General features: G+C 41.0%; 1 protein-coding gene and 1 non-coding gene across 2 annotated transcripts; both read right to left on the bottom strand.

Moving 5' to 3' along the window:
• Window positions 1-11204: 11204 nt before the first annotated feature.
• Window positions 11205-11311, bottom strand: LOC130991114 (small nucleolar RNA R71). Its single transcript, XR_009091077.1, has one exon. It is a non-coding gene; the product is annotated as a small nucleolar RNA R71 (small nucleolar RNA).
• Window positions 11312-39351: 28040 nt separating this feature from the next.
• On the bottom strand, window positions 39352-42561 carry LOC130990314 (alpha-1,3-arabinosyltransferase XAT3-like). Its single transcript, XM_057914533.1, has 3 exons — window positions 42417-42561; window positions 42210-42302; window positions 39352-40664 (listed from the first exon to the last, which is right to left on the bottom strand). The coding sequence occupies exon 3, from the start codon at window positions 40503-40505 to the stop codon at window positions 39411-39413; it is 1095 nt and encodes a 364-aa protein (XP_057770516.1). The 5' UTR covers window positions 40506-40664; window positions 42210-42302; window positions 42417-42561; the 3' UTR covers window positions 39352-39410.
• Between the last annotated feature and the right edge of the window lie 24312 nt (window positions 42562-66873).

Below are 66873 nucleotides of genomic sequence, written 5' to 3'. Positions count from 1 at the left end.
TGTGGCAGCCATGTAGGAAATTATAATTTTTTTTGCTATTAAATTCGAATTTTCAGAATATAGAATTAAGGTATTAATTTCTCAAATCTCCAATTTTCCCCTAAATTCCCTAAGTTTACAATTTCCCCAATTTTACAATTGCCCTAGCATTCAGACTTGAATTTCGATCTGCTCCACAATTGCCCTAGCGTCCAGCGATCTGCTCCACATTGCCCTAGCTCCAGCGATTACACCAACACCAAGAGAGGCTCTAGCTCCGGCGATTACACTTGCTCTAGCGATTACACCAACACGAACCGGCGGCGAAGGCTCTGGCGCACGCGACGAACCGTCGACCAAGGCTCTGACTTACGGGACGAACCAGGCAGGGAGACGAACGTGTCGTCGTTGATTTAACCTAGATTGCGCTCTTTCCCCTAACATCAGCTGCTAATTTTGATAGATTCCACGAACTCAATTAAAGCGAACAAGCCGGCAAATTGAATTATTCATTGTGCATTTGGCGTGGGTTGCTTTCTTTATCCAGGGCCTACTGTGCTGAAAACTTAGTTGATATAATCCTTTTTTGGCTGGTGCATTTATCGTTGTTGTGTTGTTGATTATGGTAGAACTGCAGGGCTGATGGGAACTTGTTGTTTTTGTGGGATCTAGTGATGGAAGGTTGCAATCAGCGATGTCAGGAGGCCAACCATCGGGTTCGGCACAAGCCGATAAGGATCCGTCCGTTCGACAATTGGTTGGAAATGAGAAAATTGTAAAACTAGGGGATTTATGGGAAAATTGAGGATTTGAGAAATTAATGTCTTAATTCTATATTCTGGAAATTCGAGTTTAATAGCAAAAAAGAAATTATTATTTCCTACATGGCTGCCACATCAATTAATTTTTTTTTCCGGCGTGTATATGTGGCGTTTTCGGCATCCACGTCATTTTTACGATTGGTGGTTGGCTGACCATGTGCAATTCAGAAGAAAAAGAAAGGTTATGTATTATGAGGCGGATTTTAAAGGTGATGTGCAATTCCAGAAAATGAGGAAAGGTAATGTATTTAGGGGCAATTACCCCTCTAAAAAAAATACTAATAAATAAATAAAGGGTTAAGATGCAAATACACCCCTAAGGTAGAGACCCCTAGAGTGTATATCGCTCCATATTCGATATTGGATCAAATAGTCTCCCGATGTCCTAAAATTCAAGCAATTAAACCCATCTTACAAGCTGTCGTTAACGTCTGTTACCTTTTAATTTTTTTTAATTCTGCTGCCCAGCGAACCCCCCAACCGGCGGTCCCTTCCTGTTCTGACCACCGCACACCACAACTCCGACCACCACCGTGCCGCCTCAGCCGCGCACCACTCCAGAAATCACTGCCCCTTCTCAACCACATTTCCTCGCGACTCTATATCATCATCTTTGATTAACTCAACTTTCTCATTTTCCCCTTTCTCAGCCAGCAAAGGAATTTCTAATGAAGGCTTGACGACGACGAAGCCACTTTCAAGCTTTGAGTAGAAATCACAACGGTGGAATCGTTTTCAAACTCAACCTCTTCTTTTGCTCCCTTGCAGCAAAAATTAAAGCAATCTCCTATTCATACAAAAGTCCACCAAAAATACAAACACTTCTTTGAAATCGTAGTCTCATACCAAATCTGCAATCAAGGAAAAATCCACACAATTTCACAAACTTTATCTGCTTGTGTTCTTTATCACTCTTCTCGTCTATCTCAGGCAATGAATTCTGGCGGCAGCCACGGCTGTCCTTATCGGAGCTTCGCCCCTTTTGGCCGAGCACAATGGCTGATGCGAAAGCAGCGGTAGCCAACGCGGCGACAATTCGTCGAATTTAAGATTGAGGAGGGAAGATATAGGGCTTTTTAGAAATTGGGGATTTTGAGTTCTGTGGAATCGGGGGAGAGATGAAGGAAATGAGGTTGAGAGGGAGAGCATGCGGTGGTTGACAAAGTGTGAGGTGGCGGCGACCGGCGCTGCAAGTGCAGCGGAACCCGCGACTGTGCACGGCGAGAGAGAGAGGAAACAGAGAGAGAAAGAGACAGGTAGAGAGCGAGGAAAGATGAGTGCTTGCGGCGATGGTGTTGGCGGTGCCTGCGGCGATCGTCGCCGTCGAATGAGGGCAACCAGGTGGCTGTCGGCCTCGAGAGAAGAAAGAAGGGGGATTTGGGTTTAAAAAAAATTAAAATTAAAAATTAAAAGGTAACGTACATTAAGACGATGAATAACAACAACCATTTCAACTACCCAACCATCCAACCTTATAAATATTTAATTAATTTCTCTCGCTTCCACGTCATCAATAATCATCTCAACTCAACCATATCTATTCTGAATGAATTATCCATGACCACCCACCCAACCACAACAATATGTAATATTTTTATTTTAATTTTTAAACTTTAAAAATTATTATTGTTAAACATAATATATAAAATTATGATTAAAAGATGAAAATTTAGTGATTAATAGTGGATAAAATACGTGAAAAGAAGAAGAGGATTTTTGTGTGTGCAAAAATATTGCAAGTGTCATGTAGAGAGAAAAAAGATATATATATATATATATATATGTAGATATATATATATATATATATATATACACACACACACACAAATATGTCCCCACCCTCTCTCTCTTTCTCTCTCTCTCTCTCTCTCTCTCTCTCTTGTCGAGTTCAATTTGCAAACACAACACACGATAGACTCTAATGAGTAGAAATCGAGCAAAATCCGACCATGATGAGGAAGAGACGGCGTCGGAAAGTTTGGAAAAAGAAATAATCTACAATGAGCCGCTGGTGAGTGCCCTAAGTTCATACAACGGTTATTTTCTTTTCTTTTTTAATTTGAAGTTGAGAATAATGTACATGATTGCATGAGTATAGGAAGTGTTATTACTAAGATTCATTGATGAAATTTGGTGTTGAATGGTGGAAACCGTGGTTGCACACTGTAGGAGTTTATCTTTAAACGATGGACGTGAGAAGATAAACTCACCGTGGGCACCCATCGTGAGAAAGAGTATAAGGAATATTACGGCATGCACACGATGGCAAGACACGGTTGTGTAGCCACCGTATGCACAATTAGGGGTTCGTAATTGTGCACACGATGGATGTACACGGTGGCTACACCACTGTGTCTTAAGCCATCGTGTGCACTATTAGGGGTATGCATACGTGCACTTGGTAGCTGCACACGGTGGCTACACGACCGTATCTTGAGCCACCATGTGCAGGGCAGATTTTGTCCAATTTGTCAATGTTTTGTCTTTTGTTTGGTTTGAGCACTCGATTGGCTTGTATTTTTATATTGCAGCCTGGTCTTTAATGGATGAGGCCAACATTGCGCGGTGTTACGCTACAGTTTAAATCTTTACACACGTAAGGCCGTATTCAATGAGATTACTTCGATGTTTCGGCGCCTCACTTGCACCCCCAAACGTTATAAGGAAGTATATGATAAATTTACCACGTGTTATATTGGTCGTTTGATTAAACACAAGAGAAAGAAAAATTCAAATGTTCTCATCCTTCATCTTATAGCCCGCCAATTGAAAGGTGATATTATACCCCTGGACGAGTTGTGGTTCCAAATTTCTGGGCAAACCCTCTGTTTCACTGCATGGGATTATGCTTGCATCACTGGGCTCAAATTTTAAAGCTCAGATTTTGATCCTCAAGGCAATCATCTTCTCCGACTCTTGGAGGTAGCACAGTATTGGGAGCCAAACAAGAGCAAGAGCAAGGCACTGTTCAAGCTAGTGAAGATGCCGGAGTTGGAGCAGTTCATCCAGACTGACGGTACTAACTGTGGCCCATATGCCCTTATGTATTTTGACCATCTCATCAATGCAGTAGCCCAACATCGTGATGTGTCAATTGATGACAAGTGCATTACGAGCTATAGGAAATATGTGGCAATTAGAATATATTGGTTAGCCGTTGATGGTTCTCAATGGGTTTGAGAACAAGATTTAGGTGTTTTTGAGTATTTGAACTTGTAATTTTATATGTACTCTATAACTTCTTATGACTATGTGTTTTTGGATATAGTTGAACTTCTTATGACTTATGTGTTCTATAAGTATGTGTTGTGTGTATAGGGAAGAAACTATACGTTCTGATTTGCACACAAAGTATGTCGATCGTGTGTGGAGACCGTGTGGACAATGTTGGAATCCTAATCGTGCACACGATTTCTGCGCATGGTTGGTACACACGGTTTCATTACACAATGCACTATATCATGTACACGGTAGTGGCCTGCATTGTGTGCACAAGAAATCTCACCTAAGGCCATTTTTTATTCATTGTGTTATCAATTTGAGTGTTTATCGATTATCTTATAGATTATTTTAACATTTATAACCACATAACATCTAATTCAAACGTTTATTGCATAACCTTCATCAAATTCATTAGTATAAGAGTTACTTTGTACACAACAAGATGTTATACTGTATTACTAATTTCCTCATTATCTCTAGATTATACACTATATGTTATGAATTTTGTTAATTTAACATATAACGCCACAATATATGCATATTTGTTCGAATTAAACGCACATATGGAGTCAATCACACGTAAATTGGTTATTTGACATTTATTTAATGAGAATTTGATAGTGTTCTTGTGCATACGGTGCAGGCCACCACTGTGTGCATAAGAACAATGGTCGTGTGAACATGTGTCATATAAGGTTGACGTGTGCGCACACCGTGTGTATCTAAGAAAAGGTCACGTTGCACACGATCCCCTTTATCATGTGCCTGTGTCGTGTTAATCAATCATGCACACAGTTCACGCACACCGTGACACGTGGCACACAACCGCAAGACACGGTTGTTCCCATCGCGTGATTCACGGTCGTGTGTGATTTATGCTTAATTGTTCTATTTTTTAAGGGTTTGCATGAGCATGTATTGACTTAAATCTTCTGGAAATTGGTGCGTTTTATGGTTTGTTTTATGCTTTTCAGAAGATTTAGGTCTTATAGAAGGAAGAGTGCGATTTTGGAGATTTTGGGAGTAGAGAAGCCCGCTTCAAAGCAGAGGAGTGCGCTCCAGAAGTCGCCAGCGAAATCCACTCAGGCCAGAGAAGTCAGGCCAGAGGAGTCACGCCAGAGGAGCCAGGCCAGAGAAGTCACGCCAGAGAAGTCAATGCGCCAGAGGAGTCAAGGTGCCAGAGATAAAAGCGCCAGAGGGGAGAGACACGCCAGAGGAATCAATAGTCAGCGCAGAGGAATGAAGTGCCAGAGGAATCGAAAAGCCAGAGAAATCAAGTTCGCCAGAGCGGAAGCCGTTCCTCTGGCGAGAGCAGCGAAATCACTATTTCTCTGGCGGGAGCCCCGAATTCGGCCAGGGTGAAGATTACTTCCAGAGCGCGCATCACAGCTGGACTTACCTTCCTTTGCACGATTCTATTCCTTTTAGAGTCCGGCTTTGCATGGCAACTTCCATGGTGATCCAGAAGGATTTGAAGTCTATAAATAGGGCCATACTTTTCATTGTAAATCATCCAATCAATCCATTGCCCTAGTTTTAGATGCCATCTTTGCAATCTATTGGCATCCGAAGCTTATGAATTTACTTGCTTTCATAGTTTCGAGTTTTTATTGTTTTAAGTTAGATTTCAATTTAGTTTTTAGTTTAGTTTCTTGGATTGTGATTGCGTGACACAATTACACGTTCAAGACATTTACGGTATTTCGTATTTCAATTCAATTTAATTCTGTTTAATCATGTTTATGCTTTTCGTTTATGTTTATGCTTCCTTTTTAATTATGCAATTTAAATTATGCACTTTAGTTTCACGTCTAGATTAGAAGTCTTTAAATTTACAAGTATTTAATTTCATAAGTAGGTTTAATTTAAGTTCTTTAAAATCTTGCCTAGGTTTAATAGTTTAATTCGACTAGTTTAATTTTAAGTTCGGTTTTTACTTAAGTTATTAATTCTAAGTTATAGTTTAATAATCAATCTCTTTACTGCTTTCTTTACTGTTTTTCCTGCGATACAATTAGAAGCCCTTTAAGACTTTCCTTGTGAGATCGACTTGGGTTAGCTTATCATTGCTAGGATGTCCTTGTTCTATTGCAAGTCAACTTAGAGGTGTTTAGGTTGAGTCAAATTTTGGCGCCGTTGCCGGGGAAGGTTTTAGGCGTTTTAGTTGTGTCACTTTTCTTTCTGCTTTTACCTGCTTTATTTTCCTTTTTCTTGTTTTTGGTTACTGTCTCCCTCCGGTGCGTTTAATCCGTGTGTTGAGTGCTGTGTATACAGAGCAGCCCGGAGACAAGAAAGAAGAAGAGCGCTGCCAGCCCGGCCAGTGCTGCCAGCCCTGCGAGCGCTGCCAGCCTTGCAAGCACTAACAGCCCAGCGAGCGCTGCCCGCCCTGCAAACACAATACCCCCCCACACTTTGGCGGAGTACATTGATTGCCGCACCTAAGTCTAACATTCCCGAGAACTCTCCAGCTCTACCCAAACCAATACTAAGAGTAAAACTGCCAGGATCTCCTTGCTTCGGTAATGGTTGGGTTGGATCAACAATCGGTGGTGGCAGAGGTGGGCTGGAACGTTGGACAACTTTCGGTGGTCGATACGGCGTAGTGGACTTGTGGAGAGTTAGTTCTGGCCACCTTATCAACTCTGGCGCCTTTCTCATGCCATAGGTTTGCAGAATTGGAGTTGGCCTGACTGACCATTGCAATGCTGCACTTGGCAAGGCTGCACTCTGCGGGGCTGGATTTTGCATAGCTAAACTAGGCATGGCAGGATGCTGCAGAGCTAGACTTGGCATAGCTGGCTCCTGCAGAGCTAGATTCTGAAGTGTTAGATTCTGCAGAGCTGGATCTGGCGGTGCTGAACTGGGCAGCGCTGGACTCGGCAGAGCTGGACTGGGCAGCGCGGCACTCGGCAGGGCTGGACTGGGCAGCGCGGCACTCGGCAGGGCTGAGCTGGGCAGCGCTGTTACTTTCTTCTCTGGGATGTCCTTCACCTCTGCTCTGGAGATGTCGGCTCCGCTCCTCTGGCATTCCGTGGATTTCTCTGCTCTGACATTCCGCGGACTCCTCTGCTCTGGTACCGTAGTTGGTTCCGGCATCCACGTCAGCGCTGGAACCTTGGTCTTCTCCGGAATCCATGATTGTTCTGGTATCCAAGTCTGCTCTTCGAGAGCAGTGATAGCTAAAGCTTGGTGAGTTTGCTGAGGTTGACCATGAAATTTTCCAGGCTGCTGTTGCTGCTGCAATTGGTTCAAGGTGCCCGACAGTTGCCCTACGGTGGTCTCAAGTCTTTTTATGGTGGATGCTTGAGACTCCATATTCTGTTTAGTCATCTCCATATTTTGCTTGCTAATCTCCATAAAAGCTTGCAACGTATCTTCAAGTGATGACTTCTGGGGCTGAGCATGTTGCTGCGAAGGCTGAAAATTCCCTTGCTGTTGATACCTCGGTGGATATTGTTGGGGAAAATTTTGTTGCGGTGGGCAGGGCTGCTGACCTCTCCATCCATTATTGACGTTCTGCCCTTGATTATACTTCTGCGGTCTGCTCTGCCCTTGGTTATAGCTCTGTCCTTGATTATAGCCTTGCCCTTGATTGTAGTGTTGCACGAATCCAGGTCTGCTCTGCATTTGATTATAGCTCTGAAATCCTTGTACCGCATAGACCTCAGCTTGTCCTTCCGGAGTAAATTCTCCCATTCGATGACACTCATGGGCTCCATGGCTGACATCTCCACAAATACCACACGGCTCTACGTACTGCATGGCTGGATTCGGCGAGGTTGAACTCTGAACTGGAGAATTTTCCATCTTACCCATCTTGAGATGCTCCACTTGTCTCACAAGATCGGCTACTTGCTTCTGCAGCTCAAACTGATTTGTCACCGCGCTGGCATCAACTCTTCTTCCACGGACAGATTTCTGTTGGGAGCTTTTGGCCAATGTCTTGAAGATCTCTTTCAGGTCTGCCGCTGTCTTCCGAGCTATGTTTCCTCCTGCTGTGCTATCCACCATAAATTGAGCAGTTTCTACTAACCCATCGTAGAAAAACTGCATCAACATCACATTAGTGAATTGATGTTGAGGACATTGGCGGAGGAGTTCTTCATATCTCTCCCAAGCTTCGTGTAAAGGCTCGTCCGCTCCTTGGGTGAACTCCATTATTTTTGTTCTCAGCTCCTGTGTCTTGTGACTTGGGTAGTATTTCAGCATGAACGTTTCACAAGCATCTCCCCACGTAGTGATAGAGTTGGGCGGCAGAGATAGCATCCACGTCCTCGCCCGGTCTTTAAGTGCATAAGGGAAGCACTTGAGCTTGAGTTGATCCTCCGTAAGAGTAAGTAGAGGGATTGTTTGCACTTGTGTGCAAAAATCCCGGATGAATTGCAGCGCATCCTCGCTTGGCATCCCGTGGAACACCGGCAGCAGATTCGAATCATTAGGTTTGAGATTGTAGTTTCTCACAGCAGCGGGGAGCACGATTGCCGACGTGTTTGTATCTCCAATCACCGGCCTGGTGAAGTCTCCCATGTACTCCATGTGTTGAGCCATGACTTCTTTTTCCTCGTGTAAATCCTGCTCAGTGTGAAAATTGGCGGAGCTGGCCTTTTCCTCCTTAGTGTGTTCTGCCGTGGCTGTGGTCTGCTCTGGCTGGTCAGAGCTGGATGCCTCCTCTACTACGGTTTGCTCTGGAACGTCAAGATCGGAGTCAGAGCTGGAATTGGCGAGGCTTGCAGCGCTATCCTCGGAATCAGAGTCAGAGTATAATGCGTCTGCTCTAGTACGTGTTCGAGTGTTATCCAGCGGGGTCGTTAATTTTCTAGTTGAGTCAAATTTTGGCGCTGTTGCCGGGGAAAGTTTTAGGCGTTTTAGTTGTGTCGTTTTATTTGCTTTATTTAATTTCCAGTTTTTACGTTTTTGTTTTTACTTTTCTTTTCTTTCCACCCGGTGCGTTTCACCCTTGTGTTAAGTGTTGTGTATGCAGGGACTGATAAACACTCATTTTGCATTGTTTTTAGGAGTGTTTAAGTGTTCAAAGTGCTAGAATTATGCTTGGTTGTGATATCATTTGGTTTAAGTTTCATATTCTTTTGTGATATTGCTTTTGGGTATGGTTTTGGTCATTTTGCTATAGGTTTGAGTATTTTGAAAGCTACATATGGATGTTGAAGATCCAAATATCAAGTTACAAGTGTTCCGGATGAGAAAATCGACGAAACGAGCTTGAAGAGCTCGAGAAAAAGGAAGAAACGGAGCTGCCGGCGATCAACCGGCGACCGCCGGCCTGTGAAGGAATTTTACGCAGAAGCCGGCGACCCAGCTGGCGACCGCCGCGCAGCCCGCCGAGAAATCGGCGTGGCTGGCGATCAGGCGGCGCCCGCCGGGTGCCCGCCGCGCCATGAAGGAAAAATGTGAAGAGGGCGGCGACCGCCGCCTGCCCGCCGTGGGGTCGCCGTCAGCCCGTTATTTTGCGTTTTTATTCGTTTTTAAAGTCCTTTTCGAGCTCAAACTCTGTAGTTTTACCCTGATACTATATATAGGTCTTCCTTGTACCTATTCAGGGTTCCGAGCTTTAATTTTTTAGTTCCCAGATTTTATTTTTCAGTTTTCTAGCTTTCAGAATTTCATTGCTTTCTAGTTTTCAAGGCTTGGATCAAGACTGAAGATTCAAGCCGCTACAATAGTTTTAATTCGGTTTTTATACAATTTAGTTTTTATAATTGCATTCTATTTAATTATGCTTATGTTATATTTTAGCATGTCTGGCTAGTTTCCTTTAGCTGATTCTAGGGTTTGTAAATAGTTGATTGAATTTATGTGATTTATTTGTTAATACCTTTGTGCCTTCCAGTTTATGATTCATAATTCCTGGTGCTTGATTTCTTGTGAATTATCTGATCAATAGTTTGCATGTTTAGCTATTCGGTTTGAGACCTAGCGGAGATAACTGTTTAGCGGATTCAGGAATGTATGATATGATTTTAACCTTGAGACCTAGCGGAGATAGGTGGATCATAGGGAGCTATTCTTAGGAGCTATTGGGAGTTAGTAGATTTTCTTGAGACCTAACGGAGATAGATAATTTACTAATCTACGATCGTTGCTGCTCTAGCGAGAGTAATTGATTAATTAAGTGATCTCTCATCATAACTGGATTAAACTGGTACATAGGATTAATAGATTTATTATGTGGATTTAGTTAATGAATTTACTACTCTAGGATCAGTTGTCTTTTAATATTCAAATTTTCCTACGTCTTTTTAATTATTGTTATTTGCGTTTTAGTTTAAAGTTAATTAAACCTTCCTTCTTTCGTTTGCCTGAATATTATTAGAGTGTAATTAGGATTACTTAGAGTGATTCGTCATAATAGTCCCTGTGGATACGATACTCGGTTACTTAATTTGTGCTACAATTGCACCGTGTTAGTTGCGGTAATTTGTTGCTAATAATTTAGTGATCAAATTTTTTGGCGCCGTTGCCGGGGACTGTTTAGAATTGACTTTAATATTTCTAATTAGACTTAAGCATTATTTCAGGTGTTATAAGTTTATTTTTTTTATTTTTCTAGTTTTTTTAAATTTCTGTTTTTGTTTGTTGTCTCTGGCGTGTATGATCACGAGATCCAAAGGAAAGGAACATCTAGTGCCTTTGAACTTGGAAATCGAAAAGCAGTACAAAAGAGACAACCGCGAAAAGAAGAAGCAAGCAATGGCAGAGCAACAGAATAACATGGACCTTGAAACTCTTGTGCGAACCGTGACACACCTTCAGAGGCAGCTAGACGAAGAGAGAGAGCGCAACCGGACTCCTCCACCAGAGCTACCACTGAATCACATGTATCAGCCTCGGGTTGATCAATTTCAAGGAGGCAGATGGGGACCAACTGTTCAGGCTACCACGTTCGAGCTGAAGCCGGGATTGATAAACATGGTGCAAGCTGAACAGTTTAGTGGAATGGCTTCCGAAAACCCGCATGCTCACATTACTCAGTTTCTAGATATTTGCGACACTATTAAGCAGAATGGAGTGCCACCAGATGCCATCAGAATGAAGATGTTTGGATTCTCTCTCAGGGACAGAGCGAAGGAGTGGTTCAAGAGTTTGGACAGAGGTGCTATTACTGGATGGGAGGATTTGTGTAGAGCTTTCCTGGCAAAATACTTTCCTGCTTCTAAAGTTCAGAAAATCATTGCGGAGATTTCTCACTTTTCCCAGCTAGGAGATGAGACCATTCATGATGCCTGGGAAAGATTTCGTGAGCTGCTCAGGAACTGTCCACAACATGGTTTCACGGAGGATCAGCAAATCATTCACTTTTATAATGGTTTGACTGGTCTAACAAAAAGTATGGTGGATGCTACTGCAGGTGGATGTCTTCTCCATAGAAATACAAGGGAGGCTTATCGTGTGATAGAAGAGATGGCCTCTAATAGTTATCAATGGCCGAATGACAGAAATTCTACGAGAAGAATTGCAGCTGTGCATGAGGAGAGAGATGATTTTAAGGAGAAATATGAAGCTCTTCAAAAGAAGTATGAGTTGGAGAGAAAAGCATTGCTAGCTAAAATTCCTCAGCAGCCGAGTTTATCTGATGTGTCACAGTTTGAAGATGCTAATTATGTCCAGCAGCAGTACCAATTCAATAGACCAAACTATCAGGGACATCAGGGCGGAAATCCACCGTATCATCCTAATAATAGGAATCATCCAAATTTTTCCTATTCAAATCCCAACAGTGTTGTGCAGCCTCCACCTGGGTTTTCTGTGTCTAGTGGAGGAGTAATCAATGAGCCAAAGAAAGATTCAATGGAGGAAATGATGAAGCAAGTATTGGTGAAGGTCACTGGGATGGAGACAAGTTCGGCAAACATGGGGACCAAAATCTCCAACATGGAGCAAAACTTTTCAGCGTTGTCTAAGCAGGTGCAGATGTTGGAGATTCAAGTTGGTCAGATGGCTAACCAAGCAGCTGCACAGCACAAGCCAGGCCAATTTCCTAGCAACACTCAGTTCAATCCGAAGAGCCAACATCAACAATTTCAGCAAAATCATCAATGTCATTCCATACGGGTGGTTGATACTACAGTTGAGGATGCAGAGCAGCGGGATCATACTGAGCAGAGGAATGACAAGGGAAAAGGCAAAGTAGTGGATGACGACGACGATGACTTGGAGGAGCTTGCAGCGAAACAGACGCCTCCCCCTAAAAAGGATTCGAGCTCTTCTACTGTTAAGAAGCCGGTTCCAACTCTTACGTTTCTCAGGCCAGAGTACAAGCCTGTAGCACCCTTCCCGAATAGCCTGGCAAAGCCGAAGATGGATCAGAAGTTAGCCAAGTTTATGGAGATGTTTTCAAAGCTTCACATCAACATTCCTTTACTTGATGCTTTGAGAGATATGCCAGGCTATGCCAAGTTCCTCAAGGACGCAGTCTCCAACAAGCGGAAGTTGGGGAAATATGAGACGATCAATCTTTCCGAGGAATGCAGTGCAGTGCTACAAAGGAAGCTACCATTGAAGCAGAAGGACCCTGGCAGTTTTACTATAGCTTGTGAGATTGGAGGGCAGAATTTCTCACGTGTTCTTTGTGATTCAGGGGCAAGCATCAATTTAATGCCTCTCTCAATTTTCAACCGATTGGAGATTGGAGATATCAAGCCTACCTCTATTGCATTGCAGATGGCAGATCGCTCCATCACATATCCCAAGGGAATTGTGGAGGATGTCCTAGTGCAGGTGGAACAATTTATTTTCCCTGCAGATTTCGTAGTGTTGGACATACCGGAGGACAAAAATACTCCATTGATCTTGGGGCGGCCGTTTCTAGCTACGGGCCGTGCATTGATAGACGTGCAAGAGGGAGATCTGACTTTCCGCATCAACGATGAAAAGATGACATTGAGAGCCTATGGGGAAACTGTGATTTGCAAGAAACCTCCACCAAAGGAAGTTCCCCAGAATGAAATGATTAATTTGGCTGACAGTTTTCTAGCAAATTCGGAGGATGAAGAGGTTGAGAAAAATGAGCTGCCCAAGTACGAAGCCAAGAAAAAGACTCCAAAACCAAAAGAAGTGCTGACTTTTGAGAAGTGTTTGTTTGTGGAGTATGATGAGGGGTCTTTGAAAACCCATACCCCCAAGAAGAAGAAAGTGAATTTCTGGATTTTTCGGAACAAGAATGAGAAGGGGGCAATGCTTGTGGAGGATGTCCGAGCCAAGAGAAGTGTCTTGGTGGAGAGGGCACCAAAGAGTAGAAAAGCTTTCCAATGGTTAGAGTGCTATTTCCGACCTCCATGAGTTTTTGAGGTATCGTCGAGCTCTAGACGTTAAATTAAGCACTTGTTGGGAGGTAACCCAACCGTTTCTTTGTTTTCTTTTCTTTTCGTTTAGTTTCTTTTTGTTTCTTTGTTTTCTTTGTTTTCTTTGTTTTCTTTGTTTTGGGGTTTTTAGTGCAGCGTTGAGCTTGGAAGATGCGAGAACTCGTGCTTGGTTCATACCACCACCATGGAGCATATTTTTTCTGTGAGTAGTGACACACATATCATCATCCCTCCAAACTTATTTTCGAACTTATGTTCTGTAATAAGTATGGGGGAGGGGGGTGAGAATAGATATGTGTATCACTTTTATCTTTTTGTTGGCTTTATTGTTTTATCCTGTTTGGTTGGTGGTCTGTGATTGTTTTTGAGATGATTATTGCTCCATTAGATTTCTGGTGAGATGCCAATGATGATTTCTATGAAAAAAAAATTGGAATTTGATTTTCTTTGACAAGTTGAGCATAATTTGAACTAATTTGCATAATTTAGGGTGATTTTGACCTTGATTTTGGGACATTGAATAAACCTGTGAGGATTTGAGCTATAACTGTTTATTATGCACAGTTTATTCTTTGTTGTGAGTTTTGTCATTGCATGTGGTGATCTTCTAGAACTTGCCATGGTTTCTGTGTTGAGGTTGCTGTTGTGCCCAGGATTAGGAGATGATTTTAGGCCATCTTTTGTTAGCCACATTATTTTCCCAAACACTGTCCTTAACGAAAAGTTATCCTTTGTTATCCACTTTGAGCCTATTTAGCTTTTATTCTTTAGTTGGATGATAGGGGGTGATGTAGTATATGGGGATCTTTGTGTGGTGAATATTCATAGTGGGTTGTGAAAAAGAAGGGATGATTTTGTGTTACTTTTTACTCTTATGAGCTCTAGAAAAGTTGTGGAAAGAAAAAAAAAATGTTGAGAAAAAAAAAGAAAAAAAAAGAAGAAAAAAAAGAAAAAAGAAAGAGAAAAGAAAAAAATATAAAGTCGAGTGTTTATTGAGAAATTTGTTTGAAAGTCGACTTTGTGTGTTGGAAAGAAGTTGAGAGCATAAAAGAGTGTTTAGTTCTGTTTTGTGATGATTAAATCCCTTGAGTTTTGTTGATTATGGTGACATAGTTGGGTGGAAGATGGAATTTATTCCATGCTTGATTTGTGAAGCTATAAGGTTGGTGTTCTTGATCTATTTGAGTCACTTAGCCTATATTTCCCTACCTTAACCAATGTCCTTACATTATAACCCAAAAATAAAGACCTATTTGATCTTAGTCTTGGCACACTTTTAGCGATGGAGATTGTAGACGATTGGCAAGCCTATGGTAAGTGATCTGCATTGCATTGAATTCGATGAGAGTATACACGTCCCATCATACACATTGAGAGTTGAGCGATACACATACATAGTGAGATTCAATTGTTTGAAATTCAAGGTTGAGTTTGCTTTAAGTTGTATTTAATTGGTGAACTTTGTGTTTACTTGTTGGAGATTTGAGAATTATAACTTTCTACGTTTTTCTGAGGCCTCTGTGATCCAAATTTCTGCCCATTCGTGTTTATTGAGTTTATTCTTTCCATTATTCGAGGACGAACAATGATGTAAGTTTGGGGGAGTTGATAAACACTCATTTTGCATTGTTTTTAGGAGTGTTTAAGTGTTCAAAGTGCTAGAATTATGCTTGGTTGTGATATCATTTGGTTTAAGTTTCATATTCTTTTGTGATATTGCTTTTGGGTATGGTTTTGGTCATTTTGCTATAGGTTTGAGTATTTTGAAAGCTACATATGGATGTTGAAGATCCAAATATCAAGTTACAAGTGTTCCGGATGAGAAAATCGACGAAACGAGCTTGAAGAGCTCGAGAAAAGGAAGAAACGGAGCTGTCGGCGATCAACCGGCGATCCAGCCGGCGACCGCCGGCCTGTGAAGGAATTTTACGCAGAAGCCGGCGACCGCCGCGCAGCCCGCCGAGAAATCGGCGTGGCTGGCGATCAGGCGGCGCCCGCCGCGCCATGAAGGAAAAATGTGAAGAGGGCGGCAACCGCCGCCTGCCCGCCGTGGGGTCGCCGTCAGCCCGTTATTTTGCGTTTTTATTCGTTTTTAAAGTCCTTTTCGAGCTCAAACTCTGTAGTTTTACCCTGATACTATATATAGGTCTTCCTTGTACCTATTCAGGGTTCCGAGCTTTAGTTTTTTAGTTCCCAGATTTTATTTTTCAGTTTTCTAGCTTTCAGAATTTCATTGCTTTCTAGTTTTCAAGGCTTGGATCAAGACTGAAGATTCAAGCCGCTACAATAGTTTTAATTCGGTTTTTATACAATTTAGTTTTTATAATTGCATTCTATTTAATTATGCTTATGTTATATTTTAGCATGTCTGGCTAGTTTCCTTTAGCTGATTCTAGGGTTTGTAAATAGTTGATTGAATTTATGTGATTTATTTGTTAATACCTTTGTGCCTTCCAGTTTATGATTCATAATTCCTGGTGCTTGATTTCTTGTGAATTATCTGATCAATAGTTTGCATGTTTAGCTATTCGGTTTGAGACCTAGCGGAGATAACTGTTTAGCGGATTCAGGAATGTATGATATGATTTTAACCTTGAGACCTAGCGGAGATAGGTGGATCATAGGGAGTGGTGTTTACGGAACCAACACCTAAATCTATAAAAGGAAACGTAAAATTCTACCTAGTCGAGAAGGCTGGAAAGAGTAAAAAGAGTTGATCGGGAACCTTGCTCAAGAGAGAAAACAACTGTAGTATTCGAAAATATGAGATAGCGTAAGAAATAATACACGAGCTCGAACCCTATTTATAGATTTACAAGCGGAGGGGTAAAATAGTAAAAACATCTTCGGTGCATGCGTCCTGCGTGGTGGAAGGGTACGTTGGTAATTTCGATAATACGCGGGAGACCTTCCCGCGCGTTTATTGGCTCCTCTGATGGAAATGTCTTCTCTGGCGAAGGCGTCTTCTCTGGTGATATTGACATCTCTGGCATGAGGGACTCCTCTGGTAAACACGTCTTCTCTGTCATGAAGAACTCCTCTGATAAACACGTCTTCTCTGTCATGAAGAACTCCTCTGGTAAACACGTCTTCTCTGGCAAGGGCGTCTCCTCTGGCGGTAGTGACTTCTCTGATGGAGTTGACTTTTCTGATGACGATGACCTCCCTGACGATGGTGACTTTTCCGGCGCGGATGATTTCTCTGGAGGAGAGGGCTCCTCTGTCAAGAATGACTTCTCTGGTGCGGATGACTCCTCTGGCTAGAGTCATTCCTCTGATGGATGAAATCCTTCTGGTATAAATGGTTCTTCTGACCCATACGGCTCCTCTGATGAGAGTGGTTCCTCTGATTTGTACTCTCTCCCTACTCTGCATATATTGCTCCTCACCAACCACTCCCCCCTCTAGTCTGGTTGAACCGGGTATTCTTCGCGTTCAACCAGTGGTGTGTTATCAGCATCAAAGCTTTGTTATTTTCCTTGGCCCCTGTAAATCATAAAGACATAAGCATTTTGACATTTTGACATTATGAGAGTAAAAAGAGACCCTGTAAATTGTTCTCTGGCATTTTTGTTACTCCCGCTCCCTGGCCTGGCTAGTTCACTCTGGAGAGGTGCAACTAGTCAGAGGACTCGCCCGCGTGGATGACGTCATCCGCATTAAATGTCTGCCCAGTCTACAGTATTTTCCCCGTACCCGAGGTTACTTTTTAACCTTTGCGTCCTTTCGCCTTTCCGTATAAATTCCCATCCGTTGATTTCTTCCTTATGCCACGTGCCGTTCATCCCGCGTGCTGGTGGTTACCCGCGTACAATCCTACTTAGCCGATTCGAACTCCCATTTTTTCACTATTCTTCTTCTCCAAGTTTTCCGAGCGAATTTTCTGCATTTTCCGGCGATTTCCTCACTGTTCCGGCATTCTCCCACGACCTTTCCGCTCCAGGTTTTACCGTCCATCTTTTTCCGGTCTAGGTAACTCGCGTATCCTCTTCACTGCAATTTTGTATTTAATCGTAGTGTAGTGGTATAACTGTTGGTGCTCTGATTGAGCGTGCTAGAAACCCTAGGGTTGGCATCTCCCATCATGGCCTGCACCTCCGCCTTTCAACCCTCTCGCTCGCCCTCTCCTTCTGCCCAAGACCCTTCATCTTCCTCCCCATCGCGGCAAGATCCTGAAAATCTTCCTTCCCCCTCTACTTCTGACGAATCTCAAACTGCACCCCCTCCTTCTCCACCTAGGAAAAAAGGGAAAAAGCCCCGCCAACCCCCCAAACGTATTCCTCCATCCCGCCTTAGTGTCGCGGAGGTGGAAAAATTGAAAAGCAAATGTAGGCGTCCTGATGGTTTAAAATTCGAGGCCTTTTGTAAGGATTCAACGCCTCCTGAAAGCCTTCGTCATCCCAAGGTGATAGTTGTTTGGAAAGCTCAAATAGATGCTGGTTTGAGACTCCCTCCTCCTACTCTGCTGGTTGATGTTTGTAACTATTTTCACATCCCCTTTTTTCAAGTCGCTCCTTCTGCCATTCGGAGATTATATGCCTTTCATGTTTTGTGCCGAGCTCACGGTGTTGGGGACACCGCCAAATTGTTCTGTCAGACCCAGACCCTCCGCATGCAGGGCAATCCCCTGTATAGCTTTGCTGCTCACCCGAAATATCCTACCACCTTCCTTTCCTCTCTGAATTCTTTCGATAAGGGTTTCCTGAAGCATTATTGTTATGTGCGCACCCTTTTCGGCACCTGGCGCGACTATCACGTTTTGGAACTAGAATGGCATACAAGTCGTACTACTTATAAGCCAGCCTCTCCCGAAGTCCCCTCCAATCGCGACCTGAGTATTATAGCTCATCTTAATGCTATGAATAAGGCCCAGCCTCTAGACTGTAGGTATCTGGCCGAGAACAATTCCTCTCTGGCATATAATGGTCTGTTTCCCCTGTATCCAGCGAGATCAATAGGTAAAAAATATACATTAGAAAACACATTAGCTTTTGTTACCCTGCTTTTAATGATGTGAAATTTTGGTTTGCAGATATGTCTTGGAGATCGAAATGTGGGGACAATTTGCCTGACACCCCTTCTCTTGCTGGCAGCGGAACACATGGCCCAAGCGGTTCTGCTTCCAGAACAAGTCCCTCGGAGCAGCCTGCTGGTTCCCAACTGATCCCCATTCCCCCTGTAGTTGAAATCCCAGAGGGAAATGTGGAAGCCTCGCACTCCTTTGATGCGGAGGAAGTTGATGTGGGGGCTCTTGTTCACAGAAGTGGGCGCTCCAGTGCTGGTGATGCCGCTGGCTCCCGCGAAGAAGATATCCAAGTCGTGGATATTACCGATGAGGTTCCTTCGCCTGATTCGGCTCCAGATGCCACCCTTTCCGAGCTGAAGAAAAGAAAGAGGGGTGCCCTGATCTCCTTGGGGGAGAAGGAGAAACAGGAAGGTCTGAAGAAGACCAGTAAATCCAAGGAGCCAGCGAAGAAGTTCGCTGATGTTTCGAAGGTTATTCCCTCTGCCAAGGGGAAGGGCAAGGAACCGGCGAAGAAGCCAGCCGGTGGTTTAAAGGTCCTCCCTTCTGCCAGAGAAAAAGGCAAGGGTAAAGCTGTGGTGCCCCCTGCTGATGACTTAGAGGATATTGTTCCGGGGCCGATTTCGAGTCTGTCGGGGCAGAAATTAGTTGATGCTTTGATAGCTCGTGTCCATTCTCAGGATCAGGAAAAGATGGAGGCGCTGACGCGCGGGGCTTTGGCTACTAAGTTGTGCCAGCTGGCTCTTCAGGTATCCTGTATCTTGTATTTTTGTCATAGAAAATTTAAGTTACTAACCTTTTGATTGCTCTGTCATTACCCATTTTGTTTTCCTTGCAGATGGAATCCGGGATCTGGGGAGCTGTCAAGTGTATTCATGATTATAATGTGTCTGAAAAAGAGAGAGAGAAAGAGCAAGCGGACGTCGCTAAACGCGATGATGATGTTGCTGGGGTGGTGGAGCGCCTGAGTAAGGCTGAAGCAGAAATTGCTGAGTTGAAAGCTAAACTGGCCCAAGCGGAGGTAGAGAAGTCATCCCTGGTCTCTGAGCTAGCTAGAACGACGAAAGAAAGCCATGCGTGTCTCGCCAAATTCAAAGCGCAGTATGAAGAAGAATATCAAGAGACCCGTCGCAGCTGGAAGAGAACATACATGGAGGCTCAGGACCGAGCTTATGTCCTGGGAGCCCGGGACCAGCGCCTAGAATATTTCTTGTCCCCACAAGGCCAACATTTCTTGGGGATGATGTTAGAGGGGACCCTGGAAGCCTTTAAGCGGACTCCAGAGTATTTGGAAGATTTCGGGCCCCTGTTCGCTTATGTCATAAAGCAAACTGCCACAAAGACGTTGGAGAGGGCGGGGGCTACCCCGGAGCAACTTGCTACTCTGGACTTGCGAGCCTCGATGGAGGATCTTAAGGATGAAGAAATAAACAAGCTGATGAAGATCCCTGAGAGCTCCCAGCAGAAGCCCGAGTGGTGGTGTCCGGTGCTGGAAAAGGCCCTCCCCTACTTTACCTTTGGGGTCGGGTCTGCATCATTGCCCTCTGCTCCTATGTACGTGCCTGCTTTCTCTGCCTCCCTGGTAAACTTCGTGAACCAACTGCGGGATCCTACTGGCAAGAGCACCCGGAAGTTTTCTGAATTTAGCATGGCGCCTCCCCTTCCTTCAGATTTTGACAACTCTGCTCCCTCTTCTGCCGCGGTGGACCAGCTTTTTGACCTATACAGAGATGAAAAAATATATGTGCAGGAAGCTGTGAAGTTGCTGGATGTAAAATCTCGCCTCCCGAAAATGACGGCCATTGGTAGGCTGCCGGTATTTACAGAGGGAGTTTCTGCTAGCCCGACCTCTACAAGTGGTGCCCCACCTCCGGTTTCCTCTGCTCCTGCTCCTTGATGTCCCCAACCTTCTCCCTGGTTTTGCCAAGGGAACATTTTTGTAACTCCTTAGTTTGTACAAACTTAATACTTACTTGTGGTTTTTGATATGCAACTCTGCCTTCTTGGCATGTTTATGTGAAGTCTCTTCCCTTTTTTGATGATGCTCTTATATTTTGCTGCTCTGACCTGAGCTTCTTCCCGCGTCCCTTTTGTTGGTTTAGCTTGGCCCATTATGCTTGTTGTCGATGTTTCTCTAATTTCTGCTTTGGGGGTTCCGCTGATTCTTTTTGGCAAGGATTTTGGTAATCTTTCTGGCGAGGATTCTGACGATTCCTCTGGCGAAGATTCTGATGACTCCTCTGGCGAGGATTCTGATGGCTCCTCTGACGAGGATTCTGATGACTCCTCTGGCGAGGATTCTGATGACTCCTCTGGCGAGGATTCTGATGGCTCCTCTGACGAGGATTCTGATGACTCCTCTGGCGAGGATTCTGATGACTCCTCTGGCGAGGGTTCTGATGACCCCTCTGACGAGGGTTTTGATGACCCCTCTGACGAGGGTTTTGATGACTCCTCTGGCGAGGATTGAGATGACTCCTCTGGCGAGGATTGTGATGACTCCTCTGGCGAGGATTGTGATGACTCCTCTGGTGAGGATGGTGATGACTCCTCGGGCGAGGATTGTGATGACTCCTTTATCAAGGATGGTGATGGCTCCTCTGTCGAGGATGGTGATGACTCCTCTGTCGAGGATTGTGATGACTCCTCTGGCGAGGATTTGGTTGACTCTTCTGGAAAGGATTTCACCGCCTCCTCTGACGAGGATTTGGTTGACTCCTCTGAAAAGGATTTCACCGCCTCCTCTGACGAGGATTTGGTTGATTTCTTTGCTGGCGATTTCGTGCTTCCCTTCCAAGCTGCTTCCCATCCGCGCTGCTTCCCATCCAAGTTGCCTCCCATTCAAGTTTGCACACTCTGCGCGGAGCATGGAAGACCCGGAGGGTGCAACCAACTTTCGCGGCTTACGATTAAATAGTAACCCTCTGCGTGGAGCATGGAAGGCCCGGGTGGCACGACCAACTTTCACGGCTTACGATTAAATAGTAACCCTCTGCGTGGAGCATGGAAGGCCCGGCTGGCACGACCAACTTTCACGGCTTACGATTAAATAGTAACCCTCTGCGTGGAGCATGGAAGGCCCGGCTGGCACGACCAACTTTCACGGCTTACGATTAAGTAGTAACCCTCTGCGTGGAGCATGGAAGGCCCGGCTGGCACGACCAACTTTCACGGCTTACGATTAAATAGTAACCCTCTGCGTGGAGCATGGAAGGCCCGGCTGGCACGACCAACTTTCACGGCTTACGATTAAATGAACACCCTGCACGAGGCTTGGCAGACCCGGGGGGGTGCACACCACCTCTCGTGACTTACGGTTAAGGACAACCTCTGCGCGGAGCATGGAGGACCCGGGGGGTGTAACCAACTTTCGCGGCTTATGATTATGTGCCACCTCTGCGCGGAGCATGGAAGGCCCGGATGGCGCGACCAACTTTCGCGGCTTACGATTGAATAGTAACCCCCTGCACGGAGCATGGAAGACCCGGGGGGTGTGACCAACTTTCGTGGCTTACGGTTAAAGGTCCACCCTGCACGGAGTTTGGCAGACCCGGGGGATGCACACCACCTTCCATGGCTTACGGTTAAGTGAACACCCTGCACGAGGCTTGGCAGACCCGGGGGGTGCACACCACCTCTCGTGACTTACGGTTAAGGACAACCTCTGCGCGGAGCATGGAGGACCCGGGGGGTGTAACCAACTTTCGCGGCTTATGATTATGTGCCACCTCTGCGCGGAGCATGGAAGGCCCGGTTAGCACGACCAACTTTCGCGGCTTACGATTGAAAGAACACCCTGCACGGAGCATGGAGGACCCGGGGGGTGCCACCAACTTTCGTGGCTTACGGTTAAAGCAACCTCTGCGCGGAGCATGGAAAACCCGGGGGGTGCAACCAACTTTCGCGGCTTATGATTAAGTGCTATCTCTGCGCGGAGCATGGAGGGCCCGGGCGGCACAACCAACTTTCGCGGCTTACGATTGAAAGAACACCCTGCACGGAGCATGGAGGACCCGGGGGGTGCCACCAACTTTCGTGGCTTACGGTTAAAGCAACCTCTGCGCGGAGCATGGAAAACCCAGGGGGTGCAACCAACTTTCGCGGCTTATGATTAAGTGCTATCTCTGCGCGGAGCATGGAGGGCCCGGGCGGCACAACCAACTTTCGCGGCTTACGATTGACAGGAACCTCTGTTCTGGTTGAGCATGACCCCTCTGCTCTGGTGGAGTGTAATTCCTCTGGTTTGCCCTAATCCTGCTGAGAAGCAATTTTTGAATTTAAAAATTGGGACCTACGGGTATACACCCTACTCCCCCCCTCTGGTGACATGTGCAATACTCTGTTATGAACATGTTGGCCCAATTATTTCTTACTCCCTTCTCCGGCCCATAAGCTCATGCGGGCCCATTACCCCTTAGCCCATTTCTTAAGCCCGGTATCGCCTCTATATATATCCTCTTCCGATCCTTTAAACCCTGGATCTGCTGATGTTTCGCCTCCCTAGATCAGTTGTAAGGCACTCAAGTAAGGGAATTTCCCCTCTAAACACTCACATCCCTGAGGGCTTCCGCCTTTTCCCCTGTGCTTCTGGTGTAGATCTCTAACTTTGTGGTTGTAACGAGTGGAGTTCCCTTGCTTGAGTGTTTTGTAACCAGGCTCCTCAGATCTAGACGTTGATTTCCCAGATCTGGGCGTTGGGTTTCCGGATCTGAGCGTTGGTTCCTCAGATCTGGCCTTTGGTTTGTTCCTCCTCTGTATTCTTTCTTTTTGGCATTTTGACTTGTTGTTTTTCTTGGTATTCTGCAGATACAGTGTGGAGTTGGAGTAGATCTGAAAGGTGAGCGTGCCCCAGCCACGAAGAAGAACTCGGAGTGTTGGATCGTGGAAAGAGAGACGTCCATCCCTGATGCTTGTTTTCCCTTTGGCCTGCTAAGAAGCAGCTTTTGTATTTATTTCTCCCTTGTCCTGCTAAGAAGCAGTTTGCATTTTGAGTTTGCATTTTGAATTTAAAAATTGAGGATTATGGGTATACACCCTACTCCCCCCTCTGGTGACATGTGCAGTGCTCTGCACGAACATGTTAGGTAGCATATGTAATGTAAGAAAACAAAAATTGAAATAAACAAACACAACACCAGGGAATTCCCTAGAACCACATATCTGTTTTATTGATATTATGGCCCCGGACCTCGTTAAAACCCCTGTGGGGAAAAAGAGTATCCGGTCTATAAGTGATTACTCCTGCTAAGAAGCAGTTATACATAGAACTTTTTGAGTGTGTTTATATTCCATGGTCTGGGTAGAGCTCTGCCGTCTGAATCCGACAATATGTACGCACCGCCTCCCAAAACCTCTGTGACGATGTATGGCCCTTCCCAATTGGCTTCGAACTTACCCACCGCCTTTAATGCATCAGCACGCTTGAGAACCAAATCTCCCTTCGACAATTTCCTCACTCTGACCCGTTTGTCATATCCCGCCTTGATGATGCCTTTGTACTTGGCCGCTCTGATACGGGCTTCCTTCCTCTGTGCTTCCACCAAGTCCAGCTCTGCTCGGCGGAGCTCCTCATTGTGCTCAGTGTCATACGTGGTAATCCGGTATGATTCTAGTCGTGCCTCTGCTGGTATCACCGCATTGGATCCATACACCAGTGTGAATGGTGCCTCCCCTGTCGCCGTTTTTGGACTAGTTCGGTAAGCCCAAAGAACGGTATCCAGCTCCTCCACCCACTTCCCTCTGCTCTGATTTAGCCTCTTCTTGATGCCCTCACATATGGTCCTATTAGCCAATTCCACTTGTCCATTTGCCTGTGGATGAGCCACCGAGACAAAACGCTGTGTGATATCCATTCGATCGCAGAAGTCCGCAACCCGTTGCCCCGTAAATTGAGTCCCATTATCAGACACGATGATGCGTGGCACTCCGAATCTGCAGCAGATATTCCTCCAGATAAAACGTTCTACTGTAACTTCATCGATCTTGCTCACGGCCTCAGCTTCGACCCATTTGGAAAAATAGTCCACTGCCACAATGAGAAAGCATTTCCCTCCAGGTGCTGTAGGCAGCTTCCTAACTATATCAATGCCCCATTTATCAAACGGACAAGCGGCGTACATTACACCCATGGGCTCCCCTGGTATGTTGATTTTCCCGGCATGCCGCTGGCAAGCTTCACACTTGCGGACAAACTCTCTGGCTTCCTGGTTGATGTGAGGCCAGTAAAAACCTGCCCGAATGATCTTGCGTACGAGGTCTCGAAATCCGGTGTGCCCGCCGCAGCAACCTGCATGAATCTCTTTCATAGCAAAGTTAGCTTCCTCTGGCGATAAACATTTTAACAGAGGTTGAGTAAAAGATCTTTTGAAGAGTTGATCATTGATTAGGCAGTAATTTTCATAGCGGGCCCTTTGGTTGGATTCTCTGCTTAGTCGTTCTCCTGTCTTCAGAAAGTGTATAATCGGAGCCCGCCAATCATCTCTGATCTCTACCGAGAACACCTGCGAAGTTTCCATCTCTCTGGTATCACAGAGTAAAATGATCTCGTCGCTCCAAGTTTGCTCTACTGCGCTAGCCATGCGCGCCAGTAGGTCGGCCTTCGTGTTTTCCTCCCGAGAAATCTGTTCGAGCTTAAACTCCATGAATTTTTCTTTCATTTCGCTAATTTTGGTATGATACGCCTTCATCCTCTGATCCTTGACATTGTAACTTCCCGAGAATTGTTGCGCAACCAACTGGGAGTCTGTCTTTATAATGACACACTCAGCTTTAAGCTCTGACAGGATATGAGCCCCTCTGACCACGGCCTCACACTCCGCCTCATTGTTAGATAACCGACAGGTGAATTTGATGGCGAACTGGTATGTCCCATACCCTGGCGAAGTAATATAAACCCCGATTCCGCACCCCTCTTTTGTCACTGACCCATCCACATAAGCCATCCAGAACTCTGGTATGGGACGACGAGTTGTTTCTTGTATGAAGTCTGCCAATGCCTGCGCCTTGATCGCCGTTCGTGGCTCGTACTCTACATCATATTCCCCTAGTTCCACAGCCCATTTGACCATTCTTCCCGATAAATCCGCGCGCCCCAAAACTTGTTTAAAAGGTAAAGACGTGCGTACCACCACTCGATGTGAAAGGAAATAAGGCCTCAACTTTCTTGCCGTGATCATGACCGCCAGAGCCGCCTTCTCGATCTCTGTGTAGTTGAGCTCAGGGCCCTGAATAATTCTACTGACAAAATAGATAGGTCTCTGATGACTTCCTTCCTCTCTGATTAGCACAGAGCTGATTGACTCCTCCCCCATAGCTATGTATAAATACAACGTTTCTCCCGGGACCGGCTTGGTCAGGGTTGGGAGTTTCGCTAGGTATACTTTAAGATCCTCAAACGCCGCGCGGCATTCCTCTGTCCACAAAAACTTGGTTCCCTTCCTCAGTACTTTGAAAAACGGCATGCTCCATTCTGCCGATCTCGATATAAACCTGCTTAGGGCAGTGATACGCCCGTTCAGAGTCTGCACCTCCTTGATTCCTCTAGGCGGTGTCATTTCCAAAATAGCTTTGACCTTGTCGGCGTTGACCTCAATCCCTGCTGGTGTGACTTTATACCCCAAGAATTTCCCTGTTGTGACCCCAAAAGTGCACTTGGCTGGGTTCAACATGAGTCTGTGATCTCTGACTACCGTGAAGATTTCTTCCAGATCCGCCACATGGTCCTCTGCCCTGTTACTCCGTACGAGCATATCGTCTACGTATACTGAGATATTCTTAGCAAGCTGTTCTTTGAAAATTTTCTCCATCATCCGCTGATATGTGGCTCCTGCATTCTTCAGACCGAACGGCATACTCTTCCACCCATATACGCCACAACAGACGGCAAAGGCCGTTTTGGCGATGTCGCCCCTGTTCATCTTTACCTGATGATACCCTTGGTACGCATCCATCATGGATAATAAAGCACATCCTGAAGTGGAGTCCACCAATTGGTCAATCCTCGGCAGAGGATAGTGGTCCCTCGGACAAGCGGCGTTTAAATCTCGGAAGTCCACGCACATCCTCCAGGTGTTTGTCTTCTTGGGTACCATCACTGCGTTTGAGATCCACTCTGGGTATTGCACTTCCACAATATGCCCAGCTTTCAATAGTTCATAGACCTGCTCTCTGATGGCAGCGTCCTTTTCAGCCCCAAAATTCCTTGTCCGCTGCTTTACCGGCTTGACCTTAGGGTCCACGTTGAGGCAATGCTCCGCCAACCCTCTATCGATTCCCTTCAAATCTGCGGTGCTGAAAGCGAACACATCCGCATTTCGCCGGAGACAACCAATGAGCTCCTCTCTGACTTGATCACTCATGGCCGATCCAATCTTAGTCTGGAAACCCTCTTTTCCTGGAAATAACTCTATCATATTGCAAACATCGCTAGTGGACACCAGCGCGGTTTTCTCTGTGGAGTCTCTGTCTTTTAATAAATCCGCCAACTCTTGGCGTTCTTCTGCTGGGGCATGCACCTCGCCCACTTTCCCCCTCTTCCGGGCGTTCGACCCCTCTGTCCATCTTTCCCTTTTCTGCCCCGCTGACTGTGTGAGCATTTGCACGTGGCATGCTTTTGATGTCGTCTGATCGCCACAAACTTCTCCCACTCTTCCACCCTCGATTGGAAACTTCATTTTTAGGTGAAATAAAGAGATAACCGCCTTGAACGCCGTCAAGGCGGGCCGGCCGAGTATGACATTGTACGAGGGTTTGGGCATATCCACCACTAAGAAACGTACCATCCTTGTTTTGTTGCCCGCCACTGTACTGCCAAGGATCAACGGCAGCTCTACATACCCTAGGGGCATGACCATCTCTCCTCCAAACCCAAACAGAGGAGCATTTGTCGGCTCAACATGAGCGTTAATTCCCATATTTTGGAGACATTCCTTGTACAAGATGTTTACAGCGCTGCCCGAATCCACGAAAATACGGTGAATAATGCAGCCGGCGATGTCTGCCGTGATGACCAGCGCATCATCATGTGGATACATTAATGTGCGTATATCCTCTGCTCCAAAAGTGATTGCCGGCTCCTCTGCCGCGCTGGTGACTTCCATGACCCTTTTAGGATAATACCCTGCTTTGACTGCTCTGACGACTTGCTTTTTAGCCCTATTTGATGTGGGCATCCCGTTTTCCCCACAAATCATGTGAACTTCCCTTCTATATGGGGGGGGGGAGGAAGATTTTGTCTATCTGCCCCGTCTCTGCGATTATCCTGGTTATCATCGAGCCTGCGATCTCTGTTGTTGTTCCCCTGCTCTCGTCGCTGATCCCGGTTATTTCTTTGATCCCTCTGATCTCGCTGATCTCTCTGATCCCGCTGATCCCTCTGATCAGTCCTCCTCTGACCTTCGTTTCCCCTGTCAATGAAGTGGTCGAGACATCCCTGGCGCACCAATAACTCCAATTGGTGCTTAAGATGTCCACAATATTTCGTGTAATGCCCGAAGGAGTTGTGATATTCACACAACTTATTGTTAGGCCCTTCCTGCGGCGGCCCAGTCCGGTAAGTCCCCGGTGCCCTAAAGAACGGCTGATCCTTTATTAGATGAAAAATTTCTTCTTGTGGTTTAATCAAGGGCGTGTATTCGGTAAACCGTGTTACTTCATTCACTGTGCGCTGTTGATTAGATGGCATTCCTCCCTGGGGTGGGAGTACCCTAGGAGGCAACCCTCTGAATGGGGCCCTATCCTGCTGTCTTTGTCGTTCGGGTGCTTCCTCAGCTTTCTTGACTCTGTGTTTCTCATTTTCCACCTTCCTCGCCATTTTGGCGTCCTCCAACTGTAGATACCCCGGCAGCCTTGCCATGATGTCATCAAAATCCCTTGCTGGTCAAATTTGTAATTCGTCAAAAAAGATTCCTGGCCTGAGTCCTCTGACATAGGCGCAGTTTTTAATTTGCGATTCTGCCTCTGGCACCTCCAGAGCAGTAAGATTAAACCTTGCTGTGTACTCCCGAAGCGTTTCTCCTTGCTCCTGCTTAATATCCATCAGCGAAAGGGCTGATTTCCCTACCCTCCGTGAACTCGCGAACTGACGCAAAAAACGAGTCTGTAATTCTTCGAAAGAGTGAATGGAATTTGGGGGCAGCGTCCCAAACCATAACTGGGCTGGTCCAGTAAGGGTAGTGGAGAAGATCCGACACTTGATGCCCTCCGTGTACATGTGCAACGTAACCAACCCTTCAAACCGATTGAGGTGTACCTCCGGATCGGTAGTGCCATCGTAATCCAGTGAGATGGGCTTGTAGCTTCTAGGTAAGGCATCCGCCAAAATATCGTCCGAGAAAGGACTGCGGTTGTGGATCGGGTGGAACCTCGATGTCTTAGCTCTCTTGTCCCCCTTATGCCTCCCCTGTTCCCTTCTGTCCTTGGGTACTTCATGAGCGTGGCGCTTGTGGACTCTATATTCATGTCTGCCAGAGGAATACTCCGGCTCTCTTTCCTCTGATCTCTCTGTGTAGCGCGATTTTTCCGATCGATGGGACTTCTCCACCCGGTGCGATTTTCCTGACCTTTGTTCCCTGTCCTCCCTTCGGGATTTCTCCCTCAGTGATTCCTCCAGATCCTGGAGTTGATGTTTCAGCTGAGACACTTGGTTTTTTAGCCGAGCTTTCTCCCTCGGTCTCTCTTCTTCGAACACCAAGGAGACGGACTGACTATCAGACTCGTCAACCCTCTCCTTTCTCACAACACTGTTGAGTCTGACCCGACTCCCCTCTGGTCTTCTTTCCACTTCCCTGTCAGCCGGGTCCCCTTGCACTTCCAGAGGCATCGCAGCTTGTTTGTTGATTGCTAAAGTGTTTACCTCCTGAGCAGCGGGAGGTGGGGCCTCAGCGCCCTGCAGAGTAGCCGTTCCCACCAGTGGAGCTACAGTGGGAACAGCGGACAACATGGGAGTTCCTAGTGCCTGACGCACAGCGGAGTAGTGAAGCAGCGCCATCATCTGTTCCATCGATCCAAACGTGATTTGTCCCGCTCCAGACGCGGGAGTTAAGCATGGCATGTCAGATCCTGGAGTCACCAGAGCAGATCTCTGGAGGCTTGCATTCAACCCAGTCAACGGAGCGGCGGGGATAGCCTGAAACCCTGGTGGGGCAGTGAAGGTAGCATTGCCCTGGAGGCCCGGGAACAATGAAGGTGGCATCTCAGTGGTGAGAGCAGCGGAGTCGAACTCCCTTTCTAGGTTGCGGTGTGCATCTGATGATCCCATGGTACCTACACATAAACAAAGTGAGAAGCTATTCTAACGACGAAAGAATAAACCCCTTATTACCGATTGGAGTCCCAATGTAAGAAATCCAATAAGAAATCCCGGCTTCCGGTGCAGAGACCGTTAAAAAATTCCCTTCCAAGTAATTCTACACTCGGGGAAATAAACCCAGAGTATAGATTGAGAAAACAGAGCCCTCAATAAAACTTCAACAGATGCAAAATACCCAGGGATAAATACAAGCAGAGCTACCACCAGAAGATATGTTAGCACGATTGCATTAAACATAATAAGAAAAGGAATTATGTAAGAGACGAAGCTAATAATTTCGAAGATTAGTCAAGGAAAACATGGAGAAGCATGAATAATCGTTTCCCATAAGTGAAGATCATTCACAAAACAACAATATGGATCTCACCATAATTAAGACAAAGTGTTTAATCATCATATTATTGAGGTAAAACTCTTGTGTCAACGACAATAAATACTCTCGACATCGACGATTAACCACAAAAACCCATAAATCCACAACAAAGAACTCCAATACATCAGGATCAAAGCATAACTTCCCAATTCAATCACCGAAATCGAAGATTAACCACGAAAATCATGGAAAACGCCCATAAACCCCCTCCCTTAAACGAAAAGCGTCTATAAACCCCCAGCACAGAGCCAACATAACAAAAACAGGGCAGCAACTCCGATCCAACGGTATAGAACGAAGATTTGTCATTCAGGCAAATGAAGTAACGGTAATTATCAACCTTAAACGAAGAAGACCCACAAATTTAACCACACGAGCCCAAGCACAACGAAGACTAACCATAGAAACCATGGAAACACTGATAAACATCCTTCTTAAATGAAAAATACCAGTAAATTAACAGTATCAGCCTCATCATAACGGAAACAAAACACCATTCCCCGATCCACCGATAAAACACGAGGATTAACCATAAAAACATGGAAAATACTGATAAGCACCATCCGCGAACAACAAACACTCACAGATCAACCACGCAAGCCTAATCATAACCAAAATGGAGTGCTAACTAACACCCTATCGCTGCAAACCCACAAATCCCCAACACAGAGCCAATCATTAAGCAAAAACAGAGCTAAAATTCCATAATTCACCGATAAAACCGTTAGATCTACGAATAATCTCTCCATTCTCCAAAGGAAACTCACATTTGCCCATAATTACCCCGATCCACAGTGAAGAAACGTAAATTTTCCCTAATTCATAATTTATAACCGTCGCCACCTTTTCCCCATGCACAAAAATACAATTGAACGTAGATCTCCCGAACTTGTAAGTAAATTTGCACGAAAACATAAAAACTGATCTACAATAACTTGAAACCTCCGAATGATGGCGTAATTGGGACCTACGCATGCAAATCCGGCGACGATTCCGGATCTGCATACGCAGGGGGTGGAATTCTCACGCCTTAGCCCATTTTTTCCCACAGACGGCGCCAGTTGGTGTTTACGGAACCAACACCTAAATCTATAAAAGGAAACGTAAAATTCTACCTAGTCGAGAAGGCTGGAAAGAGTAAAAAGAGTTGATCGGGAACCTTGCTCAAGAGAGAAAACAACTGTAGTATTCGAAAATATGAGATAGCGTAAGAAATAATACACGAGCTCGAACCCTATTTATAGATTTACAAGCGGAGGGGTAAAATAGTAAAAACATCTTCGGTGCATGCGTCCTGCGTGGTGGAAGGGTACGTTGGTAATTTCGATAATACGCGGGAGACCTTCCCGCGCGTTTATTGGCTCATCTGATGGAAATGTCTTCTCTGGCGAAGGCGTCTTCTCTGGTGATATTGACATCTCTGGCATGAGGGACTCCTCTGGTAAACACGTCTTCTCTGTCATGAAGAACTCCTCTGATAAACACGTCTTCTCTGTCATGAAGAACTCCTCTGGTAAACACGTCTTCTCTGGCAAGGGCGTCTCCTCTGGCGGTAGTGACTTCTCTGATGGAGTTGACTTTTCTGATGACGATGACCTCCCTGACGATGGTGACTTTTCCGGCGCGGATGATTTCTCTGGAGGAGAGGGCTCCTCTGTCAAGAATGACTTCTCTGGTGCGGATGACTCCTCTGGCTAGAGTCATTCCTCTGATGGATGAAATCCTTCTGGTATAAATGGTTCTTCTGACCCATACCGCTCCTCTGATGAGAGTGGTTCCTCTGATTTGTACTCTCTCCCTACTCTGCATATATTGCTCCTCACCAGGGAGCTATTCTTAGGAGCTATTGGGAGTTAGTAGATTTTCTTGAGACCTAACGGAGATAGATAATTTACTAATCTATCGTTGCTGCTCTAGCGAGAGTTATTGATTAATTAAGTGATCTCTTATCATAACTGGATTAAACTGGTACATAGGATTAATAGATTTATTATGTGGATTTAGTTAATGAATTTACTACCCTAGGATCAGTTGTCTTTTAATATTCAATTTTCCTACGTCTTTTTAATTATTGTTATTTGCGTTTTAGTTTAAAGTTAATTAAACCTTCCTTCTTTCGTTTGCCTGAATATTATTAGAGTGTAATTAGGATTACTTAGAGTGATTCGTCATAATAGTCCCTGTGGATACGATACTCGGTTACTTAATTTGTGCTACAATTGCACCGTGTTAGTTGCGGTAATTTGTTGCTAATAATTTAGTGATCAGGGACGCCGTAGTCTGAAAAGAAAATTAACGTCCCTGCTGGATAACACTCGAACACGTACTAGAGCAGACGCATTATACTCTGACTCTGATTCCGAGGATAGCGCTGCAAGCCTCGCCAATTCCAGCTCTGACTCCGATCTTGACGTTCCAGAGCAAACCGTAGTAGAGGAGGCATCCAGCTCTGACCAGCCAGAGCAGACCACAGCCACGGCAGAACACACTAAGGAGGAAAAGGCCAGCTCCGCCAATTTTCACACTGAGCAGGATTTACACGAGGAAAAAGAAGTCATGGCTCAACACATGGAGTACATGGGAGACTTCACCAGGCCGGTGATTGGAGATACAAACACGTCGGCAATCGTGCTCCCCGCTGCTGTGAGAAACTACAATCTCAAACCCAATGATTCGAATCTGTTGCCGGTGTTCCACGGGATGCCAAGCGAGGATGCGCTGCAATTCATCCGGGATTTTTGCACACAAGTGCAAACAATCCCTCTACTTACTCTTACGGAGGATCAACTCAAGCTCAAGTGCTTCCCTTATGCACTTAAAGACCGGGCGAGGACGTGGATGCTATCTCTGCCGCCCAACTCTATCACTACGTGGGGAGATGCTTGTGAAAAGTTCATGCTGGAATACTACCCAAGTCACAAGACACAGGAGCTGAGAACAAAAATTATGGAGTTCACCCAAGGAGCGGACGAGCCTTTACACGAAGCTTGGGAGAGATATGGAGAACTCCTCCGCCAATGTCCTCAACATCAATTCACTAATGTGACGTTGATGCAGTTTTTCTACGATGGGTTAGTAGAAACTGCTCAATTTATGGTGGATAGCACAGCAGGAGGAAACATAGCTCGGAAGACAGCGGCAGACCTGAAAGAGATCTTCAAGACATTGGCCGAAAGCTCCCAACAGAAATCTGTCCGTGGAAGAAGAGTTGATGCCAGCGCGGTGACAAATCAGTTTGAGCTGCAGAAGCAAGTAGCCGATCTTGTGAGACAAGTGGAGCATCTCAAGATGGGTAAGATGGAAAATTCTCCAGTTCAGAGTTCAACCTCGCCGAATCCAGCCATGCAGTACGTAGAGCCGTGTGGTATTTGTGGAGATGTCAGCCATGGAGCCCATGAGTGTCATCGAATGGGAGAATTTACTCCGGAAGGACAAGCTGAGGTCTATGCGGTACAAGGATTTCAGAGCTATAATCAAATGCAGAGCAGACCTGGATTCGTGCAACACTACAATCAAGGGCAAGGCTATAATCAAGGACAGAGCTATAACCAAGGGCAGAGCAGACCGCAGAAGTATAATCAAGGGCAGAACGTCAATAATGGATGGAGAGGTCAGCAGCCCTGCCCACCGCAACAAAATTTTCCCCAACAATATCCACCGAGGTATCAACAGCAAGGGAATTTTCAGCCTTCGCAGCAACATGCTTAGCCCCAGAAGTCATCACTTGAAGATACGTTGCACGCTTTTATGGAGATTAGCAAGCAAAATATGGAGATGACTAAACAGAATATGGAGTCTCAAGCATCCACCATAAAAAGACTTGAGACCACCGTAGGGCAACTGTCGGGCACCTTGAACCAATTGCAGCAGCAACAGCAGCCTGGAAAATTTCATGGTCAACCTCAGCAAACTCACCAAGCTTTAGCTATCACTGCTCTCGAAGAGCAGACTTGGATACCGGAACAATCATGGATTCTGGAGAAGACCAAGGTTCCAGCGCTGACGTGGATGCCGGAACCAACTACGGTACCAGAGCAGAGGAGTCCGCGGAATGTCAGAGCAGAGAAATCCACGGAATGCCAGAGGAGCGGAGCCGACATCTCCAGAGCAGAGGCGAAGGACATCCCAGAGAAGAAAGTAACAGCGCTGCCCAGCTCAGCCCTGCCGAGTGCCGCGCTACCCAGTCCAGCGCTGCCCAGTGCAGCACTGCAGAATTCAGCTATGCAAAATCCAGCTATGCAGAATTCAGCCTTGCCACTTCCAGCCCTGCAGATTCCTGCCCAGTTCAGCACTGACAAGTCCAGTTCAGATGAGTCTGTGGAAGAAGAGCCAGCCATCCGCCATCATGCTTCGAGCTTAAGATAGGAATTCTATGGCAGAATATTTTGATATTTGTGTGTACATGAGCCGTTTGGAGGAAGCAATTCCCAAGTATGGAGTTACGCAGATCCAATACCATGAAGTCATACGAACGTTGGCGAAATTGCCCAAACTTTTTAAGGTTGGGCATAACTCGCAAATACATTTGCGTGATTCTGATCCTGAGAGCACCATTCAAGCCTTCATACACGCGATCATGTCAGTCATTCAATCGGCACAACAGGATGTTGAGTGTGTTGACGCAACAGTGAAATGTTTTGAGACTCACGTCCTTCAAGTTGTTAGTTGGTTGAGAGAAATGGTACGCCAGTGCAAGGGAGAAAATGCAGCACTGCAGAATTCAGCCCTGCACAATCCAGTCTTGCCGAGCCCAACTCTGACCAGTCCAGCACTACCGAGCCCAGCTCTGACCAGTCCAGCTCTGATAAGCCCCTGCCAGGAAGAGAAGGCAGCGCAGCAGATAGAAAGAGAGTTGGAGAAAGAGGAAGTTCCTGTGTCTTTGTCGGATGACGATGAACTAAGTGATTTGTTGGATGAGGATGTGATAGAGTTAGAATGTTTGGCAAATTTAGAGGAAGATTCCACCGACATGTTGGAAGAGCCTGACTTGGTCTTTGCCAAGATACTAAGCGATGCCAAGCAAAACAAGATCTCTACACCCTCTATTTCTAAGGTTGTTCATTTTTATTACATCGTTGCCTCTGACACATTCTTTTCCAATAATTCTACACAGGAATTTATCTATGATGCAAAACAGGTGAACTCCACATGTCTAAAAGGGACGAGCATGATTCCATCAATTTTATCTTTTGGAGCAGTAGATGTGGTGGATGATGTAGATGAAATGGTTCGAATAATGGAGTGGTTCAAGCTTGAGTCGGATTTCGGATAACACTTGCTAAGTCGGGCTGGCGACTTTAAAACTAGCGCTTGGTGGGAGGCAACCCACTGTTGGTTTGTTGATGTTTTTCTTGTTTGGTTTTTCTTGTTCTTTTCTTGTTTTTAGTTGTTCGTTTTGCGTTATTCCTAAGTTTTGGTTGCTATGCGGATGCGTTGATGCTTGGTGTTCATGTTCTATTTTCAGCACTGCCCAGATTCAGCGCTGCCCAGATCCTGCGCTGCCCAGATTCAGCGCTGCCGTCTCTACTCTGCCCAAGGCCACAAACCTTCACTTCTCGCCGCCTCTCACGATGGTTCAGTTTTCCAATGCCGATAATCAGGGACGTTTTCTACACTCTTCGTATTTCTTTTCTGCCCTGAGGACATGGCATGCTTTAAGTGTGGGGGGGGTATTGTGTTTCTTATATTTTCAAAAATTGGGCGAGATCAATCTTTCTATGATTAGCTTATGCTTAGATACTTGCTAATTTTTATGAATTTGTGGAAGAGAACATGGTTTTCGATGTGAATTTCAGGATTGTGAATGAATGGTGGTTATTCTTGTTTTACTTTTGATATATGTTTCTTGATTGTGCAAAGAATTAAGAGTATTGTTGCAACACGATTGTAAGTAAGTAAAACGTGATTTGTCCGGTAGATGCTAGAGGGAGTGTTGTCATTGTGATTGCCTACGATCGTATCTTATTTGTGAAAATGTTGGACGAATTGCCAACTCTGAAAATGCCAGCTCTGAAACATCTGGCCAGCCCTGAAACGTGACAGCTCTGAGTCTCTGCTCCTCTAGTCTAACTATGAGCATGGGAAACCATGTGAAAAGACTTTGGATTGCATCCAAATGATTTTATTTCATGAATTATGGCTCAACTGTCGAAAATCTTAAGCACACAAAGTGTGAAAAATGGTGATATTGATTATAAATGCGATCACATTAGGGAATTCACTTCTAGCGGAGAATTGGGTCTGATCGAATTGCTTACATTACTGTTTTGTTGCTTCTTAAACTTTGAGTTACTTGCATGATCGAGAGATGTGTGTTGATTGTAAAATTTTGAATTGACTTTGAGAATGTTTGGATGGAAATTAGCATTGTTGAAATCAATCTCTTCCTAGGATTCATATTGATTTTGCTTGAGGACAAGCAAAAGGCTAAGTGTGGGGGGGTTGATTTATGCTTAATTGTTCTATTTTTTAAGGGTTTGCATGAGCATGTATTGACTTAAATCTTCTGGAAATTGGTGCGTTTTATGGTTTGTTTTATGCTTTTCAGAAGATTTAGGTCTTATAGAAGGAAGAGTGCGATTTTGGAGATTTTGGGAGTAGAGAAGCCCGCTTCAAAGCAAAGGAGTGCGCTCCAGAAGTCGCCAGCGAAATCCACTCAGGCCAGAGAAGTCAGGCCAGAGGAGTCACGCCAGAGGAGCCAGGCCAGAGAAGTCACGCCAGAGAAGTCAATGCGCCAGAGGAGTCAAGGTGCCAGAGATAAAAGCGCCAGAGGGGAGAGACACGCCAGAGGAATCAATAGTCAGCGCAGAGGAATGAAGTGCCAGAGGAATCGAAAAGCCAGAGAAATCAAGTTCGCCAGAGCGGAAGCCGTTCCTCTGGCGAGAGCAGCGAAATCACTATTTCTCTGGCGGGAGCCCCGAATTCGGCCAGGGTGGAGATTACTTCCAGAGCGCGCATCACAGCTGGACTTACCTTCCTTTGCACGATTCTATTCCTTTTAGAGTCCGGCTTTGCATGGCAACTTCCATGGTGATCCAGAAGGATTTGAAGTCTATAAATAGGGCCATAATTTTCATTGTAAATCATCCAATCAATCCATTGCCCTAGTTGTAGACGCCATCTTTGCAATCTGTTGGCATCCGAAGCTTAGGAATTTACTTGCTTTCATAGTTTCGAGTTTTTATTGTTTTAAGTTAGATTTCAATTTAGTTTTTAGTTTAGTTTCTTGAATTGTGATTGCGTGACACAATTACACGTTCAAGACATTTACGGTATTTCGTATTTCAATTCAATTTAATTATGTTTAATCATGTTTATGCTTTTCGTTTATGTTTATGCTTCCTTTTTAATTATGCAATTTAAATTATGCACTTTAGTTTCACGTCTAGATTAGAAGTCTTTAAATTTACAAGTATTTAATTTCATAAGTAGGTTTAATTTAAGTTCTTTAAAATCTTGCCTAGGTTTAATAGTTTAATTCGACTAGTTTAATTTTAAGTTCGGTTTTTACTTAAGTTATTAATTCTAAGTTCTAGTTTAATAATCAATCTCTTTACTGCTTTCTTTACTGTTTTTCCTGCGATACAATTAGAAGCCCTTTAAGACTTTCCTTGTGAGATCGACTTGGGTTAGCTTATCACTGCTAGGATGTCCTTGTTCTATTGCAAGTCAACTTAGAGGTGTTTAGGTTGAGTCAGTGTGCATGGCAGGAAGCCCAAAAAAATATTATATTCGACACAAAAACAACACAATACATCCATATAATATCACATAATATCTGAAACAAAAGTCACAAATAGTTTTTAACATTGCCCTCAAACCATAAAAGTTAATATATTGTTCTAACAACCATCGAACTAACTCTATATCACTCTGCAATAAAACTTTTACTTTGTTGTAGTTGGCTATGCTCGTCAAGTACCATATTTTGTAATCGGTCCCTTTTCGACTGCTCAAACCCTCTCCAATAAGTTCCACGAGGTTAGAACGATTTTGTTTGATCGATGAAGATAAAAAATGAATCGTCATCTACATACGTCGATCGCTCCCAACAACCACTGTGATGAATCAATACATGTGTCCACGACATCTGAGATTCATAAAAAACAAATAAACCACCAATATCATGATCGAACGAGCTTTTAAAACAACCTCTATATGACACACGACAGACAACACACGGTGAAAACGATCGTGTGCATGTTTCGTGTACACGAAACATGCACAACGTGGCTAGCCATGGCAAACATAACCCTAGTTCTTCAACACACGATCATCAATTTATATTTACAATTTCGTTGTTTCTAAGTATATTTTTAAACATGCAAATATATTGTGTTGTAACTTAACCTCAACAATATTTCCTATTTCATGCGATTATATATAATACGATCGTGTGCACCATGCCCACGATCGTGTGCGGAAGAACTCTCGAAAAAAAATAGATTTTTGCGTTATAAATTTAGTTTCATACCTTCTTTATGAACCAAGAAACACGATACATGCGTCCTATTTGCACTTCAACACCTCTTTATCCAATAATCGTGTAAGTTTTACAAGGATTTAGAGAAACCCATTTTTCATCTCTTGTTTCTCTTGAATCTCTCCACTATCTCTCTAATGTGTTCTTTTTGAATTTGTTACCACTTATTCTTGTTGTTTAAAGTGATTAATGAGATGCAACTACCTCTCTTACATTAATTCAACATGCAATCAATTTTTTGAGGTTTTAAATGTATATACGAAAAAAAAATGAATAAGTCAACAAATAATTTTAGTCATTTCATTGATTTTGGTATGAAAAACTTATACTCTTATGAATGGGTGTAAAAAACTTCTATGTTTTATGCTTTGGTATAAAAAGATATATTCTATACGCTTTGGTACGTACTATGATTTTTTCAATATAATTTGAAGTATGGCATTGAATCTTTCATGATCACTTCTTATAAAAAGTAAGTAATGTTTCAATGAAGAAATAAAGTTAATTATACTTCATCACAAATAATCTTTTAGCATTATTAATTGTAGTAGTCCCTCTTAAAAAGCATTATTATATCATTACTGAAAATTTATTAATTATCTCTGTCTTGTATAAAAATAAAGATTGAGCAAACCACGTGCGTTAATATTTGCTTGTAAAAAACTGAAAAACAACAAATTTGATCAAACTAATGTAACTATAGAATGGTTTCATTTTGTGATGCCTACATAAACATTTCTAAACATCTTTTCAATCTTGGAAAATACTATTCATCGTAACAATTAATTATGTTAAATAATAAAACCAAGTGCAAGACACATACTCACTGCTATACTAAATTAGATAAATAAGATTACATGATAAATAAAATAAATAAAGCACTCAACGTCGTAATAACTTGAGGGCCTTAGCTAAAGTGGGTTTGAACCTACGCAAATCAAGTGTCACATTCTGTTGATTCAAATAAATCGACCACACTTGCTCCCATTTCACATACGATTCCGGATTCCTCAGAATCTGATGGTCCTTTGAATATTTTCGGCTTAAAGAGCTCTCCTCGACTCCAATCTTGTATTCCAAATACCTCAACCCCATCCCCGACGCAGGGTTCCCAAAATCAAGCCTACCGAATCCATCAACATTTCCAAACGGAACAACTTGAATCAACACTGCCCTATCCGGCAAGAACACCATGTTCGTCAGCCCGGCCCCGTGCACCCCTACCAGCACGTCGCACGAGTTCACGGCCCCTGCGAATCCCGGCATATTCGCAGCTACAACCTCAAACCCCATCTTTCTTGCCAATTTCGAGACTTGGCGTTTGTTTGTCAAGACCCTCGTACGCTTTCTATCCACGATCATGAGACGGGGCCGGGGCGTGGGCCCCGTCCCATCCCTCCTCAGGGAGTAGGCTTCTCTCAGCAGCATCCGAAAGTCCTGCATCGATGGTGATGATGCTGGATTATTGGTTATGAGCTCTCTGTGGAATCTGAGGCCGATTCGCATCTTGCTGTAGCAGTGGACTTGCGATGTCTCTCCATCGATGTCTAAAATGCTGCGTTTTGTCAATTTTTTTAGGATGTGTCTGAATTTGGTTATCCACCAGGGCTTCTGATCGGTTGCGAGAAACTGTGCTTCCCCTTCGAAGTGGGAGGAAGTCAAATACAAGGGAAACAAGATGTCTGCGAAATCGTGGAAATAGTTTCCTGCGAATCCCCCCATTGAGAAGAGGATTGCTGGATGGGTGTGATGTTGAGTGCAGTTTGGCACGTGTGGAACGAGTTTGATTGTCCATTTCTTGACGCGGGAGGTGCCCTTTCGAGGGTAGGGCTCTACGCTCCAAGATTGGGTGGACTGTGATGAGAGCATTATTGTGGAGGATTTGCCTTGGATTCTTATGTCTCCTTCCATCTCACAATAGTTTGAATTTCTGCACATTGTTGCATGTTTTGGCTCCATCTTACTACCTGAAAACATTCATTGGGTTAAGGATATACCATATATACTATGATTATGTTGCATTAATATTACCATTTTCGGAATATGTAGATGTGATGATATTGGTTGTGTGGTTATAGATGAGCTTATTTTGAGCAGCATCACTCGGCAGCTGTAGATATTCGGCTGGATTGACAACTGCATGCGCACCATGATTCCATGAGTAGCAGTCCGTAGATAAACTTTTAAAAAAGAAATTGAAAAAAAATTCAAATTTTTCTCATGATAAATTTATAACCACCGAACTCCTTAGTCGTGACTTGATTTTATTTTTTCACAACTAAGAAGCTGATCTTAGTCGTGAATCGGCCTTAGTTTGCCTATAATTCATGACCAAAGTGATTTTTAGTTGTAAATTCACTATATTTTGTCTAAAATTTACAACCATTGTATTCAATCTCATCTCTATTGAGATTAGTAGCAGTCCTTACATAATAGTATTTAATTTGTTTTTAATCAAAATATTTCGAAAATAAATTTACAACAAAAGAAGATGCACCATAAGATTAAAAAAGATAAAGAAATAGGAGTTAATGGGCTCAATTAGCACTTTTTGGATAAGAAAAGGAAAAAATGTCCACCCAAATAAAAATATGGAAAAATTAGCATTTTTTAATGTAAATGTACAATTATACCCTTAATACTGTTACACACTTTTTCGGAAAAATGTGTAATAACATAAAAGTGTGTAATTGCAAAAAAGTGTGTAACAGTGTAAAATACACTGTTACACACTTTTTCAAAAATCGTGTAATAGTGTATTTTACAATGTTACACACTTTTTCTCAAAAATGTGTAATTACGTAAAAGTGTGTGATTGCGAAAAAGTGTGCAACAGTGTATTTTACACTGTTACACACTTTTTCGCTTATAAAATGTGTGTAATAGAGTATTTTATACTGTTACACACTAAAAGGGTATTTCAGTCAAAAATGCTATTATTTCCATATTTTTATTTGTATGGCTAGAATTTCCTATAACTAAAAGGTTTTGGCTAGAGTAGGGTGCTGCCTCAAGAAATAGTCCCTCTTACAATTAATGTTACCCTTATTATTATAGTAATAATTTACAATCACGAAACTCATTAGTCGTGAATTGACTCTATTTTACCTACAATTCACAATCACGAATCTTCTTAGTCGTAAATCGACCTTAGTTTTTCTATAATTCATGACCAAATTGATTCTTTGTTATGGTCCGGATTCACTCTATTTTGCCTACATGATTCACAATCACGTAGATTTTTTTTACTTGTTTTATATAAAAAAAAAAGCAGAGATTTTTTACTTGTGAATTAGGGTAAAATAGTAATTTAAATTTAAAATACTCCTTGTGTCCCTCAATAACTTCCTAACTTTCATTCTTTTTCGGCTCGTCCCCCCAAAAAAAATTTCTTTCTATTTTTGGACAATTAATACTCACCATTAATAATACCCCATTTACATTTTACCTTACTTTTGATCTTTTCACCACTCACAATACTCCATTTATCCTTACTTTTTACTTTTTCACATTTTTGTCTTAAAATCCATGTCCCTCATTCGTAGAAAGTTATTTGAGAGACGGAGGGAGTAGTTTTTAAGCTTCATGACTACTTTTTCAATATAAAAATGGATATGTTGATATATTAACTCATGTACTAGAATTAATTATATGCTTAAACTAAATGTATAGTATTGGTACCAATAGGTTTGATGATTCTTCTGGTGCCATCATCAACCACAAGCATGTTTCCCACATCAGTGATGGATAGCTGCGTTTTCACAGCGTCACCAACTGCAAAGAGCAAGAATATTAAAGTGAGCTAGCAGCTTCATATAATATATATATATATATATATCCTGAAAATAATTAAATAAATAAGATTAAGTAGAGAATGAGATGATTTACTGAGTGAGAGGAGATGCAAATGAGGCTTCAAGCTTGAGGAAATGCCCAATGCAATAATGAAGCACAAAAAGATTGCACAACTTCCAAACCTTTTGCGTTCGGTTCGACTAAAGCTTTTCGAAAAAATGGGATTATACATATTTACTTGGAACTGGTCTCTTTGAGAGAGAGAGAGGTCTTGATTAATGTGTTACATTTCAGATGATTAATAAATAAGATGGAAAAGTGAGGAGGAAGATGGCCATAAACCAAAGTTATAATCATAACTAACACTTTTTAACGGAATCAGTGCAACTACTGAGTGATATATTTGCCTTATCTGCCTTTTGTAATGGCAAATAGTTTGGTGGTTGTGGAGTGGTTGATTGGTACTATGATGCTTTGAAATAATATTTTCAGTTAGAGCAAACATTTATGATTTACGTCAACTTTCATATATGGGGTTAGTTTCCATTGAGCGATGAGAATGATAAATAAGTCAATATATAATATTGAATAAGACAATATAAAGTTTGAATAACGATATTCAATTAATTAGTAAAATTTGCGCGCCCTCCAAAATTTAAATCCAAGTAAAATTTCGTTCCCTCCAAATAATTATCAACCATAAGATTTGAAAATTTAACGTTTCAAAATTATTTTCATTTCTCACCACATTTGACAATTCTTGGAATCATTCGGGTTAGGATCAAGTGAGAATCACATCTTTTCGTGAGAAGTACGGACCATGAACAAGAGACTGTCACGTCGTGAACAATTATAATACATAAAATACATGAACAAGAGATGCTTTGTATACATGTTATACTCTCTTCGTCCACCAATTTTGTGTCCTAGGGAAAGAGGGCACATATTTTAAGAAAAAATGTTGAGTGAAGAATGAGACACGACTTTTAAGAAAAAGGATTTAATTTATTAAGGAAATAGTTACTAAAAATAAGTAGGACACGAATTGGTGAACGGATTAAAATGACAAATTAGGACACGAATTAGCAGACAGTGGGAGTATTTAACTGTCCACAATTTGATTATATGTTGTTCATATATATTATGTGTTTGTTCACGATTCTCAATTCTCACAAAAAGATGTGGTTCTCACGTGATCCTTTACCTATATATATATATATATATATATATATATATAGAAATATACATATAGGGAGAGGTTCAAATAAGAACTACTAATTAAAATTAGAACGGAGAACCATTTTAAGCCATTCGATCATCAAGATCTACGGTGGATGCATCATCTTGGTGGATGAATGCAGATCTTGGGTTCGAATCCTGAAGGGAGCAAACAAATTATTTTTTTCGGATGCATTAAATTTAACAATGAATGCATTAATTTATATAGCAGATGCATTAATTTTAATGGTTCTTATGTTCTCACGATAATTATGGTTCTCACTATAACCGCACCCTATACATATACATATACATATATATATATATATATATATATATATATATATATATATAGATATAGATATAGAAAGAGAGAGAGAGAGAGAGAGAATGGATCCATGGAGAATCATAAATAATTTGAGAATGGAGAATTAATATATGCCTTTGATTTTATACATCTTAGTTCTTACGGTTGAAATTGAATCATATTTGATATAACCCGTAACTGCATACTTACTTAAAGGTTAATTAAATCAATTGGTTATTTTATGTAATCGATATTTCCTAAATCTTAGCTTCAACTAATCACTTTATTTATTGAAGATATACAATTATCTTTATAATTTTCTTCTTTTAATCACCGTATCATGTCATCCAATTCTTTTTCTTTACGATCTTTTATTATTATTATTATTATTATTATTATTATTATTATTATTATTATTATTATTATTATTATTATTATTATTATTATGTTCTTCATAAACTATTAACTAAAATATTTTAATATTTTTATTTTTGAAAGATATGTTTCATATATATTCATATTTATGTATATAATCTTATTTTCATTAAACTATTTCTCCATTGAAATCTGAATTAATCTGTACAGATTTCACAGAATTAATTTGTACGTCTTCATTTTACGGAATAAATTTCAAATAATTAATTTTACATAATTAATTTGTACATATTCTCAATAATAAATTTTTACATAATAAATTTCATATTAATTTTCTATCTTTCTACAATTAAGTACAATATATTACCATTTAAATTTTTAGCATCCAACATATGAATAACAATAATTATATTGTATTATAATATTTTTGAAAATGTACACAAATAAAAATAATGATTTGTTGAATAACGTATTTGTTACTCATAAATTGCGAATAAGTAAAATAGTTTGATGAATAAAGTAGTGTTATTCATGAATGTAATAATACATGTCAAATGCAATATGGCAATAATAACATTCAAAGGTTATTAGATGTTTGTAACTTTTTACACTAGTTCGAAATATTTTATGTTAACAAGAAAAATTCGAATATTTTATTAGGATGTTCGTAATGTTTTTACACTTGTTCGAAAAATTTTATATTTAATATTTTTAAATTCGAATATTTTATTAGAATGTTCGTAATGTTTTTACGCTTGTTCGAAAAGTTTTATGTTTAATACTTTTACAATTCTCAATCAAATATCAATAATCAGACTTTTCACAAGAATATTCATAATTTTATGAATCTCATGCGAAAAGCTTCATGTTAATCATTTTTTATATGAATTGAAATATAATAAGTATTTTTTAGATAGTGTATGTAAGCAATATTGTAAACGTATTTAAAATGAAACTCACAGTAACAGTCATCTAGTGTTAAATGAATTTTTATTTATATGTTTTCTATATCAATTTTATGAGTAATTTATTTTTAATATCTTATACTTTTAAAATCAAATTATTGCGAATAAAAAACGAATGAGTTATGATTTCAAATCGAATAACATCTATTATGAAGGTTAGTTCCTGTTGTAGATATCATATTTTGAAAGAACAATTTGCACAAAAAAAAAAAGATGAATAATATTTAAAACAGTATAAATAAAAAATCTTCTAGATTTACCAATTGGAAATCCTGATTCTCCAAAGTTTGCGTGGGGATAGTGGAAGCATCAAAGGTGGGATAAAGTGAATCTTCTAAATTTACCGTCTTATATATTTTATTTAATCACCCTTTTGTCAAATTAAAAAATGAAACGTGATTAATGCTAGGCGGTTTTAATTGTTTTTGGAGAAAATCATGTACCGTCAGATCCGTTTAATCTTGTGGTAGGTATTATTTCTCTATTCTCTACTATAGTGTAATTCTCCATGGATATATATATATATATATATATATATATATATATATATATATAGGGGAAGACTAAAATAAGAACGCTTCTTAAAATATAAATTAGGAACCATTTTCAGGCCTTAGATCATCAAGATCTACGGTTGATTCATCACCTTGTTGGATAAATTCATGGTCCTGAGTTCGAATCCCAAAGGTAGCAAAAAATTATTTTTCGCAATTCATGCCTTTATACAGTTTATTCATGCGTGTTATACATAAAATTCATGCATTTTTGCTGGTTCGTAATTCTTAAAATAAGGATGGTTTATTGAATAACCGCCCCTATATATATATATATATATATATATATATATATATATATATATATAGGGAAGGGCTAAAATAAGAGCATTTCTTAAGATATAAAATAAGAATCATTTTCAGCCCTTAGATCATCAAAATCTACGGTTGATTCATAATCCTGTTGGATGAATTTATGGTCCTGAGTTCGAATCCCAAAGGTAGCAAAAATTTATTTTTCACAATTCATACATTTATACAGTGAATTCATGCGTGTTCTACATAAGATTCATACATTAAAAATTGCTCTTATTTCTTATTTTAAGATGTGCTCTCACGGTAGCCCACCCCTATATATATATATATATATATATATATATATATATATATAGGGTGTGGTTCTAGAGAGAACTATATTATTTGTGAGAACAGGAGAACCATCAAATCTAATGCATCCACTGTAAAAATTAATGCATTCGCTGTTAAAATTAATGCACTAAATTTTTTTTAAAAAAATGCTTCCTTCAGGATTCGAACCCAGGATCTGCATTCATCCAACAAGATGATGCATCCACCGTAGATCTTGATGATCGAATGGCTGAAAATGGTTCTCCGGTCTTCTTTTATTTATGGTTCTTTCTTGAACCTCTCCCTATATATATATATATACATAGGGTTGCGTTAAAATAAGACCCACCCTTAGCCTATAAAATAAGATCCAATCTCAGCCCTTCATCTCACTAATATGGACGGCCAAATATTGATTACATACATTAGAAAGGAATCAACCGAAAATTATAAGAAGCTTAATAATGTAATTACATTTTCATTAATTAATATCTCCCCACTATTTAAGGGATCATGATTATACACTATACAATTCCATATCTTTTTCATTCATCAATATTTTCCCACGTTGCTAACAGAAGTAAAAGATTCGAGAGACTTCATCATCTTCACGCTGCCAATTTATATGGAAATTTCAGGTATTCATGAAATCTCATAGATGTTTTTTAATTTTATTTTTTCGATGTGCGATACCTTTAAGTAAGACCTGCAGTTGAATAATTATATATACTAATCTACTTCTCTGAAAATCCATCCACTAATATCAATGGTTTTTTGATTGTTTCACAAATTGTAATACTAAATACGATTCTTGAGAGTTTTATTCGTTTAATTTATTTTTTTTCATCTCAGCGAGATTTTTAGTTCACGAATGTACATGGATTTATTCATTATCATAGAATAAATTTTGAAAATTAATAATATCAAAATTCATACCCTGCCCCTGGAATCAATAATCATTTTATTCTTTCAATAATAGTCTGTTGCAAGGATGATTCCTACAGGTAATTTTTTGATTAATTTAAGAGGCTTTTAGATGTATTGCTATTGCTGAAGGGAATGAGACTTTGACTGAGTCTCTCATGGTTGAACTAAAAAGATGGGCTGACACTAACGCTACTCATTCTACAACGTCTGCACCAGCCAAGGAACGTATGTTTCAGATGTTCTACGGGTCCAAACTTCCTTCTGAAATTACAATCCATTCGCCTGATCCTGTTAAAACAAAGGGTAGTGGGAAGCGGTTGAAGTCTACCTATGAGAGAGAGCTTAACAAGGCAAAGAAACCGAAGAGTCGATGCAAGAAATGTGGGCGTTTGGTTCGGCACGATTCGCACAATTGCGGGAAGGTTGCCGAGGAGGATAGTAGCGATGATACATGCTGACATTTGCTTTATACATTCTCTATTTATGCATTTAATTTATTTTGTTTTTCATAGTTTTTTTTTTTATTCTTCTTCTGGAATTCGAACTTGAATACATTTGTAGCAACATTAAGCCCTTTATGACCCTTTAAGTATCTATGCAATTGACGAATATTTCATTGATTATATATGAATGTTTTCATATGCCTATTTGAATATTTTGTTATGCTCTTAGCTTTATTCCTTATGCATTTTCTGTATGAATGGTTTTGAGGTATGCCCTTAGATTATTTTGTTTCTCATAAATTCGGCTTTCTGGAATATTTACTGGAATATATTTCCATCAACATTAAGTTCTTTATGATTTCTCTCGCATTGTAACAATTAATGAATCATATATTCGGTCTACATGAATGTTTATTGTATATGTTTTTCATATTTTTCAAGTTCACGAATTTTACATCAATTATATACGAATGTATCAACTATACATATATGAATATTTTATTATACGCTTAGTTTTTTCCGTATGCATTTTCTGTATTTATTTTTGTGTGAAAATTTGAAGTATAACTGTATGAATGTTTTTGAGGACTCGAAGTTTTTTTTTTCATAATTACATCTGTCTGGAATATATTTCCATCTACATTAAGTTCTCTATGCTTTCTTTCATATTATAACAATTTATGAATCATATATTCGGTCTGCATGAATGTTTATTGTTTATCTTTTTCATATTCTTAAAGTCCATGAATTTTACAGCTTCTCTGTACGAATATATAAGAAACAATGGTGTCAAATGGCCACATTGAACATGCAAACACAATATTTGGCCACTAATTGAAAAAACATAAATTATGGCCATTAATTAGGCAATATGCCTAATATACCCCTAATTGGGCGGACTGGGTAGGGTCAGGAGCGCGGGTCGCATGCCGGGTAGGATCAGGCACGCGGGTCGGGTTAGGCACTTATGGCACTATTAGTGCCATAAGTGACAACGAAATTTTTTTTTACTCCCCCTGCCCTGTCTACCCCCCCAGACCCCCGACCCCACCCACCCCCAAGCCAAAAGGAACTTTTTAAACACTTTCCCTAGGGTTTAGATATTCCATTTAGGGTTTAGATTATCCATTTAGGGTTTAAATGTTCCATTTAGGGTTTAGATGATGCTGTTGTTTCTATATTCGTTCTGCATGTTTGGCACTTATGGCACTAATAGTGCCATAAGTGCTAAAAAAACCATTTTACTTTATTTTATTTTGGATTTTCGTTGGCACTTATGGCACTATTAGTGCCATAAAATAAAATAACAAAAGTAAAATTTGATTTATTTTTATCTAGGGGAAGTAATTTTTTTTTTTGTTTTTGGCTTGGGGGTGGGTGCGGTCGGGGGTCTGGGGGGGTAGACAGGGTAGGGGGAGTAAAAAAAAAATTTCGTTGGCACTTATGGCACTAATAGTGCCATAAGTGCCTAACCCAACTCGCGTCCCTGATCCTACCCGGCACGCGACCCGCGCTCCTGACCCTACCCAGTCCGCCCAATTAAGGGCAAAAACGTCCCAAAGCTATAAAAATGGCCAAAATTTATGTTTTTTCAATGAGTGGCCATAATTTGTATTTTATGATCCATTTAGGCTATTCCAAAATTTTACTCAATATATAAATATACATATATGAATATTTTTTTGAAACTATTGGTTTATTTCGTATGCATTTCATGTTTTTATTTCTGTGTGAATATTTTATGTATACATGTTCAAATCCTAGCTTTCTAACGGAATGGTGTTGTAGTCTTTTGTCACAGCCCGCCCTAACTAAGGATAGTTAAGCCGAGTGATCTATGACTAGGGATGGGGTTAAAGAAGAAGGGGAAGAAAAGGGGCGTCATTTATAGCCGTAAAACTTACTCATCATAATAAAACTCGTCATTTTTATTCATTAATACTCAATTGAAAATAGTCTATGAAAGACAGCATAAAACTTAATTAATATCATTAATCAAGTTATACATCATATGAAACCATTCTCTTAAGACTCAAAGTATGACATAACATACTATAACATCAACAACATCTTGCAGCGGAAAGTAGCTAGACATATGTATGAAGACATATTCTAGACAGGTTAACTATTTATTAACAACCCTGGAGACTCCGCTCATTGCAGCACCATCATCACATCAGCTCAACCTGCACATTTAGAAAACATATGCAGGGCTGAGTACAAAAGCACTCAGTGGGCACGTATGCCTAGGTATAAAAATACATGCTTCAAAACTGTAAATTGTCATGCCATCATAAACAGTACAGCAAGGGAGTTTTTCGCTAAAAAGGCCCAAGCTTACTAAGTTCATTTGTGATTCTTAAAGTTCGTCTGATCAGACTAAGTTCTTTTGTAATCTATCATATCTGAAACTGTGTGCCGGAGAGGTGGCCACCTCTCACGGTCACTTGACCGGCCAACCCGCTAGATGACTCACGGTCACTGGTGTACACTAGCCCTGGCAGGATAGCTATCAACTGCTCAGGACCCGAATTCGATTGCATCATTGGCAAAGCCAAAGCAGATAGATATCATACTAAAATTTAAATATTTTATGGCAAGACAATACTTGAAATAACTTTAACTCAAAGATTTTGTCATGAAATAACTTGCTCAAAGGTAGCATTAAACTCGTTTGATAGATATATAAAACTGAAATTAACAGTTAAATCATCTCATGCATTCATTCGTATAAGAGGCCTACGACACGCAGGGGATCTCTATATACATATAGTAAAAGTAATGCCCACCTGGATAGGCAAAGCCTGAAGATCATACACATAAAAACCTGTCTTGGGAAAGCAGCGCTAGTCCCCCTGGTCACAAAGCCTACAAGAAATTCTATTCTTAATAGGTCTCCTTGAATCTAATCTTAAGTCATGGTGTAGTGCTTAACATTCTATGATTCACTTAGTCGGTTTTCAAAATTTAATGAATAAATAATTGAAATCATTTCTCTTGAGTTAAGAACACTAACAATATTCTTACTCATCTTTCTTTAATAATTGGAATTATAAATAAAACCAATTAAATCTTAAATACTCTTATTGCAAAAATATAATGCAATTTCATGTCATGCTTGGCATATAATAAGAAATTACTTAAAATATGCACATAATAATAATAATTTAATATTATTATGAAAACTAGTCTTTGAAATAAATTAATTAAACTAATTATAAAGTGTGAAATCTAATAAATTTATTGGCTCAATAAAATAATTCAGAGCCCGAACAATTAAATAAAACGCAACCCAGTTTATAAAAAAAATCAGTCCAGACTAATTAAAATCATTTAAACGAGCCCAACAAAAATAGCCCCAAAACTCAAGCTCAAACTGACTTAAGCCCATTCACTTTCCTTCTATATTTTCGGCCCAACAGAAAATAAAATCAATAAAATCGGCCCATACAAAAGCCCAATTTTAGTTTGTTTTAAAACTTTGGCCCAAAGTGGAGGCCCAAATTTAAGCCCATTTATCTCTCTCTCTCTACGTTTCTTATCCCTCTCTCTTCTCAGCAATCATTCAATTCATTCTTCAAAAATCAATCTCTCTCTCTATACTCTCCAAACAGTCGGCATCCGGCGCCGATCGGCCTTCTTCTCCGGCCATTCAGTTGCCGCCGCGTTCTACAAATCCGGCGAGTAGTCGTTCGTCCTCCTCCCTTCTCTCATCAGTTACCACCCAGACCCGCCTCTCGCTCTCTCACGGCTCGGTTTTCTTCCCCCCATCTCTGACTCCGGCGAAGTCCAACATCCGCCGCCGCTGTTGCGCCTGTAATCGTCCACTGAAGTCGCCGCCGTCTGGAGTTGCCGCCACCGTCGCCAGCTGGAGCCTCGGCAGCCGCTGCCTCTCCTGGAATTGCTGCCGTTGCTGCTGCTCTGGAGTTGGCGAGAGACGGCAGAACAGCTGCTGCCGACAGAGGCCAGCTCGCCGGGGCTGCTACCGCTGACTCCAGTCGCCGTTTGGTGCCGCCGCCGCCGTCGGCTGCCGCTGCCTCGCCCAAGCCGACTTCCGGAGTCACCGTTCGTCGTAGCGAAGGTCTCGGCAGTTCGTCATCGAACAGGGCCGCGTCCCTCCTTGGCCGGAAATCGCCGCGCCGCTGAAATCTGTTCTCTGCTCAAGAATCGAGCTCTAGCCTCTCTCTCTCTCTCGGTTCAGGCGAAGTCGCCTCTGCTCAGCTGGACGACCTCCGTCTCCTCTTCATCGGTCAGCGTCGACGTCATCTTGTACCCGTCCCCGATTTAATGAAATCAGGTACAACAAAATACTACTTTTATCTTTCCCTAAAATACTAGATTCAGTTTCACTAAATCAAAAGGAATTTCTCATTCTATAATCTATGTCTTTCATGTTACTAGAGCAAGGGAAAGCATCATAGATTGGGATTCAATTTGTGTAAAAATATACTATGGATTAATCTTATTACAGCAACTCGTGGTTTGCTTATGACCATATGTACGTATATTACTCATTTATGCACTCTGCATTCCATAAAACTGAGCATGCTTGTTAGTATGAATGTGGACTGGATAAACTGAGATAGTATATACCTTGTGAGGGTTTAGCGTTGCTCGTTGTTGTTGTTGGATTTAATCCAGTGGATATTTACTCTTGAAGAAGTGCAAGCAGCAGCAAATCAACTCTCTTTCTCATTCTCTTGTTGTTGGCGTGTGAAGAAGTGGATGGAAATTGCTTGGCTGATGATTTAAAAGATGGAGTTGTTGGCTGATACTACAAGGAAGCCTTTAGAGGAGGTATAGTCATAGGTTGCGGCTGAGGTGGTTGGATGTGGTATGCACGCTTGAGTGTGCTTAGTCAAAAGGTGCAAAATAGGCGGTGGAGCAGGAGGAAAGAATGCAGTGGTGACTGCCTTTGCAGCCCACTTTTCCTTTTCCCTTTTTTTTATTCTGTTATTTCCTTTTGGTACTTAGTGTTGGTGTAATTTAGAAGATAGAAATGGAGGTTGATTGTGGTGAATAAATGAGATATATTCGTATATCTCGGTGCTTTTGTAATTGTAATATGAATCACGTGCTCGTATCTACTTTGATACTGTCTAACTTTTTAAATAAATCCTGTGTTTCGACATATGATTTCTCGCCTTGCTAGAATTGACTGGTTGTAAAATGAATCTAAATTAAATCCGTAGATTTAATTCATTCGCTGTTCTGATGTCTAAATTAAATCCGCAGATTTAATTAACTCATGAGTCGGAAATAATCCACAACTTAAGTAATTATAAATAATATAATCGATAGTCTCATCTCGCTCAATAAATAACATGACTTCGCTAAGCCAGTTATAACTTTTGAAAAACATCACTGACTGCTTCAATAATATAAATTCAGGATCATAAGCTGAATTCATATCCGGATAATAATCGGTTCCATTCACTGATGAAAAATAATAAACACAAAATACTGGATTTAATATATATATAAAAGAGCGGGTCACTACATACTACCCCTCTTAACAAAAATTTCGTCCCGAAATTTGCATATCTCTGCTAAAACAACTCGGGGTATTTTTCTTTCATCTTGTTTTCAAGCTCTCTTTCCACTTCTTTCTAACTATCATATCTCCATTGGACCTTATCCAATGCAATCGACTTATTACTCAATTGCCGAATTTTATGATCTAACATCATCTGAGGTCTCTCTTCATAACTCAAGTCTGTTTCTAAGATCATTTCTTCTTAGTAAACCACATGGTTTGGGTCAAAAATATATATCCTCTCAATTGTGACACGTGAAACACGTTATGCACATTTCCAAAGCTAGGTGACAAAGCCATCCTATACGCTATTGGACCTATCTTTTGCAATATCTCGTAAGGACTTATAACTATGGGTCTAAGCTGTCCTTTAACTCCAAATCTATTCATCCCCTTTGAGGGTGAAACCTTCAAGAAAACTTTGTCTCCTATCTCGAAACTTTGTCTCACATCTTATAGGCAAACTCAATTAGTGGCAACACATTCTCCCGATTTACTCCTCTATCAAGGATAGCAGTTCCTATCATATCTTCTATCGTCTGCTATGCTAAAATTCATCCTTGTACCCAACTCTTTCTGTAACTCATCCAAAAACGTGATGTAATATTTTTTTTTTTTTGAGGTGATCTACACCGGTACTCAATGCAATCTTAAAATGTCACGAACATACAATTGTGCTAACTTATGTGGTCCATACGCGATTAGGATCGGTATGAAATGTGCAGATTTTGTTAGTCAATCTACAATCACCCAAATTGCTGTATTTCCTCTTTGACTTTTTGGTAAAGCTATCACAAAATCCATCGCTATGTGATCCCATTTCCACTCGGGAATCTCCAACGGTTTTAACTTCTCATAGGGTCGTTGGTGTAATGCTTTCACTTGCTGACAAGCTAAGCATCGCTCTACAAACGAAGCTATGTCTCATTTCATTCCGTCCCACAAAAATCTATTTTTTTACAACCTGATACATCTTTGTGCCTCCTGGGTGGGCGGTGTAAGGCGTGTTATGAGTCTCACTCATGATCGTATTCTTAAGTTCATCATCGCGGGGAATGCATCTTCTCCCCTCAAATAAGATAGCATTGTCTGATTTTTTTTTTTTTTTTTTTTTTTGTAACTCTTGAGATCTCCTACTCTTATCCTTTCTCGTAACTTGTTCATTGTCTCATCTTTCCTTGTGCTTCAATCACCATTTTCCTCAAACTAGGCATCGTCGCAACAATACTTGCTATCGTCCCTGGTGGTTTTATCATCTCTATCCTCATCTTGTCAAAGTCCTTTATAAGCTCATCCTCTCTCGTGAGAATACATCCTAACTTTGACGAGACCTTTCGGCTCAATGCATCGGCTACTACATTGGCCTTGCCAGGGTGATAGTTAATGTCGCAGTTAACATCCTTTACTAATTCGAGCCATCTCATTTGCCTCATGTTAATATCCTTATGCTTGAAAAAAGTATTTCAAAGTTTTGTGGTTCGTGAAAATCTCACATCTAACTCCGTAGAGATGATGTCTCCAAATTTTCAGGGCATGCACAACGGCTGCAAGCTCTAAATCATGCGTTGGATAATTTATCTCGTGGGTCTAAGTTGTCATGATGCATAGACTATAACTCTTCCTTCTTGCATCAAAACACATCCTAGCCCATTCTTTGACGCATCTGTGTAGATGGTATACTCTTTATCCATTTCCGGGACTAGCAGCACTGGTGCTGTAGTCAATTTCCTTTAAGCTCTTAAAAACTCTCTTTACACTCCTCTTTCCAATTGTACTTAGCTTCTTTTCTCGGTCTTGCTATCGTCGAAAATCCTTCAATAAACCTCTTCTAGTATTCTGCTAAGCCTAAAAAGCTGCAAATCTCGTTAGGCGTAGTTGGTGATCTCCACTCATTTACAACTTGTACCTTGACGGGGTCAACTTTAATTCCTTCGGATGATACAATATGTCCTAGAAAAGTTACTTCGTTCAACCAAAACTCGCACTTGGTGAATTTGGCAAAAAGCTTCTCAACTCTTAGCGTTTCCAACATCGTTCTCAAATGTTTTGGCGCTCCTGCTCATTCTTCGAATAGATGAGAATATCATCTATGAAAACTAGGATAAATTTATCCAGTTATTGATGGAACACTCGATTCATGTGATCCATGAAAACTACTGGTGCCTTCGTCAAACCGAATGGCATAACTATGAACTCATAGTGCTCATACCTCATTTGAAAAGTTGTCTTAGGTGTATCCTTCTGTCAAAATTTGAACTGGTGGTAATATGATCTCAAGTCAACTTTCAAGAAAAACTCGCTCCTCGTAATTGATCAAACAAGTCATCTATCCTTGGTAAAGGATATTTGTTCTTGAGTGTCAATTTATTCAGCTCTCGATAATCTATGCACATTCTCAACGTGCCATCCTTCTTTTTGACAAAAAGGACTGGTGCTCCCCACGGGGATACACTAGGTCTAATAAAACCTAACTCGAGCAATTCTTGTAGCTAAATCTTCAGCTCTTGTAGCTCCTTAGGCGCCATTCCATAGGGTGCCTTCGACACTAGTGCTGATCCAGGTTCTAGGTCGATAGTGAACTCCAACTGTCTTGTTGGTGGCAATCCTGGTAAGACCTCGGGAAATACATCTCTATATTCCCTTACCACTACTACATCCTCAAAGTTTTTACTTGATTCTCCTTCATCATTCAAGTAAACTAGGTAAGCTTGTGCTCCTTTCTTCTTTACCAATTTCGACGCTTGAAGTGCCAAAATGATTGGAATTCTCTTCTTTCTATCAATGTCGTGAAAACATGTCTGTTCCTTCCCAGGTGGTTGGAAAGTTATCTGTCTCTTCTTACAATCAATCGGGGCAAAGTTCTCTGCTAACCAGTCCATCCTTAGAATAATGTCTACGTTCCACATAGGTATTAAGTGCAAGGTTCTTGTTTTCATCTTTAGTGATCCTAACTCAAACTCTAATTTAGAAATCATGTGAGAAACTGTAGTAGCTCTTCCTAAAGGAGTGATTACTCTCAACTTGGGACTAGCTCGTTTTGGTTCGAGTTTGAAGGTAACATGCTTCAAACACTTAAAGAATGCGAGGCTCCTGTATTAAATAGGATTCTAACTGGTGCATCCAATAACTTGCCCATACTACCTTAAAGTCCTGCCTTAAACCGGCACATAAAACTCAGACATCTCTTCATCAGTATCCATCTTCTGATGAGCAAATCGTGATAGCTCACAGAATTCTCGGTTATACTCTACAACCGATTTCTTTCCTTGCATCAAACTTCGATAATCAGCCTCTCGCTGCTTACTGTACTCCTTGGTACATATTTCTCAAGAGTAGCCTTGAATTGTTCTCAGGTGTAGTTTACCAGTTGCTCGAGTGTTAAAGTCCTCTGACGTGCCTCTCACTAGTCTTATACATCAAAAGAATCTACTAGGATAACTCAAAAGTTGTAAGGGTTCAACCCTAGAATAACATCAAAACAAATTGTTCAAAAGACTTAAATGAATGACCAGAGGGTAGAATGAAGTAACTACCAGGTCGAACAAAGATGACCTAGAGTAAGAACCCATCTGGCTTTTCAACCGAAAGTTGAAACACATGGGTTTATAAACCCAAAACACGTCTACTGAGATTTGGATCATGCGGATTGGCCAGGTCCAACATAATCACTCCCCAGTCACACGGGATATACTATCCCGAACTTGGAAATTCTGTGTCTTCTAAACCCTCATAATACTATACATAACAAAACTTAAGTTCACACCAGCAAGCTAAAAGCTTAAACTCAGGGTCCTATGTTCTAGACTCTTGTTTCGAAAGTTCAATATTTTTCGATTCTCCTCTCATATTGCGATGGTGGTGGCGGAGTATTATTCCGCCTATCATTCACATCACACTCTTGATGACATCCTTGAGACATTTTTTTTTTAAAATCACAAAAGGAAAACTCAACTCGACCAACGCTCTAAGCATCCTCGAAACTCAAGTTCAATTTACTAACTCAAATTTTAAGGAAACACTCACGGTCACCTTAACATTCATCTGTAAGGCAATAATCACTCACGAAATGCTAATAAAAAGACCACTCTGGTCAACTTAATATATCCATCAGTAGAATGCCTCTTTTTAGAGGACTTACATAAAGGGGTTATTTAAACCCTACAAAAACCATAGTATCTATCGTAATGTCCCTTCTAAATCGACACCATTAATAGTACTATGTCTCGGTCTGGACCTCCTACGGTAATTGCTACCAGTTAACTCATCTAGTTGCTACTTTAGCACACTAGGAACATCCATCTATTTAACATCAGTAGGGTACTAAATTCGCATGCTTATCTATCATCATGTCAAAATCTCAAGTACCAGTATCTCCTAAGTAAGTTATATACATCGCAATGTAATTGCAACTAATCAAAAACGAGGATGTACCGCGCATACTCTCAAGATCATCCTTAGCTCTAGCCTACATCGACTTCTCTTCTCATCCTCATCAACTCTAGCCCTCCTCGGCTACTTCTCATCCTCATTATCGTTTATCATTTTATCATCTTTGGTAACTGATACTTAAGGATCGACTCGATATCTACTACACTCTTCTAGAGTCCCTGGTAGAAAACAAGCATCCGGTCAGTAGATCCGCATAGAAAATCTGGGTATCTGTAACAAATCCCATCTCCTGTGGGTCCAATGCTCAAGACGACATGTCCTATCATATTGAGTGGCTTTCTTCCTTGCTCAATCCTACCACTCGATTGGTAGCACGGGGACTAGGTGCACGATGCCATCCAGTCTAGTAACAACCATAAGGCTTTCATCCTTTCATAGTCTATGAACATGTGTTTGAAAATCTGCTAGGGTATCTCTGTACCACATACTGTACGCCTCGTCCTCGTATCCGATCTTTCCTGAGTTCGATCTCACAACAGTCCACTTTCGTGCAGTGCCAACAGTCCTGGCCAACCTATAAGGAGAACTTAAAGGTGACTCTAGGAACTAACTCTACTTGGCTCCAGCAACAGAAATAAACAAAACATAACTTAGCAAAACTCCTACTAAGTAGTACTGTTCTCTTAAAACTCAAGCTCAAAACATCTAAATTCTCATCTCGTCCCATCTTTACATAGTAGGTAACCTCTCTAAACAATGATATTAGATCCCTTAATCTAAATCATCGTGACTCAGTAAGACAACTCAACAATTCTCTCTCAAAGCCATCTCCAAAGACTATGGCTCATGATACCTCCTCAAGTACCATTAAGGTTGCGTGAGCAAAACCCGCGTCACAAAACAACTCAACATATCGTACAATATCTCATTGCTGCATGCTAATAACTCATCATTAATCATGTTATTATACTCAAGCTCATAACTCAAACTCATAACTCAAACCAACAAGTACTTAAAGCAATTGCTAATTCTCTCAAGCTTTAGCTCTAAGTTCTCATTTCATCCTTACTTAGAAAAAAAAAAAATCTCTCTTAACAATGACATTAGATTCCTTCATCTAAATCATCGTGACTTATCACAACTGCTCAAACAATTCTCATCACAAAACATCTCAAATACATCACATCATAACTCATAATTATGCATCCTCAATCATATAACATCATATGATATAAACGCTCTCATGATTCATCATGTAACATCAACATATGCTCTTACAACATAATAACTCATTATTAATCATGTTGTCATCCTCAAACTCAAACTATGCACCTTTAAAGTGTAACATCATAACTCATCATATAACCTCAACATCATGCTCTTCAAAATTTAACGTCAAATAAACTTTGAAATTTTACATACCTCGTTGAGCCTGGTGTGATGGTGCGCTGAGCTCACGGTTGTTAATAACTATTAGTCTAGTGACTCATTCTAGACTAAACTCAAGACTTCTAATTCAGAGCTTTCCTTCGCTCTGATACCACTCTGTCACAGCCCGCCCTAACTAAGGATAGTTAAGCCGAGTGATCTATGACTAGGGATGGGGTTAAAGAAGAAGGGGAAGAAAAGGGGCGTCATTTATAGCCGTAAAACTTACTCATCATAATAAAACTCGTCATTTTTATTCATTAATACTCAATTGAAAATAGTCTATGAAAGACAGCATAAAACTTAATTAATATCATTAATCAAGTTATACATCATATGAAACCATTCTCTTAAGACTCAAAGTATGACATAACATACTATAACATCAACAACATCTTGCAGCGGAAAGTAGCTAGACATATGTATGAAGACATATTCTAGACAGGTTAACTATTTATTAACAACCCTGGAGACTCCGCTCATTGCAGCACCATCATCACATCAGCTCAACCTGCACATTTAGAAAACATATGCAGGGCTGAGTACAAAAGCACTCAGTGGGCACGTATGCCTAGGTATAAAAATACATGCTTCAAAACTGTAAATTGTCATGCCATCATAAACAGTACAGCAAGGGAGTTTTTCGCTAAAAAGGCCCAAGCTTACTAAGTTCATTTGTGATTCTTAAAGTTCGTCTGATCAGACTAAGTTCTTTTGTAATCTATCATATCTGAAACTGTGTGCCGGAGAGGTGGCCACCTCTCACGGTCACTTGACCGGCCAACCCGCTAGATGACTCACGGTCACTGGTGTACACTAGCCCTGGCAGGATAGCTATCAACTGCTCAGGACCCGAATTCGATTGCATCATTGGCAAAGCCAAAGCAGATAGATATCATACTAAAATTTAAATATTTTATGGCAAGACAATACTTGAAATAACTTTAACTCAAAGATTTTGTCATGAAATAACTTGCTCAAAGGTAGCATTAAACTCGTTTGATAGATATATAAAACTGAAATTAACAGTTAAATCATCTCATGCATTCATTCGTATAAGAGGCCTACGACACGCAGGGGATCTCTATATACATATAGTAAAAGTAATGCCCACCTGGATAGGCAAAGCCTGAAGATCATACACATAAAAACCTGTCTTGGGAAAGCAGCGCTAGTCCCCCTGGTCACAAAGCCTACAAGAAATTCTATTCTTAATAGGTCTCCTTGAATCTAATCTTAAGTCATGGTGTAGTGCTTAACATTCTATGATTCACTTAGTCGGTTTTCAAAATTTAATGAATAAATAATTGAAATCATTTCTCTTGAGTTAAGAACACTAACAATATTCTTACTCATCTTTCTTTAATAATTGGAATTATAAATAAAACCAATTAAATCTTAAATACTCTTATTGCAAAAATATAATGCAATTTCATGTCATGCTTGGCATATAATAAGAAATTACTTAAAATATGCACATAATAATAATAATTTAATATTATTATGAAAACTAGTCTTTGAAATAAATTAATTAAACTAATTATAAAGTGTGAAATCTAATAAATTTATTGGCTCAATAAAATAATTCAGAGCCCGAACAATTAAATAAAACGCAACCCAGTTTATAAAAAAAATCAGTCCAGACTAATTAAAATCATTTAAACGAGCCCAACAAAAATAGCCCCAAAACTCAAGCTCAAACTGACTTAAGCCCATTCACTTTCCTTCTATATTTTCGGCCCAACAGAAAATAAAATCAATAAAATCGGCCCATACAAAAGCCCAATTTTAGTTTGTTTTAAAACTTTGGCCCAAAGTGGAGGCCCAAATTTAAGCCCATTTATCTCTCTCTCTCTACGTTTCTTATCCCTCTCTCTTCTCAGCAATCATTCAATTCATTCTTCAAAAATCAATCTCTCTCTCTATACTCTCCAAACAGTCGGCATCCGGCGCCGATCGGCCTTCTTCTCCGGCCATTCAGTTGCCGCCGCGTTCTACAAATCCGGCGAGTAGTCGTTCGTCCTCCTCCCTTCTCTCATCAGTTACCACCCAGACCCGCCTCTCGCTCTCTCACGGCTCGGTTTTCTTCCCCCCATCTCTGACTCCGGCGAAGTCCAACATCCGCCGCCGCTGTTGCGCCTGTAATCGTCCACTGAAGTCGCCGCCGTCTGGAGTTGCCGCCACCGTCGCCAGCTGGAGCCTCGGCAGCCGCTGCCTCTCCTGGAATTGCTGCCGTTGCTGCTGCTCTGGAGTTGGCGAGAGACGGCAGAACAGCTGCTGCCGACAGAGGCCAGCTCGCCGGGGCTGCTACCGCTGACTCCAGTCGCCGTTTGGTGCCGCCGCCGCCGTCGGCTGCCGCTGCCTCGCCCAAGCCGACTTCCGGAGTCACCGTTCGTCGTAGCGAAGGTCTCGGCAGTTCGTCATCGAACAGGGCCGCGTCCCTCCTTGGCCGGAAATCGCCGCGCCGCTGAAATCTGTTCTCTGCTCAAGAATCGAGCTCTAGCCTCTCTCTCTCTCTCGGTTCAGGCGAAGTCGCCTCTGCTCAGCTGGACGACCTCCGTCTCCTCTTCATCGGTCAGCGTCGACGTCATCTTGTACCCGTCCCCGATTTAATGAAATCAGGTACAACAAAATACTACTTTTATCTTTCCCTAAAATACTAGATTCAGTTTCACTAAATCAAAAGGAATTTCTCATTCTATAATCTATGTCTTTCATGTTACTAGAGCAAGGGAAAGCATCATAGATTGGGATTCAATTTGTGTAAAAATATACTATGGATTAATCTTATTACAGCAACTCGTGGTTTGCTTATGACCATATGTACGTATATTACTCATTTATGCACTCTGCATTCCATAAAACTGAGCATGCTTGTTAGTATGAATGTGGACTGGATAAACTGAGATAGTATATACCTTGTGAGGGTTTAGCGTTGCTCGTTGTTGTTGTTGGATTTAATCCAGTGGATATTTACTCTTGAAGAAGTGCAAGCAGCAGCAAATCAACTCTCTTTCTCATTCTCTTGTTGTTGGCGTGTGAAGAAGTGGATGGAAATTGCTTGGCTGATGATTTAAAAGATGGAGTTGTTGGCTGATACTACAAGGAAGCCTTTAGAGGAGGTATAGTCATAGGTTGCGGCTGAGGTGGTTGGATGTGGTATGCACGCTTGAGTGTGCTTAGTCAAAAGGTGCAAAATAGGCGGTGGAGCAGGAGGAAAGAATGTAGTGGTGACTGCCTTTGCAACCCACTTTTCCTTTTCCCTTTTTTTTATTCTGTTATTTCCTTTTGGTACTTAGTGTTGGTGTAATTTAGAAGATAGAAATGGAGGTTGATTGTGGTGAATAAATGAGATATATTCGTATATCTCGGTGCTTTTGTAATTGTAATATGAATCACGTGCTCGTATCTGCTTTGATACTGTCTAACTTTTTAAATAAATCCTGTGTTTCGACATATGATTTCCCGCCTTGCTAGAATTGACTGGTTGTAAAATGAATCTAAATTAAATCCGTAGATTTAATTCATTCGCTGTTCTGATGTCTAAATTAAATCCGCAGATTTAATTAACTCATGAGTCGGAAATAATCCACAACTTAAGTAATTATAAATAATATAATCGATAGTCTCATCTCGCTCAATAAATAACATGACTTCGCTAAGCCAGTTATAACTTTTGAAAAACATCACTGACTGCTTCAATAATATAAATTCAGGATCATAAGCTGAATTCATATCCGGATAATAATCGGTTCCATTCACTGATGAAAAATAATAAACACAAAATACTGGATTTAATATATATATAAAAGAGCGGGTCACTACATCTTTCATCTCTGCAATTCCTTTCACAAGAGCACATGGTGTGGTCCGGATAAACAGGGAGGTGTAATCCTTCCCGAGCTTGATTACTTCGTGTTTGTAGTTAACCAACACCTCCTTTCTCTTCTCGTGACGTGTTTTCTTCGTCACAGCAATCGGAGAGTTGGGAACAACGACTTCATCAATCTGAATATTTTCTCTAATAACGAAGCCTACATTACTTGGTGCAGTGTCAGTATGCTTTCTCTTTCTAGCAGCTCCTGTGTACGACACGATCAAATTAACAAACCAACAAATAAAAATAGAAATTTGATAAAATATTTTATCTCAAAAATATTAAGATATAAAAAAGATGTATACACTAATAAGATATAAAGCATAGTTTAATACTAAATTTTTTTATGCACACATATATGTTATGAAATAAATACAATAATAATCTATTTAAAATTCATTCCGGTACATAACAATATTCATGATATTTAACCTACATCTGTTATATAACTCTAAAAAAATTCATACAGTTACACCTATATAAATAATAGAAATGACAGGAAGTACATATATGGCCAAATGTGATCCACCGTCAACATCCGACAAACATGCACCAATTCATGCGAAATAATCCATACATATAAATACATTATTCATACAACCATAAAGTTTATAAACACACTAAAAAAATCATTTACTCATATAATCACTACAACACATTAACTTAAATTAATACCTTCAACCATTGCCCTTTCTAAACAAAGTAAAGTACATTGAGTGTTGAGTGTTGCAGCCGGTGTATTATCCTTAGTTCGTGCCATTGCCGTCGCCTTGTTACCAGAATTCGAGTACAACACTCGTCTTTGGGTGGATGAACGAAAACCCTTCTTCTCCTTAGGCGTTCTCGGTTTTTTTGGGTAGAATAAAAGTTTTTTTTTTTTGGTTCAGTAGATATGAGGGCTTTGATTAGACACAATATATCAAAATTAAAATTTTAATTGATAAACACGAAATTATTCGGTCAATTTTAGGTGTCACTCCCTTCCATAAACCAAGACGTAATGATTATAAATCTTAAATTTCCAAATAAATTATGCTTGAGAATAGGAAGAGATTCAGTACAAGATTTGGAAGGTCAAACCAATATGTCAATAATACCCTTATATAGCCAATGATGCTGAATATTTAATGTTATTATATGAATTATATAACCCATCAAAGATGGAAATCCAGCCGTCTATCATCTATGATGTACGGTTATGATTTAGTCTTATATTATAGACTAAGGGAAGTCCATTGAATAGCACTACCCTACATACATATATATGTATATATATATATATATATATATATGTGTGTGTGTGTGTATGTGAGGGTTATGGTATAAACACTTCTTAACATATAAAATATGAACTAGCTAAAATATATGAATATTTCTATGTAGAAGTACATGTATGAATTCGTTGTGTAAATGTATGAATTGCGAAAAAAAGGTGATAAATCAATCGTAGATCTTGATTATCTAAGGGCTGAAATTAGTTCCTATTTAATATTCTAAGAGGTGTTTTTATTTTAGTCTACTTCTATATACATACATACACACACACACACACACATATATATATATATGGTTAATTGCCTCTAAATTCATAAACTATCGTTAATTTTTATTTTTTACCCTAATCTTTGAACTTCCTATTAAAATCCATTAACTATCGATTTTTCCCAATTTTCCCATGACGACAATTTCTGGCCAAATCCGATATCAGAATTATCCTATGCGGCGATAGTCACTTAAAATGTGGCAAAACGTGGTGTCGACGTGTGCAGTGTATGCCATATAACCCTATACGACGTCGTTTTGTCTTTGAAGTTTTAAAAGACGGGGATGAATCTGAACCGTTTTTTCAGTGTTAAGGCAATAGAAAATACGCAGCAGAGGAGATTCAAACGTTGTTTCTCTTTCGTTTTTCTGGGTGATCAGAGACGAAGGTCGAAGGTTGTGCAACGGTAGAAACGTAGTAATGGCAGAAAGGTGTGTGCTTAGTTTTTCACTAATCCTCTAAAATCTTTTTTGTAGTTGTTTTTCTTGTTATCTTTAAGTCCAATGAAGCGTTATTAACTATAGGGTTATTATGTTGATGGAAGAATAATTTTTGATAATGGATTTCGTATGTTATGGTTTCAATGGTTGCATGTTGAGTTTGGGGCAAGTCGAAATTGAATTTCTTTGGTTTTATTTTTTGTTGTTGCAACAACTCGTTCGATCTATTTATACATCATGGTGGCTTTTGTTGGGTCCCATAGAATCAATGAACTGGTGTATGGGGGGGAGATACACCAGTAGGCTATTTTTAAATTACCTTTGTAAACTGAAATCAGTATCTTATCTGATACTGAAAGGTGTAGACTGAAGTGATCAGTGAAAGATTATTTCAGTTAAGAGATGGGTGTAGAATGATAGTGATAGTGTTTCAGTATTTTAACTTCAGTATGAAGAACGTGTCAACACACTAGAAGTTCGAGTAGAGTTTCAGTCCTTTCAGTTAAACAAACAGAAGAGTACTGTTAGAAATCTTACTGACTATCCTAAGATTTGTTAGTTAGACTGATAACACTTAGAGCGGAAACAATTTTAAGAAAAAGCCTTTAAGCGAATCACGTTATCAGTTTTAAGGTCACTCTTTTCAGCTTATCAGTTTCAGTATGAAAGAGTTATGTGTGCAAATAGATAAACAAAATACTAAAAATAATAAACACACAAATAATTTTTACGTGGTTCGAAAAATAAGTTCCTACGTCCACGGTCAGTTGATCACACTGACAAACACTGGACTTGTGCTTGGGGGTGCACAACAAACCTTAATTCTGAAACACCAATTTCAAAGCCAACACTCTGAGTTAGACTTCTCCTTCTTAACTCGCAGTTGCTAAGACAACACACGTCTAGCTTGCGGAGGTTAAGAGTCTCTGAGTTCAGACTCCTATCTCGAACTCTCTTTATAACAAACACTCTTTTCGCTCGAATGAAAAAAGTTTTAAATCTTCCAACTAGGATTAATGAGAATAGACTCTAAAGTAATCAGAATCTAGGCTAAGGATGGGAGTATAAGTGCCCAGATGTTCTAAGATAATTTTTGTATTAGGTATACTGATATTTCAGCAATGAATATTCTCTTCGTCGATTCAAATGTTTGGCTAAGTAAAGGCTGAGTCTTGAATTTGGCAGGGCTTCAACGTATATCTTTGAATCGGTGAAGAAAGAAGTTGATCCTTGAGCTCTTTATATATGCAGCGTCTGAATAGATCCGTTGGAGGAGATGGTCTTCAGAAAACTGCTGTTGTGAGATAAATTTGAATCATGGCTCAGGCTTCAATCTTCGGTGTTCCTAATCCGAAAAGGGATTGTCATGCTTTCGGCAGTAGGAGTAAGGTGCTACAGAAGAAAGTAGCATGAAAGAAGAAACTCTGTCTTTGGAAGGACGATCTTCATATCTTGGCATTAATTACGGCTATACTTGATTACTTTCCACGTGGCTTCCTTAAACTGGAGGTTTCAGTCCGAGGAATGAAGAATAACTCTGAGAAGTTTCATTGATACTTGACTTTAGTATCAATCATCTAGGTTCAACGTGGCATGTATAATTAATTGCTTATTACTGATACTTCAGTACAATCATCCTTTAAGTTTATACTTGACTATTGAACATAAGTTAGAACTGATATTCTATCTTCAGTATAAGATCTTCAGTCCTTCGATCTTCATTTCTATTACTACAATGGACTAAAACACTTAAGTCCAGTAAAACCTTAGTCTATAAGCAAACATCTAAGGATTTTGGGATCATCAAAACCAGGGATAAATATTTCAGTTATTTCCTAACACTTTTTTAGTTGGATAAGAGGCCATCCAATTTATGTCGGTGGTAAGTCTGCACTAAGATATGGACTAGATCAAGATAGGTTCAGTTTTCTTAACATTGAGGATGAAGTGCAGAAATTAAGCTATGGTGTTTGGGTTGTCG

The sequence above is a fragment of the Salvia miltiorrhiza genome, chromosome 6, assembly GCF_028751815.1.
Source record: "Salvia miltiorrhiza cultivar Shanhuang (shh) chromosome 6, IMPLAD_Smil_shh, whole genome shotgun sequence".
Classification (NCBI taxonomy): domain Eukaryota; kingdom Viridiplantae; phylum Streptophyta; class Magnoliopsida; order Lamiales; family Lamiaceae; genus Salvia; species Salvia miltiorrhiza.
Note: the sequence above shows the minus strand (reverse complement) of the source record. Positions and strands in the feature narration are given on the sequence as shown.

What these genes read in the sequence shown, in the direction of transcription:
- LOC130990314 (XM_057914533.1), bottom strand. Translation starts at nt 40,505, where the DNA reads ATGTTTTCAGGTAGTAAGATGGAGCCAAAACATGCAACAATGTGCAGA.